General features: G+C 39.7%; 1 protein-coding gene across 1 annotated transcript; it reads right to left on the bottom strand.

The window, feature by feature from the left end:
- Positions 1-42,946: 42,946 nt before the first annotated feature.
- PRL (prolactin) lies at positions 42,947-48,718 on the bottom strand. The gene is made up of 5 exons (XM_088533371.1): positions 48,691-48,718; positions 47,053-47,234; positions 46,574-46,681; positions 44,974-45,153; positions 42,947-43,138 (listed from the first exon to the last, which is right to left on the bottom strand). Exons 1-5 carry the CDS (start codon positions 48,716-48,718, stop codon positions 42,947-42,949), a joined length of 690 nt encoding a protein of 229 aa, XP_088389497.1.
- Positions 48,719-72,089: the final 23,371 nt, after the last annotated feature.

Below are 72,089 nucleotides of genomic sequence, written 5' to 3' on the forward strand. Positions count from 1 at the left end.
GAACGCCAGCTTCACACTAAGGGTGAATGCGACGCCTGAATTTTACGTGGAATTTAGGCAACTCCTAGGTGCAGCCCATTGAAAAACCCCTTTTTGGTAGGAGCCAATGAGAACAAGCTTGAACTGCCTTGTGCAAATTTTTGCAATCTGCTACCGCATGAGCAGTTGGGAAGGTTGAAACCGACACAACAGAGCACTCTGCTTTTGCTCCTCTGGCGCTTTCCCGCGTGAATGCTAGGCGTAGCTTTTTTCCGGGGAATTCTGTGCTCGATATCCATCACGTACACGCCGAAGCTCGCGACGGGATCCTGCGGAAGGCAGCTGTGCGGATTCGCAGCAGATATCTCTGCACGTTTTCTCGGCGCTGTGCACAGTTTCAGTGTAAAGAGGCAGGGAGCGCAGCGTTGCGAGGTGGTGCCCGGCTTTTGCAAACAAAGGGGATGGAGGACTCTGTGCCACCTGCTCTGTCACTTGAACAAATGTTAGGAGTAAAGCAAGCTGCTAACGGTGTTCGCTGGATGATAACTTTACGCAGCAGCATTTCCATCGATCGGCAAGGTCTGCGTTTTTTCTGTTTCTCGAGCTACCCAGTCCCTCGGTTCCATGCTCTTGCAGGCAAGGTGGTAAAGCAGGCAAGGACGTTAACTGCTCGGTGTCCTGATCGTGAAGAGCATCGTGGAGCAGCGCGCTCTTACCTGGGGGCTGCCGGAGGTGTCCAGATGTTAGCACGCTAAGCAGCGCGGCACGACACCTCTGCAGGAATTGGCAGGAAAGAGTGTTTGCTTCTTGACTTGGATCGAAAGCTTCCTGAGGCGGCAGCGTCAGGAAAAACGTTGCCACCGTGCGCAAACACCATGTGCCTGGTTGCAAACCGGACAGAGCCCGGTCATATCCAGCAAATGGGGAAAAACCTTTTGCTCACTGTTTTCCCCCGATTATTTTGTGGGACCGTGTGTTTAGCAAAACTGCTGTTTATGAACACGATGAACGCCCCTCTGCTTCTGTGCAGTGCTTCCTCCCTTTAGCCGATACTGCGTGTGGGGCTAAGCGGGAAAAAGAGCGGTCTTGGCAAACAGCTTATTAGTCTCAAATAAATTATTCAGAACACAGGTTTGGATACAGACTGCAGGGAACGATAATGGAATTGGTTTTCTGAGCTTGTTCATGTGATGAAGACATGGAGTATGCTTTTCAGGAATTCACTTAAGTGGAATCAGCTTTGAATAACGTAGCCTGGAAGTAATATTGCTGCCATCCAGCTAGTGTCTGTGGAACAGCATTCTCCTTTCTCCTGAAGTATGGGTGTTGAAGACAGACAGAAAGCGAGATATTTATTTTTGGGCCTTTTTCTTTTTTCTCTCTTTTTTTTTTTTAATGAATGTTTTCCTAATCGCTAGAGAGGGGCAATGTTTTGGTCGAGATGCTTTTTCCCCCCCGAGTGAAATAGTGGACCGCATCAGCATCCGATTTGGGTGCGTCATGTGGTTTCTCATGTGATGCTGGTCTCGTTGCGCTTTGGTTTGCCAGCCTTTGTGATTCCGCACTCTTGGACAGTAACATTCAGCATCACAGGAGACTTTGCGGAGGGGACCCCCCCCACCCCGAAAACCCCACGAGCCCAGAAAAAATAAAGTTACATTCATTTATTAGAGTTACGATTTCTTCTCGGCTGCTTCGGCTTTTGTTTTTAATTCTGGGTCTTCCCTTTTCTCCGTTCCTGCAGGCATAAAGCTGCACTGTTCGGAAGACGCGAGCCTCTCTTTCCTCCCAGCTGCGACGCTGCGCCGCTCTCGACGTGGGCTGCTTTTCCCCCCTTTTACCTGGGCGGCTGCTGCTGCTTCTGCTGCTGCTGCGGCTGCTGCAGTCTCGCCGCCTGCGCATCACCCTGGCTTGTCTGCCTCGAGACTCCCTCGTCTGCACATTGCTAAAGAAGAAGAGCGATGGGGCCACGTTGTTTTTTTTTTTTTTTTTTTTTTCCCTGTTGCTTCTGGAAGCAAAGGGTTTTGAAATGTGGTGGTTCGGAGGGTTTTTTATATTATTATTATTATTATTATTATTTTTGGGAGGGGAGTGAAGGAGAGGGAGGTTAATCTAAGATAGGATGGGTGAAAGCTTAAAGAAATTTTACGTAAAATAATCCAGTGCTCAACAAGGGTATCAGCAGCAAGAATCCAGCCTCTGCTGCTCCAGAGGATTAACATGGGGAAAGCCACAGTGCTGCAGTCGAGTCTCACCTCAGCGTTGTGCTGGAGACGGATAAATAAGGTATCGGTTGTGTCTGCCCGTGAAGGCAAAGGCATGGGAGGAAGAGCGGGAGAGCGAGCGAGCGCGAGCGAGGAGGAGGAGGAGGAGGAAGAAGCACCGCTGTGTGCTCTGTGTCTGGTGCTGTGCGTTCTCGTGGGGCAGAGGGTGGCATAATTTACAGAACAATATATGGACGGAGGGACTGTGCCTTGCAGCTTGAGCACTCCCGATGCTGCCAGGGAGGGAACTGATGAGCTAGGTGACTGCACCGGTATCCCCAGGGAGCGCAGCAGCCGTGCAGCGCGTGTATGTGTGTGTGTGCGTGCCTGTGTACGCGTGAGCATGTATAGACACGGAGCAAATGTGTGTGTGTGTGTGTGTGCCTGTGTATGCGTGAGCATGTATAGACACGGAGCAAATGTATGTGTGTGTGTGCCTGTGTACGCGTGAGCATGTATAGACACGGAGCAAAGGCGTTTCTGACCAATTTACAGAGTGCGTTTGTCACTTTGCTGAATCTGCCTTGATTGCAGCTTGTATTTTCAGCTATGGCTCTACACCCATTTCCTGGCTGAGGCGGCACTCTGTGAAAACAGATGTAGGCAGAATTCTTTTAAGAAACATGAAAGCAGATCCTTTCCGATTAACACCTCGAAGCACCGAATCTTCTGCGCTGTGCTGAGAGAAACTGTAGGGGTTTCGTTTTCTCCATCTTAAAATCTTTATAAACACAGCTGTATTCGGTACGGTGAAAAATTCTATATTGTAAATAGAAATGCGATCAATCTAATCAAAATAAATGTATCCCAGATGACTTTTAGACCAGCTGGCTACCACAGTCGTCAGATGGCTAAATGCTCAACTGAGCATTTATATTCAGCATTATATTTATCATTATATTCCTAATTTTTTTTCTACAAATTCAAAAGGAGCTTGCAATTAAAAAGGCTTCTTTGTCTATTGAAAAGAAGTAACACTTGCATTTAGCATGGATTTCTCTGAAATGTGTATGGGCATTTTTTAAAAAAATTTCTGGACAGGTGTTGAGGAGACTGTATTTTTTTTTTTTAGAACAGGTAGACTTGTCAAAATGCAGGCATATTTGGCAGGGTTGGTAGCTTAGGATGCCCATATCTGAACAACGTGCAGAATAAAGATGGGGGAACAAGTGCCGCAGTCAGCCAGTGAAGCCTGGCGTGGCTTTCAGCAGCTGCCTTATTGAGAGGGAGGTCTCTCTTCTCCTTCCCCCCTTCCGTACAAATCCGTAGCCCATAATGTCATCCTAAAATATGCACGAGGGGATTTCCCGATAGTCATGGTGAGCTGCCCTGCGAGACGCCTGCCTGGCCCTTCCGCTGTTTGTTACCCCTCCTACAAAGGCAGCCCTGTGTGCGGGATTATATTTAGCCAGCTGTTGGGTAACATTCTTGTGCTGGGGCGAAGGAGTCCTCTTACTCAAAACTGCAGCTTGCTGTTTGCTTAAAGGAAAATAACCGTGGCAATGCACCGGGCACTGCGAAGGAGCTTGCACCGCTCCCTGTACCTTTCTGCAACCGCTGTGCTTCTACCTCGGGCACGTTCGAGCAAACGGGGAGCTCTGAGCTCATAGCTTCAAAGCTGCAGAGACAAGCAAAATGTCAGCAGCTTGTAATTAGGAGCCCGCGGTTACGTCAGTGCCTGCATCTCTCCAAGAATAGCTGTGTGCTGTGTGCCACGGAGCACGGGGGAAAGCCGTGGCCCGGCCACGAGGCGCGGAGAGGGGTTATGCGCCCGCTGCGCTCGCGGCGCAGGTGGGCATGGGCGGCACGCGGGCAGCAGCGGCAGACACCGAGTCACGGGCACGTGTGCCCCGAGCAAAATGCGAATCCTTCCGAGAGAAAACAAACAGAAAACGCAGGCGCTCTCTCTGTCCTCGAGCACGGCTTTCCTGGCTCTGTGGAGGAGCAGCGGCTGCGTGGCGCCGGGGCACGCTCTGGAGGACAGCGGTGTCCGAGGGGAAAAGGGTGTCATTGAGCACAGGGGAAGCAGCCTGCAATTCCGCAGGGGCATTGCAGACTCGAAATGCCACCCCCGAGGAGGCTTTCTGTGGCTTGTATTAAGGCGTCTCTGTGTGAGGGGGTGTGTGCAGTGGGGGAAGGCTCAGTGCAACATCCTGCAGCCGAACAGAAGTGCCCGTGTTGCTTTGGGAATACTGCAGTGGGAGGCTATGTGCTCTTAAAGGGCCATGCCGGGAGTGCCCTGAAGGCCCTTTCCTGACAGGCCTTTCTCTGTGTTGTGGCTGGAAAATGTTTGCCTGGCTCCTATCAAATCCCCCCTGCAATATTCGGTTTCCATCGCCGTCCATGTGCATGCTGCCTGGCGCCTTTCCCTGCTCCCAGCACAAGCCAGTGGCTCTGTTTATGCAGCTCTTTAATTCACTCGGCTAGGTAGATTGCATTATGCAAACAGCGGCAGTGTGGATTTTTTTTTTCTTTTTTTTTTTTTTTTTGACTGTGGACGCAAATTTGCCGGAGGCGATGACTCTGCACATTAACCCAGCAGCTCTCTGAATCGCGCATGGCACACTGTGAATATCCTCGCTTTAATTAACAGAAGGCTACAAGAGCCGGCATTGTGCGGGGCTGTTTAATTTACGCCGGCGCCTCGCTCCGCGAGCGTAACCTGCCCGATCGCAGCAGCGTTTTCCGGGTGCTCGGAAGACGCCGGTTTGGCCGGCGTTCCCCCAGCCAGCTGGTCGTTACGGCGGGCCGCTCTGCCGCCTCGTTACCGCGGGCCGCGCGCGGCCCCGCGGCCTGCCGGGGCACTGTGTCACCGTGTCACGGCGCCAGCGGGGTGAGCGCGGGGCCGCGCGCGCAGACGGGACAGCGGGGTTACTAGACCGTGGCGTTTTTAGCAACGCGGGCCTGACCTACTTTGCGAGTTATTCTTGCCGGCTGGCAGCTGCCTGGCGCGCCGGCCGCCCTGATAGGCTGCGGCTGTTGCTAGGGGGAATTAGCATGAATTTTTCCACATGCGGGCCCTGGTGATTGAATGATAAAAGCTGACTGGAATTAAAGAGATTCGGTGCAGTATTATGCAGATTGATCTCCCTCGGTTTTCCTCCCCGAAACGCATGAAAAGGAGCAGAAGACAGTTTGATTCCATTTATTTTTTTTGACCTATTTTTTTTTCTTTCTTTTTCCAGGGGAGGGTGGAAGAACTGTGAATTTTTGATGACCATTTGCTGTTTAAAGCATTGAAATAACATGAGAATGGGGATGTTCAGGCGTGCATCTTCAGTGCAGTGGAGATTCTAACTCCATTCTCTCTACAAGAGGATGAAAGGAACATATTTTATGTTTTGGTCATACCACTGTTTTTTTTGTTTGTTTTGCTTTGTTTCGTTTTTTTTTTTCACTCAAAGCTGGGTGGGCTTCCCTATTCTGGAAAGGGAAAGCGCGTACCGGGTTTTGTTGAATAACATTACTCCTGGCTATTTTTAGCTATCCGCGCTTCACAAAATCAGGCCTATGTTAGTGGATGGATTTAATCCCTGCACTTGGTCTCCTGTACTCAGAGACAGACAGCCGGGATATACGACAGTTTGCTGGGTGTCATGTTTCCCTGAAGAGATGTTTACACGCTGCAGATGTATCTGCTCTGCATATCTAGCAGAGAGCTGATGACTGGCCTATAATCAGTTTGATTAGATAAGCTCCTCTGCCTTCCCGAGTGTTTTTCAGGATTCAGCTGGAAGTCGGGTTCTCTCGATAGCTGTTTTCTTAATTTATTTATCTCCATATGCTTAAAATAGTATTGTCGTTTTAGAGAACTCTCTGCCCTCACAGGAAGCAAATAAAACCAATCCTCAGTGAAGAATCCTTTGATGTAATTATGAATATTTCCTTTGTTATTATCACTAATTGTAGAAGATCCTTGTTCAAGCTACAATTCCCCTCTGTGCAATCCTTTGCCATGCAAAAAGTCACAATTTAGCACTTGTTATTTAAAACCGATTTTCATGGTGACCCGTTAGTGATGTCACACGCAAAGAACTGCGACTCTTCCATGGAGAAGAAGGAGCTGGAACAGGAGAGAAGGCCTCAAGTGACTCTCTATTTGCAAAATAAAAATGTGACTCCTTGTGAAAAGCGGTGAGCTCATTTGTGTCTGAAACGATTTCGCGGAGCATATTGGGATGACTGAGAAACCTTTTAGAGTGCTGCAAACGTCTGTCTAGACGGCGAGAAGCCTTCCTGGATGCAGAACTTCCCGGGCCTCTACCTTGGCCCCTGGAGCTTCCTAGAAAAGGATGAAGATGAAGCAGTTGAAAGCCGAGACATACACATTTGAATGCATTTTGTGGCTGAGTTGAAGGACTCAATTCATACAGAGGGGAATTTCCTGTATCTCTTTCCTGTCCTTGATTCATTGCTGAAACACACAACTTCTCCTTGTCTGTTTCTTCCCTTTAGTCCCCTGGATTGACTCTGGATTTTTATTTAGTTAGTTAGTTTAAGAAAACTAAAAGTGAGGAGTGGCATTACTTGATACTGAGTAATTATTTTCTCTTTCAACACGTTTCCCCTGACTGTCTCCAGGTAAAACTCCAGAAAGCGAAATTGCATTTTTGGCCCCACGTCTCTCAACTGTGTTCTCTTGATCAAAGCCTGACCTCTTGATATGCTTTTCTGTGGGACTGTGTCAGTGGCTGGGGCTTCCCACCTGGCCCATGGTTTTCCTTTTCTGTGTGTCTTGCAAATTTATCTCTATGTGCTGAGTTTCTCCCCAGTGACTTCTGCTGTGATGAACAGGATCAGACAGCAGTTAGCTAAACCTTCCAGGGCCCTTGCGCTGGTTTACACTCAGATGGGCAGCGTCTTTGCTAGGAAAAGTGAAGTATTGGCCACTTGTTTTAGCTCGGTTATTTGTACTTCATTCCTGAAGGAGGTGAAGCCAAATTTGCTCCAATCTATCTCTGCTGGGTTTTGTGCGTAATTCACTCTGCGGGGGTTCTTCTTGCTGGCCATAACCAACTGTGGTTTCATCCAGCTTACCTGGAAAATTAGGTAACAGTCTTTAGCAAAAAATTACTGTACCATAACCTATTCACTTTCACAGCAGAAACCTCTTTTCCAGAAAAATGATCAATTGTTATCTTATTCTGGCACATTGCTACTAAGAAAGAGAGATTCCAAAGAAAGGCAACGAACAACATAAAAGCAAATACTGCTTGGAAAAGAGTTATATCCTTGATGGATATTTGAGATGGATGAATGGATGTGGGAGTTCGATGCAGTTAGCATTTATCACCAACGTTAAGTCAGGTGGTTTAGCAAACTATTAAATGATATTAAATACTAAAAGCACAGTGTGCCGTAATTGTGTTCAAAATTAGGTTTCTTTCAGAAAGTCTCTTTAGTGGTAATTATTCTAAATAAATCAATATGTGAATAGTCTGGTCTGTTCCCTTTTCTAATGCTTTGGGTAATTATTTTGTAACAGAAATGCAGAGTTAATGAAAACAAAATACGAGCACTTTCTATACGTGTATCTGTGTGCGTGTGTATAAAGCATAAGAAACAGGATTTTGAAATACATGTCTGTCTTGAAACTATAAATTGAGCACATGCCTTTGAAAAACATGTTAATCGTTCCTTGATGATCTCCTCTGAGTTTTCCATTGTTGCAACAACTTGCACCTCCCGAGTGGAAGAAGTTGCTTACCTACAAGGGAACTGTGTTGAATTGTTTAACATTCTTGTACCATGACCTCTCTGGTAAGCTATGAAAGATCTGTTGTGCTAACTTTCATGCTTTCTAGGATGGCTAAGTGACTGCTGATTTACTCGTAGTGTATGCAGACAGCAATTTCTTTCTAGTAAAAGATGCAGAATCCTGTCTCCCATTTGCAGCTGTGGAACGGCTGGGATGTTTGGCATATTCCTGACCTTGGAGTCTTGGAGAGTTGTGGATTTGTTGTACATTTTGTGGTGCCATTGTAACTTTTTGATTTTCTGCAAACGGTCAGAGGATAGACGATATAGAATGGCAAATCCAGATCTCCGTGAAGGGATTACAGCCGCAAAGAGCGAGCTGACTCCCAGCCTTCGCCTCCTGCCAGGGCCATAAAGATCAGTTCTCCTGCAGGAAATGTGTTTTGGTTCTGATTTCAAACCAAAAGTGCAAGGAATTGTATTATGTTTCTTTAAGAGTGGCAGTTGGCACATTCCTTTTATTGCAATACAGTAGGGAATACAAATGTTTTACAAATTGAAATAATCCTTACAAGATTTTTTTTTCTGTAATCCATTAACATGGAAACAAATTCTGTAATGTATTACCTCAGTCAGGAGCAGCGTTATTTTGTTCCTCATGTTCATGCTTTCCCTATGTCCATGGTGGAGGTGTGTGCCTATTAACACACAAATGTTGTATAATATACACACATGCACAAGTATGTATATAAAAGACATAAGCACAATTTGCACAAATAGCGGCACTGGAAGCATATAATCTAGTCGATAATCATAATTACATCAGAAAATACCAAGATTATACCTCTAGATGAACGATTCTTGTTTGTTTATGGTGAAAATGGGTTGTCGTAAGAGTCATGTAATCTGGATGCAGAACAAAGTCAGCACAACACGACTGTCCCATTCACCAGCAATAAAAAGTACATGACAGCATGTAGTATGAAGCTAAAGAAAGACTAGTGTGGTGAAAAGCAGAGTAGGGAAAACTAGATAGATGGTTTTCATGACCACTCATGTGGCGTCTTTCTGTAGTCCATAGCAATACAAATGAAATGTATGATGGTCTGTTTAAGATGGAGAGACATCTTCTAAATTATCAGTAATCCTTCCCTCCTGCTCTTAGGCCACACCTACATCAAAAGTGAATCCAGACTTAGATCTTGACAGAGATCATGACCCTGCTGAAACCAATGGATGTTTTATCCTGGAATTCAGTGGGGCCAGGCTTTCATCTCTGGTATTTTCACCCTTGAACGTATCTTTTTCTGTGCTCTCACCGTGTGGTTTTTCTATTTCCACATAAATTTTCTTCTTTATTCTTCTGAAAACTCTTTGAAAGACTGAAGTTCATGAGTAATATCCATGAGTTTACTCTTGAATATGAGAAAAGGTGGGGAAATATCGCTTCACTATTAAGCAGGTAAGTCTCTGTAGTTGGCTTTTTATATACATTTATGCTTGCGTCATAAAATGGCCTTTTTTGGGGCTGGAAAAAGGGAAAAAACAAAGACTGCACGGAGAATTCATTTTTAAACAGGCTGCAGAAATTCGGGTAGTCAGATGACTTCTGTCTCAAGCCACAAAGCTGGATCTCCCAGAAAAAAAGGAAATGCATTCCAGGTCTCTAGTAGACTGTGCTATGTTATGCTCATGGAAGTTAGTGGTGGATTTCTAGATTTCTTTTTTGTTGTTGTTTTGAACACTGGTGTTGCATAGCAGCACTCACACCCATATTCAATAAAGTAACTTGGGTGGAAAAGGGTATACCATAGCTGTGCCCAGGTTTTCCATGTTTTTATTTGTGTAGGCCTTACAGAACATGTAATTATGCCTTTCTGAGGTCAAAGTGACTTGGGTACCCCAAAGCGGAGTCATTTGAAATAATGGTAGTTACCAGAGGAAAGCTGATGGTAGGTTTTGTGCTGTGTTCGTGTCATTCTAAAGGCATGCACAAGCTAGAAGAGAGCTTTGCTCTGCTTGTGCTGGGTGCTTGGTTTGGTTACAGTTTAAACAAATGGCTGTTGAATCTCAGTTTAAATCTCCAGTTCATGACCTCTAGTGATGTGTTATGGCCCTCACCTCTGATTTCAGCATCTACGCACAGGCACACATATCACCGTTTGAGCTAAAGTTGCTAGTGAAATGATCTCTGACCTTGCTATGCTCTCCCTGTTATGCTTTTGAAACTCAAACCTATGATCCTTTACAACTTACAGATGAGATGATGATCCTCTGAGTTTTAAGGCTTCATCCTTTCTGTAAAGGGGTAGAAATTTCATGGTACCTCCATGTCGTATATGCTCTATCACGCTCAGCTGATCTTGTTTCCCATAAGTGTTACCTGTTAACAGAACAGCAAGTACAGATATCTTGGCATTTTACTCATTCTTTCCAATATTTTTGTGGCACCAAGGAGACATCTGCAAACACAAAATAGATACTTTTCTGCCTGTTCTCGTAGTGTCAACTCACATTTGATAATAGGTTAGCCAAACATCCTCACATCTTTAGATGTGTGTTTAGAAAGAAGACATGCAGAAAAACAGAGACAAGAAGGTGAACCTTCCAAAATATTTCCCTCTATGTTATGAGTAATCACATTTCTTTGAGAAGCAGCAAGCGAATGGCAGGCGAAAGAGCCCGAGTAGACTAATGACGTTTGATTTCCTTAACCGCATATTCATGTTATGATACATTCCTAAGAAGCAGCACAAGGAAATAATGCCATGCAGTTCAGCTTGGTGTGTGTCGTCACATCATGTGAAGTGAGAACTTTAGTAAACTATAGTACATGTACTACAGTATGGAGAACTATAGTATGCAGGTGAAGCCTCGTGCTGGTGGAGCCCTTCTGGACTGCTGTGCAGGCTGGGGCATGGCACATGCTTGTCCAGCTCTGCAAGGGGCCTCTCCAGAGCTGCCAGGGCCTTCTTTGCTCAGCCAGACTGATGCTGGTTTTAGTTAGGTGTTGTCCATAAGGAGAGGTAATACCCTTTATTTAAACCATGTCTCTCCCATAAACTTTGTCTTTTTGATAGCCTTAGGCAGTGCTGGCTGCCTCATGGTAGTGCTCACTTTAATAGGAGTTTGTAGCATGCAAAAAAAAAAAAAAAAAAACACAGAATAAGGCCAGGAGTTTGGAATAACAATCATTTAAGATTCTTAGATGTGTTGGACATTTATGTTACCAAGAAAGCTAGAAAAAGTCCAAGGCAGTGAAATTTTGGCAGTACTGCACTGCTGCATAGTGATAGAAACCAACAAATTCAGTTATACTCTAGGAATACCACAATGTAAGATTGAAAAACACATCAAATGGAAAGCAAAATAGAAATAAAGAGCACTGTTTTTTTTTTCAAATAGAATAATCTCTTTTATAAATGCAATTGAATGGAGTTTGTTACAGCCTGGACGGGTCAGCTGGAGCTCAAAGCTCCCATGTATGCATGTATGCGTATGTATGCATGTTTATGTATGTAATTCGTGTTGCATGTTCATATATACAGTAACGACTCAGCATGTATTTACTGGATTTTATTTTAATATTTTCAATTGAATGTGTTTATGATATACCCTGAGATCTTGCAGACTGAAAAGTGGATCTGAGTAATCAGAAGACTGACCATATGAAGTCTTTTGAAAAATATCTGTATTTTAAGAAATTAGGGCAAAGTTATATGGTCAGAATTCAGAACTGGGCAAGGTAATTCCTGTATGAATCAGAAACTGATAGTAGGCCGGAAATGTTTTTCGGGAGTAGTTTTGAGGCAATGTGGTTTATTTACAGAGCAGTTTTGCTTTTCTGAGCATAGGCGAAAATCATCACAGAGTGTTTTTGGTCAGAAATACGCCAAATAAACATAGTCACAAATGTTGTTTAAAGGAAGACCCATTTTTCTTCCCATTTACTTTCCTACCTCTTCCTCCTCTTTGCTGTCACACACGTTTGCTTCTTTTTTCTGAAATTATCTTCTTGGTCCGAAACCAGGGAAAAGATCCTTCCGTTCATCCATTAGATTTTGTTCTGCACAGGCCCCAAGCCGTTTACATCTTGCGTTGTTGCTCTTACTGTGTGCAAATGTTTTAAGCATTTGATTACCCTTGCACTGAGCCTTAACGACTTGACATGTGTTGGCTTTTATGAGGCCTGTGGTTGTTTCTAGATGCTAGACAGTACCAACTCCTGCCTCATAGTCATTAGAATACACATCATGTTTGAGCGCAAAAAGTACACGCGTTTTGTGAAGGCTAAAATGACTCTTTGTCACTCCTTACTGTTTTGTCGAAGGGTAGAAGACGAAGCATTTTGCTGTGTGAGCTGGATGCACATCAGAGACTCTTTTCCTCTTTCTTTGGGTCCCACAACCCTGCTTTGAAATATCTTTTTAAATAGATGAAAAGGGTGTAGACATAGCTCTAAATGCATGAACTTTGCACATTATTGAAATAAATGGTTCTCCTTTTGTTCGGGGGTCCAGGTTGAGATACTATGCAGAGGTGAAAAAATATGGATTTAAACTTCTGTTTTATGCATTGTTCCCTGCTTTTCTTTTTCTTTCTTTTTTTCTTTAATTTATTTCTGGGGGCTGGAAAGAGAAGCCAAGAAGGCCGAGTGTATTGGTGTGTGAAATTGAAGGAGTTGATCATTCTTATGATCCTGACACTGTGCCCTTTGACAGGGTTAACATAAAAAGAAACACACTGCAAAACACACACCTAAGTATGAAAAATTCCTTAAATTCAGGGTGTGTTCATACAAAGTGAAATTTCTACAGTGTGGAAAGCATTAAACCTGATCCAGAAAAAATGCGAGGTGCCCCAGCCATTTAGATGTGAATCTCTTTAATCCACACAAGCATTAGAAAAATCTAAAACATGTGAAAGTTCAAAAGCTGCAAAGCCATTACATGACTTCTCATTCATTTCTCAAATATTAGAACTTTCTAATGAACTGTGAAAAGGCCTTTTCTTGTTTTTTTCTTTCTTTTCATAAACATATTTCACTCACTCACCAATATGTTATTGCACATTGTGAAGCCATAAGTGAATTTCACTTGTTCATATTTACTCGGATATAAATCCTTCATTTATGTAGCATGTCAGTAGTTGGTAACTTGCATATTTTTCAGCAGTTGCTGCTAGAGAAGGTAAAAATGGCAAGACAGTGCCTTTACTTTATGGTGCAAATCCTTTGGGTTTTTTTTTGTTATTATTTTTGAGGAAAAGGGCTCTATTTTTTACTCTGCAGTATAAGGTTATTTTGACACCTTTGCTCCTTTTTGAGGTCAGGTGTAGCAATTTTCAGATTTTCAGATAGTTTTCTCTCACTGGCGAATGACTCATGATTTTGACTATTTGCTTAAATGATGTATTTCATAAGTTAAAGTTGCTGTGATGGGTTCTCCTGTGTCTAATGTATTTGTTATGGGAGATACTAGGAAAGATATGTTACACTACAGTGTCTTGGAAAAAAAAAGAGATTTTAATGCAAGGTAGCAAACTTTCTTAAGAGCAGGAAAAATGGCAAGTTTTCATATTCATGAAGTTTTCACTAGCCACAAAATGTTGTCAGTGAAAGTCTTAAAAAAGCAACAGAAAACGGTGAGAGGTGTTGGGTTTTTGTTGTTGTTTGTTTTGTTTTTAATGACAGATAACTGCAAAATGTTATAAAGAGACTATTCCAGTCCCCTCCCCTCAAAAATATCATCTTTACTTAAGAAGAGAGGTGGAGGTTTGTTCTCCAGGAGAAAATAGTTGGCAGTCTGTATTTCCTTGACTTGCCACAAGATAGGTCTGAGAAGAGCTGAGGTAATCTACGTATTTCTGAGGTGACAAAGTAAAAAATGCAAGTACCGTCTGAGCTACAGATACACATGAGGGTAAATACAGGCGTAAAAGGTAAGGTCAACTGAGAACTATGGGATCTTTCAGGGAGACCAGATTCTCAAGCACTGCACATCACTTAGAGTTGTAAAAAGATAAAACAAAATAACCCAAACCTGTGCCAGCAACTGAAGAGGTTAAAGGTAAACATTAGATAAGGATTAGTTATAGTCATTTTACCCTTCTCCGCCAAGGCCAACCGGCACAACAAAGGGCTATATTGATCAAAAAGGTCATTTAGGAGAGGGCAGGGTTTGAAAAAACTGAATTAAAAAAAAAAAAAGAGAGAGAGAGAGATACAGAAATAGTAACTCAAAAATGAATGGGGTTCTGTACATCAGGCACTTTGCACATACATTCTTTTGTTTGTCTGCACAGATACAGTGGTTATCTTAACTTGGTTCATAGAGCGACGTCCCCCATTGGTCTGCAGAGCTTGAAATGCCAAGGAACCACACATATCCCTCTGAATAGAATGGAAAATATGGCATCAGGAAGCAGTGCAGGGCTTTCGTTTTCTGGTTGGTGCTGTTCTGCTGCACTCATGTCATGGGGACCATTGCTGTAACTCGCACATGTGATGGTACCTGGCGGCTGGTCTGTTCCTCCAGTATTTAGGCCTTTGCTGAGAAGCAGCAGCTGCTAAGGGATATGATGCAAACACTTGCCATTATATTGATTGTCTTGGCTGAACAGGGTTTTTTCCCCTCCTGGTTTTTAGGTTTCCAGAAAAGAATTGCATCAATCCATGGTTATGTGGGAAAGGAGGATAATTCTTTGTAGCTGGGATCCTCAAGTTGTCATCGTCTGGTATCCTGAAAACTAAAAACAAAGGGCAACTTACTCTTGCAGGAGGCCACTGTAAGAAAGATCCTAAAATACAGAGGTCCCAGTGTCATCCACCAGTGACAATCTGCTAAGTGTGTTTGTGTTTTGGGGCAAAGCGGAAAAAGAGCATTCCCTGTGAATGACAAGTGCCAATCTCATAATGTCATATTGCCATTACGTATGAATAAAGAAAAAGGCCCATTATGTGGTATCTCACTAGAAAGAAACTTAACAAAGAAGTACACTGTGTGGATACTGAGAGGAAGGATAGACTTGTGGTTAGGGCACAGGAGATGTGGGCTCAAATTTCTGGCTCTGCAAGAGACTTCCTCTGTGACCTAGGGCGAATCACATACCGCCACACTTCAAAACGGCAGTAGCACCCAGATGGGGAGTGAGATTTCCTAGAGAGATAACTTCCCATGATGGCATTAAAATGGATGCCTAGATGGTCAGATCTTCAAGATGGGCAAAGAGGTCTTTTGAGCATCTGGTATAAAGGTCTCAGTAGGAACTAGAGAGCTGGGAGCCTTTTCTCTTTTCCTTTTCCCCTGACAGGCTGGCGCTGGTGATGGCTATTGAGCATTTGAGAATCTGATCCTTGACCTCCCTTGGGATTCTGACTCTTAGTCATACTAAGGCCTGGTTTCCCAGCTCGAAATGGACATAACAATGTGTCCTTTATCTTATTCTCTGCCAGTTTGTCTACTTAGATGTAGGGACTTTGTGGAGAAGGACTGTCCCCTACAACATACAGGTATCTGTCCCTAATCCTTGAGAGAAACAAGGAGGAATCCGGATTTTAGTCATCAATGTGATGAAAAGAACACATAACTGGTGGTAAAAGTAATGGTTTTGAATTAGTCATGAACTCAGCTCAGTAGTGTTAAATCTGTTTTTGCTCATTATAGAAAGAGAAAACAATTTGCTATATTTGGGCCAGAGTCAGAGTTTCTTCAGGACTTGGGAATGCTGAGATCTCAAGTTGTGGGTTAAACACATCTCTACCCAGAGTTAGATTACAGTATGTTTTGAAGTATGTTTTCAATTATATTCTGTTAGAAAAGTAATGCTGAAATTTATCTTAAGTTGTCAGAGAGCTTCAAAGCATGGGCTTTTCCTCTCTGAGTCCTTCAACAAGCGCAGGATGTGTTGAGGCAAAACTGTTTCCAATTAAGTTGATGCATACTCTTCTTTAATGTTTCAGGATTTCAAGTTTAAGATAAAGAAAAGTCCTGTAGACAGAGTTCAGAAGGATGGTTCAGATAAAATTGCCTGGAAAGGAGTCATTTGCCTGAATTTCTGTGGCTGCACCGTGTCAGGTCCTCACCTGGCACGTGCTGACGTGTAGCCATGAACTTCACTGGCACCGGTGACTAACGCGGGCTGAGGATCCTGCTCTTCTCGGTGTTACATCATTGATCTTTTTTGTTCCGTGTTGGAAAGCCAACTGACATACTAGCTCCCTTGTTTGGTAAGGGAGACCTAAAGCGTGTACTGAGCTAACAGAAAGAAAAGTGATTCCAGCAAATTTCTCTGCTGCTTGTAGCCATTGCCCATTTTTACTCCAGTGAGTATGTCTTGTTCAGCAGAACAAGTTTTTGGGTGGCGGTGTTCTTTTTATGGAGTGCAGTCCTGAAAACTTCTGTGATCCTGAAGATTAAAAGGGAATTAAGAGTAACATGGTCTCTTTTTTTTGGAGGGGGAGGTGGAAAGGGGGAGGAGGGTAAATTTATGTACACATATAACACTGTAATTGTTCAGGTTCAGTTCTCCTGTTTAAGACGAACACCTGCACATTTACATTTGACATTCTTAGTTGTCATTTCTTGAAGCAATTGCTGCTGGGTTACCTGAACCATCTGCCGTAGCAGTTTTCCGTATACTCTTTTGTATATGTGCTGCCTCCAGCCCTGCTCCCCCTGCGCTCACACTTCCCTAGCGAGACTTACCCAGCAAGATTATGGCAGAGCTGAATTCACCTCATTGGTGCTGACTGCTTTGCAGGGCCGGCTCGATTTTCTTCTCCCTCAAGGCCAAAGTTAAGATCATTCAGGACACATACTCAAGCTGGCTTTCGCAAAGGTAAAATATATGTGGAAATAATGATAAAAACAAATCCATGTACTTTCAGGATACTAAAAGAATATTTCTTTTTTTTTTTTTTTAAAAAAAGTGTGATCTAGGAACAAATGGCCAGGTTATCGCTTTGGCCAAAATCCTGTGGCAAGAGCATGTGCACCGGCATGTGCTCAGTGGTTACGCTTAAAAAAAAAAAAAAAAAAAGGTAAGTTTTTTTATTATTATTTTTGAAGAATGAGGTGTACTGTGGGTAAAGACATTACTGAAACAAGCCTGCTAGCATTCAGCACTTAGAAGTGGCTTGTTGCAGGTGTTTAGTATTGCATTAAAGATCTGCAGCAAGCCTTCAGGAAAAATCTTCATAAATTACTGAGTATCTTTGCTGAAGATCAGAATGTTGCTTTAACTTCTGTTGACAAAGGAGTTGGCTTTAAAGGAATCTTCTCCATGGGTCCTTGGATTGTCTTTTCATTATTAATGCAATTTGTCAGGCATTGCATGGGGGACTGGGCAGCGACATGAGCTGTGGAAAAAAAGAAAAGCTTGGATTTCAGTTTGCCACTGCTGGATTTGGATGATTTAATACCTGTGTTAACAAATTAGGTCATTTAGATGCGGAAATATCTGGCTAGTTTATGGATCCAGTTATCTGGCTAGCTAAAACTGCGAACATATGTACGCTTGGAGCTCTTAAATCTATGTGCATCTTTCTTTGGTACTTGTAAAGGATCAGTTTGAAATCTGGTCCTTGAAAATGGAAGAAAGCACCCAATAAAGCATTAAAATATACCGCAATTTATAGCAGTGTCCTTATTTAGGATTTTTTCTTAAAAATTCAGGTCATACCTCTCTCTACTGCTTTTAATTTCTTAATCACAAGCTGTTTTACATAAGCCTCCTGGACACAGAATATATTGGAATTTTGATGTATGCACAGTGGGATAATTGTTCTATTTCAGTATGATATTTCATTGTATTATCCCTGACAAGTATGATGTTTCCTTTGTCTCTGTGTGGTATTTCAGAAGTATTTTCTTTTTACAGAAAGAGGGTATGCTCTTTTCCTATTAGTGAAATAGGTCTCTTAGGGTTGGGGATAACATTGGAGATGTCCTCTTAATGGAAAACAAACAAGCAAGCAAAAAGCAGGATCTTTATTTTGCTTTGGGAAAAAATCTAGAAATCTGTATTGTGACCTGTGCTTAGCAGGGTGCAAATTTTATCATCTGTGTAGAACTGAATCCTAGTCCCTGCTTCAAATTAATTATGGAGAAAAGTGGAGTCCTCTTGGCTTTGTAAGTCATAGCATTAGCAAAATCATTTGCTATAAATGGACAAGTGCCGAATTTAGTAAACCTCCTTGCAGTTCAATGAGTTTAAGATAGCTCTTGCTTAAAGTCAAACACGTGCATAATTATTTGCGCTGAAAATCTGTTCTGAAAGTATTGGGTCATTTGCTCCTATGAATGTTGTACTTGTTTCTTCTTGACAAAGAACTAAATGACTTCCGTAGCAAACGGTATGTCTTGCTATTATGGATGCATTATGGAAGGCTGCAACAAGCTTGTATCATCCTTTTCCCCTCACAGCCCCTAAAACTCGCTTAAGAGGAGAAATCACAGCTGCTTTTGTCCAGAGATTGTCCTTGTTTGTAGGACTGCCAGGGTGACTCAGCATTACAGCAGTGACCTGGATCTTGCAGTAATGGACATTATCTTAGGAGTCAGAGTCGAGACATTCAAATGCATAAGTGAGGCTCCACACAGACAGATTATATGACAGCAAGCAGATTCCTAGCAGTCGGAACCGCTGAGCTTTATTGACATATGGTTTGAGAGGGAGTTCAAATACCGGTAGCTTGCCAAGCTCTGAGTAAACAGGGCATATCAGTCAGGCAAAAGGATGAGCAAAACAGAAAAGCTACAGATTTTACAGTGGCTTTACTTAAACGAGACTACTTCCAGGGACAGGTAATATGACAGGACAAAACCCAGTTAGGATACTGCAGAGACACTGTCTAGTTTGTCTTTTGACGAAAGGACAGTATTCTGAACCATCCCTAGTTAACTGACGTCGCACATTTTGACCCACATAGCGATTGTTGCTGGAGGACACTCATTAGGGCTTACGCTTATTTTGACAGAAAAGGTGTCTATTGCAATGGCAGCATCTATGCACAAGGTATTTGTGGCCAACACATTAATGGTACATTACATTAGTAGCGGAGCCCAAAACTGAGGACTGCCTGAGGATTCAGGCTTTAGCCACCAATATCTTCCATGCACGTGTTACTTCAGTGAGCTATTCAGGTTCCTAAAGTTACACTGGAGAAGCTTTGGTAGGTCAGGGATTAAATTACTTTCCTTCCTCTCTTTCCTCCTTCCTCTCTTTTTCTTCCCTTCCCCCTCCATTATGTTTCCAAGAAAAATGCATTGACTTAGGCCCTAGACTTTCACTAAGACAGTGATGGATGGAGTATGACATTGTGGCATTTCTAATCTTTATCCTATAGTTGTGCATAGATGTTGATGCTTATCAAAGTATTCTCGTTTTATTTTAGATGGATGTGTGCTTTATATACTTTTATATACTTTTAACAGATAACACCGCTGCTGTCAGTTTTCGATCATTTATGTTAAAGACATTCAGAAGGTAATGCCTCAGCATTTGGAGGCTGCATTAATACTTTCCTTAATTTAACACCATATAAATTATATTGCATTGAAAAATGTTCACCTTTTGGCTGAGATAGGGCCACATATAAAGCACTGAATCGAGTGGACTTTAAGTCAGTTTTTAGATGAATTCATGGATGAGTTTATTTTGTAAACACTGGTTGGCATTGGAAAACAGAAGCTAGACAAAATTAACAGCAAATCCTCTCAGCAAAGCAGATCTGTTGACTGTCAGCTGCCCTAGATTCTCAAGTGGAAAACAGCTCAGACAGTAGCTGAGCATCAGTGGCTCAAAGAGTTGGGTAAATTAGCCTCTGGTTGTAAGGATAATTGGTTTCCGTTTGGGGAAATTTCAAAATTTTAGTATGTCAAATATTTGAGTGAGAAGTGGTTTGTTTTCATTACTTTATTTGGAGGCCTTGGGATGTTTTTTTCTTTCCCCGGTTTAAATGTTTAACTCTCAACAGAGGGCCCTAACCTACATGCTTGTTTGTAAGGGCCATCTCTGTTGCCCTTTATCAGGCACCTGCTTGTACCCCCCACTGCTGAGTGGGCTGCTGGAAAACCCAGCACCGAGAGAGCGAGGGCTCCGCTTGGGGAAGGGGGCATCACCCGCAGGTGCTCCCAAAGCACAAATCCTGCCCCAGCAGGATCCCTTTCCTCACAGGTGAGGTTTCAGTGACGTCTGAGAGTATCACAAGAATAAAATAATAATAATAATAATAATAAAGGATTGTTACAAAAATAACCCATCTGTCATAAAAGCCTCCCACTGCTTCCTCTTGAGGATCTCTAATGTTTCCTGCATGTTTGCAAGAGCGGCTGTGTTTGTAGCAATGACTCTATTTATTTTTGTTTCAGTTATAGTGCTAAACACAGGGATTCCTTTTCCCTTTTATCCTTCTAAATGGAGTTTATGGGAGGTCCCTCTGTTTTCTCAACCTCAAACTGATATAGATAACAATTCATAGCCTCCTTGATTGCTATTTTCCAGTTCTCCGTGGATAGCTGTTAATCTTAATGATCCTTCAATCCTATTTTTGAGATGGCCCACTACCCTTTCCCCATACACTCTGGAGGCTGAATGTCAGGGCATATTAATTAGGCAGACTTGTGTAAGCAGTTTGCTCCAAAGCCACCAGGGCCAGTTAATCATCTAGACATTACATGAAAGTTCACAGGTTGAAGAGAATGTTCTCAATCACTTGCACTCAGTAAAAGAGGTTTGGAAAGCACAGATGGAAATTATATTTCATAAACCCCAGAACTGATTCATTCCCCGTAAGAATTTTTCACTTAAATTAATAGATTAACTGAAAAGGCTGTATATGTGTGGGTGTGTGTATGCATCTCTGTCTTCCTCTGCATTTGCTAGATGTTGGTGTAGGGGTTTAAACCTGAACAAAGAGGTTCCCCTGAGTTTAGTGAGGCGCTGCGTAGCCACGGATGTTAAGCAGCGCATCCAAAGCAGCATCTACGTGTCGGGATTCGCAAAAGAATTCAGCTTCCATGTGGGACATGGAGGTAGACGAGCTACATGCATTCGGGTATCAAGGCTATAAAATGCAGAACATACTGCATTGCAAGTGACAGCAGATGAAAAACCCCTAGCAGAGGTAACATCCACAGGGACCAAGTGAGAGACCCGGAGGGGAATATGAAAGATTATGGGAAACGCATACGGCCTCTAAAAAAGAATTCAGCAGAACATTCAGAAGAATGCAGGTTTCTACTTATCCAATATAAACAGCAGAGGGAATTTTGAAAAGCTGGATCTGAGGTATGAGGAAAACTTGATCAGTTACTCCTGGTTACCTTAATATAATTCATGATACATGACTGATGTTGTGATAGAGATAAAGTTTGTATCAGAAAGAGATTATTTAATAACTCAAATTTGATTAAAAGCTACTGTGCTGGAGTTATCAGAATAATTACTAAAACATCAGTTAAGAAAAAAGAATTAAGTATAAAAGGGCTGAGGATTTCGGGGTTCGTTATTTAACCTTAGAGTTTTAATTCCAAGTACAGTCAATCATTTAGCTGCCCTTCTCGTGGAGAATTTAAGGCAGAAAAAGAAGAAAAAAACAAGGTGAGAAAAATAAATGGTACTCCCAGCAAACCTACAGAAATGTGTGATTTTTTTCGTAGAGGTTCAGGGGCTGATCTTTTGCACCTGAGCTTAATTTGCTTTAATTTAGAAAAGACATTGAAGTTGCTTTTCTAAATTTATCCCTGTACTTGCTGTATAAAATTTTACATTGCATATCCTCTTCCAACCTGAGTAATTTCATTTCCCTTTACCCATCTCCAGTCACAGAACAAGCAGCACTGATTAGACTGGCAGAACGTCATCACCGGAGCATCTCTATTTCTTCAGCAGCAACGCTCACTCCTGACATCCGAGACTCCACATACAAAGCCCTTCCTTTCCAGGGTGGGAAGCCATTGCACTGTATCCCCTTTGCTTTGGAGTCCTTCTCCCTTTCTCACAGTCGGGCCACTTCCTAAAAGCAAGTGGGTTCTGTCAAGGGTTTCAAGCAAAGTTGCTGCAGTTCAGCACTTGGGGCTCTTTTAGTGAACTTAGAGGATGATTCTTCAGTCAAAGCTCTGTTTTCTTTGAGAGAAAATGTGAAGCTTCTACTCAGAGGAAAACATGATTAGAGGCAGATTTACTTCATGGCAAAACAGCTGTCACAGAAAATGTGCCTGTTAGCAGAAATACACATTAGCAGATTATTTCAAAACTCTATGGCCAGAGTTTTTGCAGATAAGACTCAGCTTTTCTCATATTTCTAGAGTTAAAATAGAAACGAGGTGAGCTGTTTTTTGTCAAATAAATGCACTCACTTTTTGAAGCTTCCTGTCAGCAATACGTGATGATGAAATATGATCTTAAACACACAGTGAAGGAAAGTTGTGTGGTTTTGTGGCAACAATACTACTGGTATTACTAAAATCCTATAGGAGAGTTTATACGATTTGTAATACTCTGAGACAAATTCCTTTCTGACACTCCTCCTGCATCATTTTTTCTGCTTTTGCATCTCGTTCCTCATACCTGATGGCTATCATGCCTCCCTTGTTACTTCTTCAACTTTCACCTTCTTACGGACACAACTTAGATCCCTGCTTAACAAAAAAGATTTGACCCTTCCAGCCAAAACAAAAAGAAGTCGGCACAACACAAATGGTGGAACTCTCTGCAACTGGAGGGTCTGGAAAACAAGAGCTTAAGTTCTCTTAAAGTAATGTTACTCATGTTTGTGCAGAACCAGTCCACAGTGACAATTAAATGAGATGGGAACATTTGAGCTCCTCTCCAGAAAGTCCATCAGCTCTTGCCAGTAGATGACCTCGGGAAAAGAAAGTTGCTCATCTTTAACTGTCTTTTCTTGAACTTCTCCTAGAAACAAGGCAATGAACCAGGTGGTTGTTGTTTAGTGTGAACTAAACAGCGTGAATACTGTAGTTGCTGTGTAAAGCCTTTTTTGTCCCTTCAAGATCAGGCTTTTGTTTGGCTTCACATGTAGCTGAGCTGCATTACAGGTGTTCAGGTCCGACTGAAAATTCTATGGGGCAGAGGTAACATCTTTCTCTTAATGACTGCCCTGTGTATGTAAAGCAGAGGGCATAAATAGTCACAACACTAAATACAAGGAAGAGATTAGTTCTCTCCTTGCTTGAGAAGCAGGACGTATTCTCAGATCTCTGCTTCTTTCTTTATGATTAATATCTATGATTGTCTATGATAAATTTTTCATAGGGACTTCTGACTCCTCTCACTGCAGACTAAAATGGAAGGATGTTTGGTATGGTCTGAGATTCCTTTCTTGTACAGTTGACTTCTCCCAGTCTAATTCTCCTTGATGGGAGAATTAATTCTTTGACAGGAAGTGGTTTCTGCAGATTTGATAACATCAAGTAGAAGATAGAGCCTCAATTCTGAAAATCTGCTTTGAAGGAGTTGTTGCCCTTGACGTGTTTAGATTGATACCTGCAGGGCAGTGTCTCAAGAACTGGGAGCAAAGGACCATCTCTCATAACTGCAGCACAGAAAATTCTTTCTTTTTTAATGCGTTATATTGACAAGGGAATGTTTTACCACTAGAGTATAAAATAAACGGAATGATGAACCTCTGTTTAGATGGAATAGTTTTAATAAGCAAATCTAGTGGTCTTTTATCTGAACATTAATTAGTAAATGTTTGCAGAATTCTTCGCATATGTATGTGTTTCAGTATGACCACTCGTGGATGCTATCTGAGGAAAAGATGCTGAAATTAGCCTTCCAACAGGCTAATACCGTCAGGAGAAGTTTTGGAGATGGATGTCACTAGTGCTTATATCCTGCAGCACACAGGGGCGACGTGCTTCCCAATCCTAAGAGCTGCGGAGAAGCCAGACGTGTGCCTGAGCAGCCCCCTTGCAGCGTCACGCAGTGGAACACGGGGCCAGGAATTGCTGGCCAGGGGCCAGCGTGGCTTTGAAAGGAAGCGCATTTGTGTGCGCAACGTGTCGCACAGCGACTCGTAAGGCGCCAAACTGCTCGTCCTTGGCAGCTGGGCAGCAACAGCAGATGTGGGGAGCCCATTCTGCTCCTCGAGATCCTTGGAGTAACCGCTACAAATTCTGGTCTCGTGAAACGTGGGTGTGCAAAGGGGACTGATGCTCTTTAGGATCAAATGTATCTGTGCAGTGGCACCCACCTGAGACTATTTTTTATTTTTTTATTTGTTTTGCTTAAAAGTTACTTGCAGAATTTGGATGTGGATTACGTGAAATAATAGAGCTCTTACTAATATGGTATTTTTTAGAGCCAGTGCAAGTAACACTCTTTCGCAGGAGCCTGATGCTAACATTATTTTTTCTTTTTAAGAAAAGGAGGCAGACTAGTGAGAGGAGCCACACTTAAATCTAGGATGCTGAATCCTAGGGAGACAAGTGACTAGCTTCCATTAGGAATAATCCTGCTTCCATTAATTTATTTCCTATCTTACTGCCCCGATGTTTATGGTGTTCTATAGGGCATCCTATTAGTGGCTTGGATCAATGACAGGCTTTTCAAGATGTTTGTTTGTTCCTCATCCAGTTTTACACTGAGAACAGTTGTGAGGGTGTGGACACTAAAAAGAACCAAAGAGCAATGCTAATTTCATTATTTCTTCATTTCTAAACCTAACAGTGTTTTGCATGAATTCCCATTCTTTATATTCAAGCTTTCTTTGGAGACACAATGACATACTATTTAAATAGTGATTGTGATTTGGCTGGAAGTATTGTCCTAATGAGTTCTGGAGATAAAAAGGAGAGCTAAGTGATGGTGCCTTGTTTTGAAAAGTCTGTTGAATTTAGTTCTGGCTTTGTAAATGAAGCAGTGTCTGATGAAGTCTTCACAAGCTTTAGAAAAGCTGTTTATGGTTCTGTGCATAGCCAGAAGGATTACTGATAGGGTTTTGGACAAGACGGGGGGTGGGGGAGTTGTAACGCCGCTGTTTCAAAGTTCACATTTAGTTTTTGCTGCTCACACTAATTTTGAAAGGGGATACTGATAGGAATAGTAGCTGTACAAGAGTCGTGAGGTAAGACAGTCTCATCACTTCTGAATGCCATAGAAAATCAATTCCTCTCTTTTCCTTCCCTAAACATGTCTTAGTTCCCTGGTAACTCTCATGCTTATCCTTTTAATCAGTTCACAACATGCAGAGCTGAATATGGGCAGGGGTCTCGGAAATTTCCCCTTCCCCACAGGCATCTCCCTGGTGCAGCTGTTGACGATGGGAACATGTTCACGTTTCCTCCGCAGCTGGCACCCTGCAAATGTCTGGCGTGACGGGAGATGCTAAACATGGGCTCAGTGCAAAAGCAGCTTTCTTCTTATAGGGACTGCATGTCCATTTTGTAAGAGCCTGGGGAATTAGAGGTGAAAAAATAAAGCTTTCTTCAATTGCATTAAGAGAATTCAGACAGTCAATGAATAACAAGAAAGTCTGTCATGCTGGGCTATGAATCTAGGAATCCAGACATCAGAAAAACAAATATTTTGTGTGTGTATTTTTTTTACTAAGAAGATGGATTTTAGATTTTTATCTTGTCTCACCTCACAGTTTTATAAGATATTTTCCTTAGCTGCCTCTTTAAGAGTCTCTTTTGTTGTGATGTTTATGAAAATTTTGACAGCTGTCAGACTGGGGTGCTCTGAGAACATGGCCTGTCACACTGACCATTTGTGTCACTGCTCCCTTGTACTTCTCCATCTGTCTGTCTTTTTCTATTTGTCATTTTTTGTCCCATTTTTATACTATAAGCCCCTTTGAGATGGGTAACACTGCTTTTGAAAAGTGCTTTGTACAGCACCTAGCATAATTATTCCTGATTCATGTCATACACTTGTGTTTTATTCAGTTTCACTATTCAGTTTATTCAGTACCCTTTGCTAGCTGATAAACTCCAATCAGGTGAAAAAAAAAGATCAACTCTCCATTATACCAAATACAGCAAATCTCACGTAAGTGCAATTATAATTTTGACATGAGTCTAAAATGTTTGAAGAAGACTCTCCAAGGCATTAACTTCTGTCAATGCTTGCTTCTTCAGTAAAGCACAGTTCGTGCCTTTATGCAAGGACCGAATAATCCAGTCAACTAATTAACTATACCTTCTGTCATTTTTTTTCCCCAGCCCTTTCATTTGAAAGTGCATGAATGTTTCTCTGTATAACCTAGTGAACCTCATATAAGACAGTGAATTTGAGCTAATCTAAGCACATTTTTTTCCTCTATTTAAGGAAATAATAAGGCTACTAGGACACCTCTATTGCATATGAAATTATTCAGGGCTTTTGTGTTCAGTGAAGCTCATTTAAACAAAAATCTGATAAAGGAATAAATAAGTAATCATGAGTAAAATAATGCACACTGGGTGTAGATGACATATCTAACATTAACAGGCTTAGTACCAGAAGATAGGCATTCATGCTCCTGTTGTCTACATTGCATTAATCACCTGATTAAGTATGTTAGGCTTACGGGCCAGCAAAGTGCACAGCCATGTTTAAGGTTAATTCTTGGAGCGTAAGTCCGTTCCCACAACCTCCTTTTATTCTGGTAGTGGATAACTGCCCCTGAACTACTGACCTTCCTCAGTTTTTCCAGCAGCAGGTGATGCCGCCTGCTGCAGAGGCGATGCCCGCTGTTCGCCTGCCGCCCTGCTGAAGTCCCTCCGTCTTGGTCCTCCTCACTCTGAGCCTCTTCAGCCCCTCCAGGCAATGGGGCGAAGTGCCAGCTTCGGGATGCCACCAGCTACCTCCTTGGATGCTGCAGATTTGTCGTCCTTGGTGCTACCTGCCTGTGGATGATTCAGAACCTTTTCCAAATGACTATGTGATGGGTGAGGCCAGCCCTGTTACGTGGGAGCAGTATTTTATAGAGTCATGTAAGGCGGGGAGATACATAGGCAGATTCCCTCTCCAGTGAATATCTTGTTCCTGGAGCTATTGTCTTTGAAACTCTCCTTGCTCTTTCAAATATTTCCCTATTTCCTAGATGTATTCTATTTGTCAGATGGAATCTAGCTATGGATTAGCCAGTTTTCAAGCACTCAGTTATCCTGTAGCCTACTCAAGCTGTATGAAATGTTTTTTTCACCATTTGTGAAAATCTGTATTTTGTTTAAATGATAAAAAACAGCATTCCCAGCTCCTACTGAACTACCTTACAGCATTAGAATCAAAGCAAAGTTTTTCTCTTCCACCATGAGAGATTTTTCATTCCTTTCTAGAAGGTTGCATTTTTAGAGGCAGGAGAAAAGAAGTGGGAGAGAGATATCAGTCTCTGAATGAGAAGACCTCTTTTTTCTTATGTGAAAGTTCTTCAGAAACAAGAGAGAGTAATTTTATACTAAAAACTTTGACAAATCATATAGTGGGATATCAAAACTCATTGTAATTGTTTCATTCTTGTTTCCATATTTTGAATAACCATAAATTAGGGGGGGGGAAATGGAATAAACTATTCTTGTAAATCCTAACATGTTAGGACTGATCTGTTGGTTCCTTGGCACTACTGTAATGATTATTGCCCACATAGCTTGATATTTCCCTGTGAAGTGAAGCTGCAGTGACATACAGCAAGGCGTTACGGCTTCGCGCTGCATTCTGCCTCCGAGCAGTCATCGAATAACGCTATGGTCCAGGAGCACAGCACTTCCTTTCTGTACATCACCAGGGCATGATCTACTCAGCTTCAAAAGCAATTCTTTTGTGGTTATTTTTGCCCAGTTCTCCCTCTGATTGGTGAGGATAAAACATTATGTGCAGAACCATCAGGTGAATGACTTTGCCCTTTCTCCACCTCTTTTTTTCTTTTTTTTTCATCAGGGATTTATATTTGTTCCCAGTAACTTCCACGCTTCCAGGCTTAATGTTGTTGTGAGATAAACTGCATTTTGCATCACTGTCTTCACCTTTGCATCTGGAGTGGTTGTCTTCACCTCCTTTCTGTTGCTTGCCCAGAGGTACACGTTATCTCATATACACATGGGTTCTGTCATGGCTTGTTCCCTGAATGAATAAAAGCTATGTTCAGAAAAAGAGAAAACAAGGGCTGCATTGAATTGTGTACGTGGAGGAGACACTCTGCTTGCTGATTTCCGCTTTCCTACATCCAGGTGGTAGTCATGGGAAGCAGCTGCCTTGATGTTTCCATCTTTCTTTCGTAGAAACCATATGGGCCTTTGTGCAAGCATGTGTTTACACATCACATCTTGTTTGGAACATCACGTTCAGCTCCAACAAATAGTTATGTACATATGTACATTTAGGCCATTGGATCGCTTATGCATAAATTAAGCACATATTTAAGTGTTTTCCCTGACTGAGACTCTAGTGAAGAAGAGGAGGGTAGACAAGATTATCTCTAGGACATTTTAAGGTTGTGTTGTATGCACAACTCTATGCACTGTGTTTGTGTGTGTTGGATCTCTTTTGATGAATAGGGTATAAAGCAATGGTTAAACTGAGCTCTTCTCTAACGATGAGTCCAACTGTAAGGGAAGGACAGCAGGTTCTACCTATCATAGCTGGCATAGCAAGGATCCAGCAACAAGACACCATAAAACAGTTTGGACTGACTGCAGTTAAGTGTTATAAAAACTGAGCAGGTCTGAAAAACGCTAAGAGGTAGGTCTACAGTTCCATAACTTCTGCTGTCTTCCCACTAAGTGCGATGGTGAGGACTCTGCTCTCTGGAAGAATTTGGAGGAATCTCGGTGTGTGTCTTCTCTGTATATGCTCATAAAAGGTCATGAAACCTTCAAATGAAATGAACATATAAATGTAAATCAGCATGGTCACCATAACCTACCATAACCAATCCTACTACTGATACATTTATCATTTGACTTGTTAGTTAGAAAGCTTCTCAAATACCTATCAATGATGTGCAGAAAGAGTTGAATTCTTTCACTTTGAACTTTAAGTGTATATTGATTAAAACTTATTTCACCCCTGCAGGGACCTACTCTCAAGGAATATGATTCTCAGGACTTTATCTGCATATCACCTGAACCTGTTCTTACTTGCTTATATATTAGAGGATACAGTTCTGTACCTCCTGGCAATTTTATAAATTACTCTTCATTGCCTAGTAGCCAGAAGAAGTTGCACAAGATGGAAGAGTGTAATCCTGGGTTACCATTTAGTTTGAGAATGAAGATGGAGGACAACCTCAGTGCAGGACCTATTAGAGGTAATTCAGCCAGCCCTAGGGAAACACATACATCAGATTTCTCTGTGGACTCACTGTGAACCTTCAGCAGAGCCAGGCAATCCTTCGATTATCTGTAGAGTGCACTGCAAAATGGAATATTAATCTGAGAGAAGAATTCTGTTCTCTACTCATGCTCTGCTGACAAAGTATATATATGGCTTTCCTCTGATGAAGCAGCTACTGCCTAGTATGCCAATTTCAGTTTAAGAGGTGATGGTCTGCTTTATGCTGAAACCTGCTGAAGTGTTTCATGTAGCTGATGCAAGGCAATGAAGGATACTGAGAACAATCCTTCCTCATTTCTATTTGCAAATAAGTCAGGTCAGTATTATAGTTAATAATATTCTCATCTGCATTTCTTTGTACACATTATTATCATGTATCTATGACATATATCTATCTTGGGGGATCCAGTAGTTTAGTAAAATCGAATGTTTTTACCATACTACATTGCTACATTACATTGCATACTGCATTACATTACTGCATTACCAATTCTCAAGAATATCCACACAAGGAAGGAATGTAGGGCTGAGCCTTTGATTTCTGTAGCATTCCTCTTTAACCAAACCAAAATATTACTCTGTGTTTGGATTATGTTCAATTGCAGTTGAGAGATGATTGTTAGTCTTTCAGATTCCATTCACATGACTATCTTTTCATAACTGATATATAGTCATTTATACTACATGCTCTTAGGACTATGTCATGTGAATATTTAGATAGCCAAATAGCTGACACAAAAAGCATACGACTATCACACACACACACTTAAAAGTCCAAGAAATCACATCTCCCAAGTTGCTCATATCTTTCCCTTTCATTATTTGTGTTGGTTTCCTTTCAGTAAATACAACTGCAGATCTTCGGCCTGTGCCACATGTCAAATAAGGATAAGAACTCTGTACATGGAAGTCAGTTTTCAAATAGAAATAGAGAAGATATTTAAACTTCAACACTTTCCCTATAAAATACATATTTAAAAACTGCCAGATTACACATTTTATGTGTGAGGGGTAACATGCACATCCAAAAACCTGTTTAGGGTGATTTACAATTTATGTATGGAAATCAGAACATGTATGGACTTTCCTGGAGTAGCTGAGGGGGAATTAGTACTGAATACCTGATCTTAGGAAATAAAAATGCCAAACTGTTTAAAGTAACTTAAAAAAAAAAAACAGCAAAAGATTTTTGTACTTCTTTTTCTATACATCTTTTTTCTCAATTCTGATTATCTTATTTTGTATGTTGTCTTAATCCTTATGTGATAACAGAAAATCTTCAATTCTCATTTTTTATTACTCTACAATTGTTGGGAAAGCTGCTAAGTAGCTGGGGTTTAAATTTCAAAGCATCCAACTACTCCACTTCCATCTGAATTAATGTGTGACACTATATTTAATTCTGTTGTTAACACAGGAAATATTTTTGGCTTGAAGGATATACTTCTGGGAGTATAGTAATTGTCCTATGCTATAATATGAAAGAAGTATGTCCTTAAATACTAGCATTCACTAGGACTGTTCTTAATCTTTGTTATACTAATAAATACTGAATGTCAGACCTTTTCAAAAATCCAGATTGGAAATATTTCTTTTATCTCACTAAAACGAGTGTAAGCTCTACACATGTACTTCATGCAAGTATGGAATTGTGACCCCAAGTGAGCTTAGCAGGGATAATTGGAAAGGATTAATTTACTTCATGTGGCTTTGAGGGAGATGAATAGTCTGCTATGCTTCCAGGAAATAGGGATTTTGGAATTCTTTAGCTATGTGGCTGTAGAATTATGTGTGAAGTTTGCATCCTCAAGTAGTTTTAAGAGTGGGTGTCCTTAAAGAAGGAAACAAAAGCTCAGATTTTCCCTGTGTGAAGTCTATTTGTATTGCTACAGACTTCTTATGTGAAATTTTGAATATTGAAAGTATGCCATCACTTTGCCTTTAACATTCATGGACTGGAATTTCTTGTGTTAAAAGAGAATCATTTATATATGTATAGGCCTCTCTCTATATGTATATATGCACATACATACATCAAGATTTAGGGCATGGCGAAATCCTGAATGTACAGAATTAGCTTAGGCTGAGGTTTTTTTTAGATGTGAGCTAGCAGGTGCAAATTGAGACTTGATCTGAGACAAACAGGCCCAGTTGAGTTTGTTTGCTTGCTCCAGTCCTGGGGAAGAAACTGCTTACTCAAGTTCTTAAATTTCTCATCTGATCCTGTAGTTTTACCCAACTTGCATTTTCCTTGCAGAATTCCTCCATTCTGCAAGATGAGGTCCTGACTCAGCTTCAACCTTGTCTTTTTCTTTTCTTCCCAATTCGACAGCAGTGCAATAAGGACGCTGTGCAATAAGTCCTCTTCCTAGCATGTTGTCAGCTGGAGAGGAGCTAACCCAAGCCTTCTAGGAAAGCTGTGATGCTCTGTAATTCCCAAATTCACCTGCAGTCAGCGATTTTATGGCAGTATCGCTGAAAAACAAAGAAAGAGGCTTGAGTGGATGTGCTGTGAAACAACTAAAATATCCACTTCAGTGCTCTTCTATGAGCCAAAGGATGCTCTGCAGAAATCCAGCTAAGGATGTGTGTGCGGCTAGCTGGACCTTGCCTGATAAGACTGCAGGGTGGCTGTGCTCTCGGCTGTAGTCTTCTCTGGGCTGGTCTCTCAGTGGTCTCCAAAGAGTCCCCAGGAACTGAATTTATTTCCAAATGCAGCTTGGCAGGGAAGGAATCCCAGAGCTGCACTAGGAAACAGCTCTGCTCGAAGCTTGCAAGAGTGCTTAATGGTGTGGGAACACGTACCCAGCTGGCACGTCCTGACATCCCCAGGTCTCACCTGCTACGGAGCAGGACCAGTGTTCATCTGCGTGGGTCAGAAATTTGCACTTTCCCCTTCTTCAAAGCTGTGTTGGAGCCTGATTGAGCTCAGAAAGTGTGTTGCTTATCAGCTGGTGTGCTAAATCCTGGAGTCGGCCTCAGCTGCAGAGCTTAGAAACCATGAATTAAATGTTTTATAAGGTATATTAAATTTGTGAGGCAGCATAAAAATGCAGTGACAGCTACTCAAAAGTGACCATGGGGCTGTAGAGTTTTTCCACATGTGAAACATGATAAATCAGCAGATGATGTATAGCAATCTTTGGTGCAAAAAGATACTTAGTGTAAGGGTTACATGTGTTTCTGCACTCTCATCACAGCTTCCAATCTTCTCCTCTGAATGCTACTTTCCAGTCATGGATTTCTTACGTTTCCATGTTTGTCGACAGTGCGTATGATTAAAATGGCATTTTCATATTTCTGTGGAGTTGAGCCCCTTAAAGCAGAGGGCTGCAAGTGTGAAAAAGAGATATGTTGTTCCCTAATGGCTTATTACCATCACATTTGCAATTCAGATAAGCTCTAAATTGACTGAAATTTTTAAACACATAGCAAGGCAGTTTAAACTAATGATTGTCTGGAGGTTCACATCTGACATGAACTAAGCTTCTGCTCAAAACAAATTGCAAATAATCCCTCCCTCGGAGTCAAAAATGTCACTTTTTAAACCACGCATTGTTTGCCAGATTTTGTCAGTTTTTTTTTTTTTTTTAAAGGCTATCTGATGGATGCTTTGTACGGGAAACCAGAGCGACACTGGGGTGTGGGGTTTTCCCCCACCTCCTTATTTACAGAAACGTTGCAGTGCGTTAACGTTCCTGCCTCCCCCGACCCCTCCAAACCGCGAGGCTGGCGGGCAGGCCGCGCTAGGCCGCGTTGCCTAGCAACGCCCAGCAGGTAGCGGGGGGCGCGGCCGCAGCGGCCCTGGCCCTCGCCGAGGGGCCGCCTCCCTGCTGCCGTTTTAAGCGTTTTTTTCTTCATTTTTCTTTATTATTTTTTCTTTTCTCTATTTTTTTTTGTCTTATTCCTCTCTCTCTTCATCCCCTTGTTGTTTGGCTGCCTGCTCACGCGCGGTCCCCAAAGTAGAAGCACTGCGGGTGACCCCTGCGTGTCTGAGGAGCCATAAGCACCGCCAGGATTAGGCTCAAGTGTCCTGACTGACCGTATTTTACATGCAAAGATTGTACCCCTCAGGGAGCAAGAGCCCGTCCTGACATGCAGCTTGAAAGCTGCTCTGGAAATGTGCTAAACCTGGCCTAATTCCTAATGGTTTCGGGTGCAGCATCCTGCTTTCCTGCCGTGGCTGCTTAAGGGAGCAATTCACAATTCGGGTTCGGTTTCATAGGGATTTCAAAATCCATTGCTTTGGTTATATTAAAGGGGAAAATCCCTTAAAATATTCAGAGGGGCCACAAAGGATTGGCTTAATATGGGATTGAATTTGGATTTGCCTTGAAAGAAATAACCCCTTGGGGGTGAGCAAGGGAGGAGGGGACTGGAAAAATCTTGACAATTTACAACCACTGACTAGTAATCGCAAATAAGGAGGTAGTTAGTAATTTCAAGCAGGAATAAGGTCACAAAGAGAAAATAAGAATAAAATAAAAATAAAATAAAATAAAATAAAATAAAATAAAATAAAATAAAATAAAATAAAATAAAATAAAATAAAATAAAATAAAATAAAATAAACAGGCCAGGTGCTTTTGGCATTGTCATTATGCATCTTGTTTCTCTAAGTGTTGGCACAGGGGACCTGGGTTGGGATAGCCTGGCTTTTTTGCCCACAGTGTTACTGTATCAGGTATCTGTGTAAAATGTTACTTAAAGTCTGTGTTACTTGGTGCTATCTCTGGACACTAAGAGACTGGAGTGTTTTTTTTGTTGTTGTTTTTCTTTTTCTTTTTGAAAACAAAAAGCATGAAGAGATTTTTTCTGTTTTTTTTTTTTTCCTTTTTTTTTTTTTTTTTTGTTAAGAGGTTATTTATATTTTTGCCTTCAACTATAGACCACAAAATCTCTTGCATAGCACACTGTGATACTGGCCCCCATATGGACTGTTTCTGTATGAGGCATTCAGGTTGGCTTTTGGTCCCCCTTTTTGCTTTGCTGAAAAAGGTTTCCTGAACAATTATTAAAAATGCAAGTTTATGTAGATCCCTGCACAAGGTAAATTCTCTCATGAGAGAAAGCTTGGTGAAAAAAACCTCACAGTTTCTTAAACAGTAAACTGACAATTACATTAAAATCTTTGATTTTCTTTCTGAAAATTATTTAATCAGAGTTGATTTCAATCAATATTTGGGGAAAAAAAAAGACCCTGTGATAAAGTTTTTATTTGATTGACTTAGAATGTCGCTACGTTTTGGAAGAAGAAAACAGTTATTTATTTATTTATTTATTTATTTTGTTAAGGGACAACTTTCTTACTACTTGTTCATTGCATATAAAAGATGCAAAAAGGTACTTTAAAATGGGAGAAGGAGTTATCTGTAAAATATGTTGTGTTTTAAAGTGAGATCCTGCAGTTTTGGTTTTTTTTTTAATTGAAAAGAGATAGAAAATATCAAAAGACATTACCATGTTTAAGGTGTTTATAAGATGTTTATAACTCAAAAGTTGTTTTCAGAATACCTATCAGATTCAGAGTAATTCAAGGAAAGATTTATATATCTATTACATTTCAGCATATACAGGAAAAATGTGATATTATTTTTATATTAAAAATATTTTCAGCTTACTGATTACATTAATATAGTTTAAGTATAAAATGAGCTGCTGCTTTTAAAACAGTCTTTTGAAAGTCATCTCTTTCCGTAATATAAATCTATAATAAGGCTAAATTTATATGATGTTTGCCCTGGATACAGCTAGTTTTTTTTTTTTTTTTTTTTTTTTGTCTTGTAGCTTTGATAGCAATGCATGTGGTTTTAAATTGGTTCCATGTTGTGCTATAGGCTTAGGTTTTGTGGCGTTGTGGCAGCTGTAGTGCTGTGGTTTAAATGTGTTGGACTTCCAAGTAATTAAAAATTTTGTTTTCTATTATTGCTGTAAACTATAACCCAATGCCAGCCGTGCTTAAGAAAGCAAGAATGATGGTCTTTTTTTCTTTATTTTTTTCCTACAAGTTAAAAATGACACATACGTAGATGGTGTTGTGGAAAGGAAGCCATAGCAACTTCGAAGCAGATGATAGGATTCTTAGCATGAGGCTATGAACCTAATCCCACAGATTTTCAACTGAGCCAATCTTGTAAAGCACCAGTTGAAAAAAAGAATCTTGATGCTTTGTTTCAGAGTTGGAACTCCATCAAAAACACCTTTCACTGCATGCTTTGAGGGAAAGCACCTGGGCCATTTCTTGACCATCTCTCTAAAATGTGTCTCTAAAATTTATGATGTCCAGTGTTGTCCTTTCTCAGCTCTACTATTCATTTTCTGTCTCCAGTCAGATTTAAGCTATGACAATAGATACAGCATTACCCTTAATCTAGGCGAAGACAGAATTCATAATGTCTTTGATAAAGAGGCCATAGTGATATGTAATACTTGATGCCAAGGTGTTATGCATGATATAAATAATTACATCAATAAGTTTTCCCTCTCAGAGCAGTCGTGAAACTTTTTTTTTTTTTTTTTAAGTGATGATGAGCACAAGCAGAACTGTCTAGGGGATAAAAAACATATTTTCCAGAATAATGGCACTATCTACTGCTGTATAAAAAGCTTCAGAACTTGTTTTTGTATGGAAGTCTCTTTATATCTTATATTCAGCTAAATCCTACTTTCACTTAGATGGAATCTCTAGTGAAAATAAAAATAAATGGATATCCTAACTGTCTTGCAAAGCATTTCTGATGCCTTTGCTGTACACTTTTCATGGCCCCATCCATCAAAAGCTAATCTCTCAATAAACTGAGACTGTGTGTTGCACTTTCTTCCTTCACATGGCCCTTGAGAGAATATGAGAGAATTTTCTAATGCGATAAAGCATTTTCTACTACAAGATGATAAAGAACAGATTCTTTCTTTTTTTACTTTCCCACTTTGATGCAAGAGGGACATGCAAGAACAGATTCCTTGCTAATAACACAGAACCACTTTAAAGAACTGCTGAGTTGCCTATTGCAATAGCTTTGGCATTAGCAACCATGGTCTCTAGTGCCTGCTCTTATGAAGATACCATACAAATCAAATTAAAGTATACTTTGTCATATTAAGTTATAGTACATTAATATATGTCCAGGATGCTGGAACATCCCAAAGGTTCTTAGGTTTTAGTTAGGTTTGGAAAATCATCAAAAGTCTCCGGGACATATTTGAGTTATATGAACTATTTTTGTCTGTGAAATCAGTCTGGAAATCTCCCAAGAGTGGCTCCTGGGGAAGATTATCATTATTTCAATCTTTTGGCTAAAGTAGGAGCCTATTGTCATGTCTGATTATTGGCCTAATCCTGCAAACAATACACAGTGCTTACAAACATGAAGTCAGTGATGGCAAGCACCGTCATATCTAAATATAAATTTCAGGGGTTATTTCTACCTCAGTAACAGAGTGAAAAGAATGACAGAGGGACAAGTTATGGTAGGCAGTGAACCTACCTAAGCGAACCTCTTATTCCTACTATTTGAATTGCAATTAAACAGAGCAGGGGCCTCCCTGGGTAGGCTGTGCGTGTGCTGTGTTAGTGTAGAATATGCTAGTGACCTGGCAGGTGAGTATGGGGCTAAGCATGTGTGCAGGGGGATTGAACTCGTGTGCAAGGGGGTTGGACTAGATGACCTCTAGAGGACCCTTCCAACCTTAAGCATTCTATGATTCTGATAATACTGTAATAATTTTTAGTATTCTGTGTTAACCTTGTATCCATTTGACACAGAAATATGCAGGGAGTTAGGCAGAAGTTGATAGTGAAAAGCTGTATCAATATATTGGAATATTTTTGGAATCAGTGAGTCATTTAGCACACATACTAATTACTATTCCCTGAGTGTACATGCATGCTCTATATTTTGCATTCTGTGAACTTCCTTGTTGTGGCACGTGGTGTTTGGTGCACTGATAGCTGCTTTGATCCGCCAGAGTGAGTGATCTGAACATTTCTGATGACTCACACTGTCATTCATGTGATTTAATAAGTGATCTGAACTCTTTGGTGTAATGAACCCTATCATTTATTAAAAAAAGGAAAAGTGTTCCCATAATTAGTGTGGCAATGTGTGACAGGTAAAGTGAGCTTTTGAGGTACGACTACTATTAAATAGTGTCAGCAAATACAATTCATTCTTATGCTTGGTAAAGCACTTTCTGATAGCAGACTGGATGAAATGTAAAGAAATGCCTGTTGTAAAAAGTGCTATTCTTTAACAAATTCTGACTAGTGTCTAGGTCATCATTGTTCAGATGGTTGTGAAATATAGGAATTTCCAGAAAAGAAAAGGTTCTATCCTAAGGATAGGAAAAATGGGAATTTTTAGTGAGAGTGTCAGTGGTAACGACAAAATGAACATCCATCTACATCAGTTCTTGAGCCATGGACCAGTGGGACATTAAAGAAATTTCAGTAGCCACCTTTTGCATGTTTTATTGCCATTTGCATGGGATACTAAAGAATGCTGATGGCCAGTTCTCTTTCAGAAGACATAAGTTAGAAGACAGGCAGCACAATTTATCCTCCCCCCTAAAAAAGGAACAGGGTATGAGCACGAAATTCTAGTGCTTTTTGGATGACTAGAAGAGGATAAGCATGGTAGTGCAAGAGAGACCTGGTGATGTAGCAAGCAACAGTTACCCCTCAGCTCCAGAATTTAGTCAGGGACATAAGGAAAACATATCACAAAACTATAGGTTCATAGGTGAAATATGTATTACTTCTTGAAATGTCAGCATATTTTCTATGTCCTTTATAGTATTTGTCTTCGGGAACTTTAGAGGGGGAGAAAATAAAAAAGAACATGGGAAATGAGAGAAGTCTATGAGCCCTTTCATCTAAAATGAGGACATTTTGTACTGCTTGTACCCATGAGAAAAAAGTAGTAGTAGTTGAGTGTACATTGAGCACCATTACTCATCTGTTTTTATTTCCTCTTCTTAGTTGAATAAATGAAAATGAATGAAAAATTGCTATGAGAAAATATACTTTATAAAAATACATATGTATATACACACATATATATATTCATTTGTGGAGGAATGTCTGAAAACACAGCCTTAAAATCCCAGAGACCCAGAGATGGTAGAAATGTTATCTGATGGGATTATAACTTGCAAATAAGAATGGCTTTAAAATTGAGTAGGAACAAGTATTTTCTTCATATGCACTTATGTGTGTCTCAGTGCTGCTTGTGATTTGGTTACAGCACTTTTATTGAATTCTTCAGAAAAGAAAATTGAGAAACGATGGATCAAGTTCTTATGGATTTTAAGAGCTGATGTTAATTTTAACTTAGCCTCATTCTTGAAGGTGGATATCAGCATAAGAAATTTTAAAAAGTTATTGTTATGATTTAAAGCTGCCTGAAAAAAATAATGCTGATGGAGTTTAATTTAATGCTAGTAGAAGCTTTTGGAGAGCCAGTCTTAAATTGAAACTCTGTTTCAACTAAACTGAACATTGAGGGTCAACCTCAGTAATTTGTGGCCACAGGTGGTTATGAGTTTGATCATAGAAATTCATATGTGTGAACAGCTTTACAGACTAGTAAGTCAAATAATTTCTGTGGGACTACGCATGTCAGTAAAATCTTTCCCTTGCACGATTGGTATTTGATTTCGATACTGTACAGATACATAGAATCATAGAATCATAGAATGCTTAGGGTTGGAAGGGACCTCTAGAGATCATCTAGTCCAACCCCCCTGCACACGCAGGGACACCTAGAGCACGTGGCGCAGGACTGCGTCCAAGCGGGTTTTGAAGATCTCCAGAGAAGGAGACTCCACAACCTCTCTGGGCAGCCTGTTCCAGTGCTCTGTCACCCTCACTGTTAAGAAATTTTTCCTTAAGTTCCTATGGAATTTTTGATGTTTCAGTTTCCGGCCATTTCCTCTAGTCCTATAGATAAGCTTGTTACCATGGTTACATCTATGCCATACATTTGTTGCTTGTGACAATGTTTTTTTTTTATTTATAATCAAATGTTTTGCATTTAAATACATCTCTCCCTTTGGGACATCCCATTGTTCAGAAATTAAGCTTCGACGTTATGTGTGGTTTCCACACAGTGTGCCTTGTTATTAGAGTCATGGATCACCTTTGAAACAACATTGTGGAGGTAGTGTATTGTACCAACGAGGTGTTGGGGGCCGAGCAAGAGTGGTTTTTTTATCTCTTTCTGCCAGAAAGAGTGCAACAGTTTTTGGACACCTTTTGTTTGTTAAAAAAAAAAAAAAAAAAAAAAAAAGAAAAAGGATGTCAAAGAGATTATCATATTACTAGCTAATCAGTTGATTGCAAATGACATGTACTGTCAGAAACAGCTTCCCTTCTTGGTTTTGAAATACCTTCAAAATTCTTTCTACTTCCACTTAAACTTGGATGGACTCCTAGATTTAAATGCAAGTCTAGAAAAAAATAGAAAGATGGATTTTTCTTTTGCATATGCCTATTGCTTTGTTGTGTTCAGTGATAGTCCCAGTGATGAGTTGGTTTGACCTTGGTACCATTTAGATTTTGTGTCACAAGGTCTTATCCTAAGTGTGGTGCCACCTCAAGAAGTCTGAATATCGTTCTTAATTTCATCAATATGGTTTTTTCCGTTTCTCCTTTTACTGATCCATCCGAAACAGACAGAAACAGATAAAGTAGAAGACATTTAAGTACAGCTAATTTGGTTATTGTGTGTACAATCAGAGAAAGAACAATTTTGAGTACAGAAAATCTGCAGCTGAAAGTTGTTGAATCTTTTTAACTGATACTTGCTGCTTTCGTTTTGAAAGAACAAGATTATTCTTAATTCACCTTTGTTAAAATATAAGAGTTTGTCTGTGTAACTGTTTTTCTTGGATAAAAGACAATAGTTGTTTAGGTCTTACGACCGTGTAGTAATTATCAAAATACTAGTGACATAAGAATGTATTGTTCTTATTTTTAGCAATAGGAAAAAATAATAATAAAAAAGCATTGCCAATGTTTGTATTGCAGCCTGAGCATTCAGGCTAGCAACTGCACCTCGAATGTGCTGCCCATAGCAGGACGCTTGCCAGGACGGTTAGAGGTTTGAATTTGCTCGGGGTGTTCTTCATCTTTCTGTCCCTGCGACAGCTGAGAAGTCTCAGGATATTAACAAGTTTAAAATGCCCCCTTAGCTCAATACCTGCAAACCAGATAGCTTTTCAGTTGTCTAGGATCTTCTTCTGCCACTCTCTTCTCTCCTTCCTTCTGAAGGTAAAAACAAATAGATGTACCGAACCAAGCTACAGTGAAGGCAGTGTGTGCTCTTAAGCAACTGTTTAAGCATTGCCTTTTTTAAGCAGTTAGTTAGTAGAAGCTGTTGCTTTAGATCTAGTCTTGTCATTGTAAGGTTACAAATGCCTGCCCTATTGATCAAGGAGCTTCAGAATTCCCCATCTTTGTGGGTCTGTAGAGATACAGCTTTAGATTTTGATACAATTGATTAATATGGGGTGTGCTCCCCATGTTGGAGGAAAGATTTTGAGGCAGGCGTTTACTCAGGTATGATGTTTTTGCCAGCTCACTACAAAATAACCCTGTTCATATTTTCTTTTGAACAAGATCTCATATTGAAATTCTAAACACTTATGATAATTATGGAGATTTCTTGCCTTTTTTTTTCTCCCATTAAAATACCTTTTTTTTTTTTTTTCCTGTTGACATATATAAAAAAGATATTATGATCAGATTAAATTCTAGTCTGGGCACTTGCATATTGCTTGGTAAATTTTACCCATTTGCTTCCTTCACAATGCTGCTATATGGCTGTGGCTGTTAAACTGCTTTTGCATGTGTATTTAGGAGTTTGTGAAAGACTATCTAGCAAGGAATTTATTTGCTGTACAGGTTATTTTGTATACATTTTATATACGTACACTCAGTTTATACTTATCCAAATGAAACCTGGATATCTGAGGCAGTGAATAGCTGAGGATACAAACAGGCTCACAGATCACAGTATACACAATGAGAAATGCAAATAATGTATCCCACATAGAAATGGTTAAAATGAGACCTTTCTAGCAGTTGCAGTGTCTAATCACTTAAATAAATGCATGGCCCCTTTTCAGTGATGGCCACTGATAGAACTGCAGGAAACGGTCAGAAACTGAAGCATCAAAAGTTCCGCAGGAACTTAAGGAAAAATTTCTTAACAGTGAGGGTGACAGAGCGCTGGAACAGGCTGCCCAGAGAGGTTGTGGAGTCTCCTTCTCTGGAGATCTTCAAAACCCGCTTGGACGCAGTCCTGTGCCACGTGCTCTGGGTGACCCTGCGTGTGCAGGGGGTTGGACTAGATGACCTCTAGAGGTCCCTTCCAACCTTAACCATTCTATGATTATGGGTGTGCTTATTCTGTCTGAGTAATCTGAAGCTTAAGACTCTCATGGTCTTTTAGTCTTCCTCCCAGTTGGCTCAACTCTGGAGCAACTCAGCTGCCTTAGTGAGAAGCCGGGAGGAGCTGATCTGCATTTAAGCTCCTCTTTGCTGAACTGTGCAGTGAACCCGAGATCTTGTTTGTGTGTAACTTACAAAGATAGTATATGGATGTGTCTGTTGGCTCCAGACTTCATTTGCCTGCTTATTTGTTGTATGACTGTAAGCCTTTCTTTTCAAAAGTAGTCAATCATTTTCTTGTCTTCCATTTCTCAATTGAATGCCCAATAGATTTTGAGCATGACTAAACACGAAATGAAAGAGGTGTTTTGGGTTTAGGACAGCAGAAGGCTTAGCTCAGCTGCAGAGCTTTTTTATAACCCCAAATTTTCCTGAGCAACTGCAACCCTGACATGACTTGTGAGGAATGTCAAGGGTAGAAGGATTTGATCCTGAGTGGATACTGGGCACCTCTTATTGTGTCCTACTGAAAACTGTTGGTTTCTTTACTCTGGGGTTGTTGCCTCAAGTGTAATGACCTGCTAGAATTCTCCAACTTTCTCTACTGACTTCTCCAGTTAACAGAGAAATGGAAGTAGCACAACAAGATATTGTGGATGTGTCCTTAAAGCTCCAGGTGTGTCTTTTCATAGACTTCAGGGGTAATTAAAAACTGTGTTAGCTAGACTTACCTTTCCTTTACTTATTCAAGCGATTTTCTTATCTGAGTAAGGCCTCTAAGCACAATAGGTGGATTTCAAACCATACTTTTAGTTTAGGATAATTTGGTACAACAGGTGACTAATCTGCTTTTTGGTATTCTTCCTTTTTTAGTGTGTTTTTTTTTTTTTTTTTGGATAGAGAGGAATGAAAGCATGAACTTTCACAATATATAACTAACTGGAGACTGACATTCAAAAGGAGAAACTGCTGCTAAAGATGCAAGTCTTATTAGCTATTTTTTATTCACTGATGCCACTCAGGTTTATGCATTTTGAATTTAGAAATATTTTTATTTGTATCTGCACGATCTGGTTATCATTGAAATACTACTAGGTGGGGTGATGAGACAGAAAAGTGTATCCTTGTCATACCAGTAATTTATGATAACATTTTAAAACACCAAGGTAAATGGTGCTATTAGTTACAGCCAGAATCCACACAAACTACTTGAAAGTTACTGCCAATCCTGGTACAGTACAGCATGACTTTTGTAAAGTTTCCCATGAAAAATGGCAAAGCAAGTAGAGTGCTGGGTTAAATGATTTTGGCAGGTGGTTTGGCCCCCGAGTACTTAACAATTGCTGTCGTGGATTAGGCGGCACTTCAGAAGCTTGAGATAGTTGTCAATTTTGTGGGAATCTCTGCGGAGGCAATGCAGCAGGTTGTAAAAGGCAAAGAGCCGTGAGTCCTCGTCCGCAAGCTGCAGGGATGGAAGGCCTGTCCACGGAGAGTAGATTTCATTTCCTATGTCACCAGGATGAACCTAAAGACACAAAATGATGTTGTACTAATGAAACTGGCTGGAGGTAGAACAAACTATTAAGAAATATCATCCCTGAGGAACACTAATTTGCAGCGTACACCTTGTAAGGTATTTTCTGTTGTGGCTCCCTGATTAATGTTCTATATCCTCATGGTGATTTTGCGAGGACCTCTGAGATTTTTCAGTTTACTTCCCTATAATATGCAAGTTGCTTAACAGCACCAATAGTATTTTGCCAATATGGAGCGGGATCTGACTTTCCAAAGAAATGGAATGTATGGGCTCATCAGGCATCTCTTTTTGGTTTCCTCCAACTTAAAATCTTTGTAAACATTTGTTCTCAGAAATCTGTGACTATCTGCCATTTTGTCTCTTAGACAATGTCTCTGCTATGGGCAGCTTCAAGAACATGTTATCAAACACATCTTCAAACAGTACATCTTCACGTCTTATTTCATTAGAAAAAAAATCTGACACAGTCACCTGTCACCATGTTAGAAAGCTATATGTAGGAACTCATGTAGGATCAGCTAGAATCTGACATGAATATTGGTTTAGGTCTCCTCATTTGAAAGAGATAATCATTCATTTTCTCAAATTGTAGAAATCTACCTTTTATAGCATGTAGAAAATTGTGCCTGTTGCTACTTTTGAATTTCCCACCAGTCACACTTTTCCCACCAGTTCCTATTTCCCACCAGTTATACTTTGTGAAAGCACATGGAAGACTATCTATGGAGTCTCTCTCACTCACACTTGGAGAAACAAGCAATAGACCTGCTATCACTCAAAACCATGGTTTGACATTTATGAATTTCCCAGTCTAGTCTCCAAACCCCATTTGTAAATAATGTGAATGAGGAGGTGGCAACAAGTTATGTACCAGCACCTGACTTCCACTGTTATTTTGGATCCCCTTCTGCAAGATTTTACACTTGGATATGGGACAGAAACGTGTTTGATTACACTGATAAATGCATTTGTGGCTTGGATGGGATAAAGTTTCTGAGTAAATAGACTGACGCCAGAATGACCATGTGTGAGCCAGTGGAATGAAGGTGGAAGATATAGTGATGGTGGCACTCTTAAGGCTGTTCACTGTTCACAGGCAAAGCTACAGCCAGTAAAGTCAGAAACTCTTATTAACATCTAGCTTACTGACAGAATGATATATAGGGTCTGCCAGAGGGCCCTTGAAAAATAAACAAGCTAGAGCTGCTTTTATTCAGGAAAGCTTTCAATCAATTACTGATAACAAAGGGTATTTGAACATGGGTTTTGTCAGGCTAACCCTGTGGTCTAACCTTACAAAAGTAAGGAGAGCGAAGTCAGGGCCAGAGTTCTGAGGAACCAGTATTGGGGGAAAAGAAAGGAAAGTTGCCTTGATGAGTTAGTTATAGTCCACATCTTTGCGATAGGCAGAACAATTTTAAGCAATTTCTCAATTTCTTAAAACTATACATAATACCTTTATGTATACAGACACATACACATTTAAACAACAAACATTTAAATATGTACATACAAAAAGAGCACAGGCACATCCTAAAAACATTTAGGACTGCACATTCAAAACACTGAAAGAATGCAGATCGCCAATGCTGGTGATTACACCTGCTATTAAACTAGTACTGGATTGTTCTATGCCAGGCACTTCACATGGTCTTTTTACAAATCAGAAGATACCCCAAAAAGTTGCAGCTGACGTGTCCTCGGATTCATCTATCTGTAATTGGCTCCCTTTTTTCCCTTGACATCTACCATTTCCTTTCTTTTTTGGATAGCCTCCCATCGTAGGTGCTTTCTTACAGCAATGGGCTGGGCCTCATACTTACCCGCCCAACTATTTTCTCCATTCCTTCCAGAAGTCGCTTGTTTTGTTCCTCAATCTCTACAGCCTTCCAGAGGATGGTGTCGGGAGCTTCTTTGATTCTTTGGACTTCGGATGCCAGGTGACCCAGGGGATCGTTCCAGGAGCGCAGCACACCCACCACCAGGTTCAGCAGGTCCCCATGCTGCTCATCCACATTAAGAAGAGGTAGTTAAAACAGAAAGGCCAGTGTGAGTCACGTATTGCAGTCTCTGTAGTGTCAGGGGAATTATTCTGAGACCTTCCACTGACTGTAGCCTCTTTCAAGTGACTTTTCTGTCTTCAACACCTCTACACAATTGCATTTTTTTTTTACAATTTATAATTCTTACCAACGTTCTTTACTATAATGGCACAAATGGTTATAATATTATAATAGAAATTATCACTAAAACTTTTGCATGCTACAGGCTAGTTGAAACACAACTGTGTTTCATCTCTAAGAAAAAAAATCACCTGATTTTTAATAAACCTTTTAAATCCTATGACTTTTTTTCTTTTAATGGAAGATGCTTATTGTGGTAAACCACTTAATAGTTTTTATTACCTCTGTATAAGTCATCTCCAGTTACACTTTTCTGTTTTTAAAATGTTTCTTTCTTGTGGGCAAATAAAAGTTCAAAAAGCTCATGGCTCTGGTGCTTTTCAACCATTTCCTCTTTCCTAGATGCACTGCATCTTAACACCATCAGGTATCTGTTCTGTTCTCAGGACTGTGAATTCCAGTGCTCCCATAAGGACTTCTGAGCACTCTCTACAAGCTGAGAAGATGATGCAGCAAGGGTTGCAAGACTATTTTTGTCTTGAAACTGATAAAAAAATGTATCTCTGGCACTTTCCCATTCATTCTTCTATTTTTCCCATTCACTTTGTGCTTTTTTTTTTTTTTTTTTATCCAGGGTATTTCAGTTCTAAAATTGTATCTGTGAGCCTAGGCTGAGCAAGACTATACTCATCCATTTTATCTTATTAAATTGACATATGTAGCATGTTTCTCTTTATAAGTACTTTGCCATATTTTGCATTAAAGTCTCTGGGTGACGATAACGATGACCTGGGTGACCTCAGTGATGATGTGATCACTTTTACCAACTGGTAATTGCAATAATATCTGTTCAGTATCTGTTTGGTAATGACAGTGCCTTCAGTTCCTGGGAAGGCATTTGCTCACACACAGTATTCACTATAAAGCCAATCTATTTTTCTGTTTATTAATAATTGCTTGTTAGATGTTATAATATAATGTTTGAAGACTGTAGTGTGTTGAGTCTATAGGAACTGATTTTTCTCCATGAGGCTGAGTGGAAATAAGATTCAATGGCTGAATGCAACATACAGGAACCATTTAACTTATATACTCTTTATAGTTTGCAAGTTTATATGAGCGAATGTTAAATCAACTTTTCTTGTTTTTTTTTTTGTGGGGAGGAGGGCAGGCTTTTCTCTTCCTGGCTTTTATCTTCCCAACTTTTCTATTCTGAAAGAACTATTTCCCTCTCTCTGTGTTCGCTGTCCTTTCCCCACCTCCTCCATCTCACACGGAACGCATTAGAAATTGGACTTACATGAATCTGCTGAGCTTGCTCCTTGTCTTCGGGAGTGGTGAGGGAGGAAGTGTGGCAGCCATTGACAGCTTTTGTAATAAACCCCCGGCCCTGGGCATAGCGTTCGTCCTGCAGGTCAGCAAGAACGGGCATCGTTGAAGGAAATAAGTAAGAAGAGCTGTGATTCATACAGTATACTAGCTAAGTGTTGCTCCATTGCTTTTATCACTATTTCTGTGCTGTGAAGGTCAAAAGTTTCAAGTGAGTATTTAGACTGAAGCTGGCACACAGCCAAGGAAAATTTGTCCCATAGATAAAGAATGATGGGAAAATGGTGTATTCTAATAGAGATGTTGCGGAACTAAGTAATGGTCAAAATTGTAGGTAGATGTTGTCACTGCTGTGACTATCACCTTCTGTAAAGCAGTCATATTTGTTGACTTACTGAAGGATTTAATATGTTAACATATGGTTGTGCTTAAAAAAGGCAGAGTACTTACAAATTCATTGAATATTTCTGAAGAGAGGAAGTGGATGTAGTGTGAAAGTTTAACTGCCCGATCAAAAAGTTCCCCAAGGGAGACTTGGCAGTTGACGGATCCACTGGGACAGATTGGCAAGGACGTCACTCCTTCCTTTGTCAGAAACATGTGGGACACCAGAAGAGCCACCAGCAACAAACCTATTCAGGTTTAAAATACACCAAAACAGAACTGCATTTAGAAGTAATTCTAAGTAACAGATCACAATGCGGAAAGATGTTTCCTGTGCTCAGTTACCTGGCTCAGAGTACCCCTTGCACTAGCTGCTGAAAATGGATGGAGGAAAGTGCTATAGCTCCATTATCCCTTTCTCCCTTCCACCATCCTAGTTGTGTAGCCAAGAGCATTACAGGTTGAGGGGACAAAACAACTTGTGTTATAGTCCACTGTATTCAGAACAGTCTTATCATTGTGCCTTACTTTATTACATAGTGATAAATGGACAAAAAAACCCTTCTTCGCTGTGTAAATATCAATACATAATTATATTTGCACAAATATATAAGTTTGGAAAGTACATTGTTCTTTTTTTTTCCCTCTTCCATCTCCCACAGATCTTTTTCTTTGCAAACATTTGGAGTTTAAATTACTTTTGTGGGAGGGTGGTTAGGTCACTCTCTTAAGGTTTTGATTGTCCTGGGAGTTCTTTCAGAAGACTTCCAGCAGCTGTGCTATTTTGCTTTTTAGCATTTAACCCTAAATTGCCTATTGCTAAGAAAACAGAGAGAACATAGAGGACTTTCTTTCCTGAGCTTCTGAAACTTAGGGAACTTCTAAAAGACAAAAATCACCTGTTTAGACCTCTAATATTAACTTAACAGGGTCGAGTTTTCCACCCACCAAAACAAAATATGCACAAAGCCCAACTTTTAAAGGCAATATTGGGTACATGAGATACTCATTCAAAGAATTCTGTTCTGAGAATACTGTTTCAGTGCTGGAATTTGGTCTGCTATGCGCTTTGATTCAACAGACATAAGTTGAATCAGTCTAAATTCAAATGTAGTCCATAAATCATGTCCTGTTATCAAGTAACAGATTTCTTTATAGCTGTCGTTTTAAGAAAAGTGTCCCCACTTATACCATGTTGAAGTGAGACCTCCTCCCTTCCCATGAACAAGATATATTGTAGGTTGAAGCGCATTCTGGGGAATAATGCTTTGAATAAGAAAACCTGAGAACTGTTGACTTAGGAAGTTAAATATTATTTTAAAACTTTTCCATGCTAAATTGCTAGGCTACTTCTGGACCTCGTGGATAATGACTCTGTCATTGTCTTCTGGCAGTAGCAAAGAGGTCTGGATCCTGCCCTTGGTGTCCAGGTGCCACATCTGTCAAGTCAGTTATCTGTGACACTCATTGGCACAAGAATAGTCTTAGGATCAAATGAAAAAGTGATCAAGATGCCTTCTAATTTGAAGTTTTGAACACCAAAAGTTTGAAGTGAGGCAACTTTCACCAGTACTGGAATTTTCTTCCAGTTACTGGTGGCTGAAAGACCTCAGTTTCCACAGCTTTAACCTCAGTTACTTCCTAAATCAATTTAAATTTAAAGAAGCATAGAAATTAACAGCAAATGAATGGCAAAAGTCTTACCTTTCAGCGAAGCCCCCTTGTTGCCCATGGTGGGGACCCTAAATGGTGACTTGCTTTGCCAAAAGAAAGTCTGAAACACTTGCTCTTATGTGAACATGCCAGATTTATATACACCATCCAGGGTCCATTTTGCATACATTCAACAGGTCGTGGAGTTTACTTCGATAATTACAAACATCAAATTGCCTTTCTTTCACATTCATATTCATTATTTTTTGGCTTTTTATTTTTAACTGCAAAAGGGAATTTCATTAACAAGTTTGGTTGTGGGATCCTAAATATTGTTGGATGAAGAAAGACCCATTTTTCCTCCTGAATTCAGGGCAAATGCCATTGATCCTAGAACGCTCTACTTATCCATTCTGAGATAGATATGCTCTAAGGTTATAGCCTGCTGGTTCCTCTCCTCAAAGCAATCTTCTCATTCTTCTTCATCTCCTCAGTCATCTAAGCTGATTTATGTTAAAATTTTGGCCATTTTGAGGGGTAGAAAACATACTTTACAATGTCCACAGAGAGAAACACATAAATAACACAAAAATTTATCAGAGAAATAGAAATGAAGGTTCCTGAAAAGATAGTTCACTATCTGTAAAGCCATGGCATTCTGGGTGCATAATAGTAGCTCTAACCTCAGCTCTAACCATTAAATAACTGGTCCACAATGTGAAAGATGTTTAGAGAAAAGGTGATAGTTTTTGTATCAAAAAATAAATGTCTTGCGACATTTGGAGATGAAGTTAAATATTTTCTGTTTAATCATAAATGTTTATTAATTAAAATCGTAATGTAAAAAAGCCTACAAAAAAAAAAGAAAGTTAATTTCTACATTTAAAAACTTTGTGCATAAAAGATTTGCGTGCTCACCATACTCAGAATACCTGTTGCGTAGTTAGTGGGATTTGTTTCCAGATCTGATGTGTTTGTGGTAATCTACAAACTAATCTCGGCAGGTTGGCCCTGTTTTTTTGTTATTTGAGGCTCATTTGTATGAATATGGTAGCAAATGTATAATCTCTCATCTGTTTCCCAGATCCCTTTACCCATAGAAAGACCTTCCAAACTAGATGATTATAATGAATAAGGTATTCAGCGTTAATGAATTTTCTTGCCTTTACACAACTAGTTCTATATTTGTATAGTAGATACGTATATTACCCTGTATCCTTCATCATTGCATAACTATGGATATGATACTTGAAGGAGTTATAAACCAGAGACAAGAAGAGTAGGGTATTTTATCCTTTAGAGGGTAAATCATGGAAGGTGTCCATCCATTGGGAGGTAGCAAAAGGAGATGTGTGAACCATAGCCTAGAACAGGTAGAAACTAGTGTTTCTGCTAAAGACTAGGATTATTGCCAGGGCAGTGTGTTGCATGTGCATAAACTTAGGGTACAAAACCAAGCCTGGCTCTGGTTTGAGGCCTTACAAGGTAGATGAAGCAGTTGCCTGCAGCAGAGAGGAGTAGCAATCTGACAAAGGCAATAAAATTAGAATGATCAAAACTCTGCAGTGGATGTTAGAAAAACATTTAAACCACAGCCACATGTTTTATGCTCTTTATGTAGCTAAATTCTCTTTAGCTGTATTTGAAAAACTTACCCAGTATTACAAGTACACTTGAAATATCCTGGTATCTAAGTGCGTTAGAAGAGACCTCTGAATGAAGGGAAAGAAAATTTCACAGCCCATCCTCATAATCCCAAAAGCAGAAAGTTTATGGCTCCAGACCAGCTGATCACTTTCATTTACCAGTCTGCTTTACTTGGCATTTTAAGAAGACGGTATTGATACCAAAATAAGGTATATAATTAACATCAGGGAACAAAGGAATTTATTCACAAAGGTAGTAGCTAATGTGCCTAGGCTCCCTCCACCATTACTGGAGAAAGAGAGACTCATCTCAGGCCTGATAGGAGCACCTGAAATCAGGATCCTCATATAAATTGCTGTCTAGAAAAGCTACTCTCTGGCTTTCTGAGGGGAGGCAAGTTCCTTAAATGTGAACCACTGAAGAGTGGTTTATACGAAACCATTGCATGATGATTTAATTAAAGCATTCTAGCACATAATAATATACTTTGCTTTTCTTTTGCCTTTCATCCTGAAATCCCCAAATATTTTACAAACATGAATGGATTAAAATTCTTCACAATTAAGAACTGTAGGCAGAGGGAGAGAGGAAACTCTGTAAAGTACATAAACATAAAGGTACACTTTCTTATCTGATCTAAAAACTGATGTAGAGTTTAAGATGTTTATTCGTGGTTTCACAGGAAGTCTTTGAGGAAAGAAACAAGATCTCCCAAATCCTCGACCAGTGCTTTAAGTAAAGACTGTACTTGATAGAGTCAAAAAGGAAAAGAAGGTGAGAAAAGAGGAAGGAGAAGAGGAAGGAGAGGGAAAAGTATACAAGAAATATACAATATACAATTTCTTGCATACAGGTATACAAGTAATGTATAGGTCTAAATACGAATTTTCTTTTAGAAGTTAGATAGGAACTGACAATAAAATTCAGAATAGGTGAAAATGCTTACTGAAATAATAATAAAAAGGTTGTGCTAAACAGAGTTTAGAGCACAACACTATTTATAATGCATGTATCTTTTGCCCAGGATCTCCCTTCCGCCTTTTAAAAAGGGCCTGAATTTATATTCCTCAAAAGAGAAGTCTGGCACTTGGCATCCCATCTCCTCTGACTATTCCTTGAAGCTTAGTAAAGGAGCCTAATCACCTAACTTCAAGACATATTCAAGACTTCAAGAACTTCAATTTGTATTGTTTAAATGTAATTCAATTTATATTGTCTACTTTATTATATTTTTTTTTATCTTCAAGGCATTTTCTGACAATAGCAAAATTATTAGGCAGTTATACGCAATGTTAAAATATGCCAAAATTAGGCCTTACTGTGTGAAGATTTTATATATCTTTTAGGTAATGATAAATGCTTCATAACCCAATGCTTCATAAGCATTATAAATATTACAGGTTAGAGATTTCATATTTAGTGCTCATTTCATAATGATGTTATCTTTCCAGCTCATATTAGATTGCAGTTCATGAGTTTTTTGGTCAAATTTTGATTAGGAAGCACTGATCAGTGGTGAAAGATTAAATATTGCTCTCTTCATTTTTATCTCATTTGAAGTTTTCCATATGCGCAATGTGTTGTGTTTGATTGATGGCTACCACAAAGGAATAAAAATCTGTTCCAATGGAATATTTTTATTTGCAGAATGCATATATTTAAATTGGCGAGCCTATGATTGGTTAATATCATTTGATCTTGCCATTCTTTGAGCTATAAGCATCTTTATTTAAGAACATAATGCAGAAATTTGAAACTACACCAATTTTTGGCTTTCTTTTTAAAAGGAGATCTCCAAATTATGTACACAGACAATTAAGCATACAAAACTGAATGGACAAATACATTTCTTACCTGTGATCTGAATGTGTGACTTTTCTAAAACACAACAAAACAAAAGGTTTCTGTATCCCTGGGGTCAAAATACTGGAAATACAGTTGTTCTCATCTTCCTTTTATGGAATAAAGTTATCCAGTCAACTTAATTTACTGGTTGGCTTTGGAAAGATACAAAACTATTTGATCTGGATCAAAAAATATCCTCACAGCACTTCAGCATTTCTCCTATGTGGAAAATACATTTAGCGGAAGAATAAACAATAGTTTTTGAATCAAGATACTTTTGGAAGACAAATGTTTTGTCTTTTCTGATTATTGTCTATAATCTTCAAGATTTGAATCCTTTATGCAAAATCTAAGTGATTTTCCTAGTATTCTGTAAAACAAACGCTCTTCTTCCCCTTCTTTTTCATGTAAGGAACGGAAGAATTTAAGATATATTCTCTCCAAATGTTTGCCTCAGTAGGAACAGCTAAACGGGGATTGAATACTTTCTTAGTGTGGTCTCTGCATGAAGTCTGGTAAGAAATCAATAAGAACATACAGGAAAATGGTTCCATATGGAGGAAAAAAAAAAAAGGTGGAAATCTTTGGGAGATTTTCAGTTGACTTTTAATTTAAGTGTCAGTGTGGTTTCACACAGTTTTAGAAGCAGACATAAAAATAATATGGCAGAATGTGTTTCAAAAATCAGTTGTCAACATTCCCACTCTGATGACACATACCCAAGTGCACCATGAAATATTGAGTAGGAATCCCAAGCAGGAGTCCAGCTAACTATAGCTATGAAAACATTGGAATTCACAAAGAGCAAAGCAAAAGCTGGTGCATATTGGTCCTGATAGGTTCATTTGTTTGAAGCTTGAGGCTCTGTGTTCACTAGTGCCTTATCTGCATACTATCCAATAACATGGCAGTATAAATGTGATCTGTATCACACGTAACTGCATTAGCACACTTCTATTGAATTAGCTAGAGACCACATTATGGAGCTTATGCCAGCTTGATACTTGATACTGTATTTATTTGATTGGTGGAGAATGGGTGATAAGGGACAGGATGTATCTTTGCCCTAGTACTTTTTAATCAAAACAAAACTTTTGCTTAAAAGTGAAATGGTAGGGAGAGTCTTTGCGGGTTCAGCATTTCGTGTCAGGTGGCTGCAATATTTTTCATCCTGTGCTTGGTACCTTAAATCCTATTTTCCTTTTTCAGGCCTAGAAAAACAATGATCTTAAAACCAAAAACAAGCAGAATCTCTATCCTGCCCCAAACTTTTGAACTGATTCTTGTGAGTACTGCTGTACTATTGAGGGTCTAAGCAGTTGTAACTACTTCCTTCTGAAGCTCTGATACAGTCTGGTCCAAATGCAGTAGTAACACAGGCATGTAAGTATTTGCACACTTTGACCCTTACTGAGGATACAGTTACTGCCGTAAAAACATCACTGAAATTTTTTAGCTATGGGGAAAAATACATTCGATTCTAAGGCATGTTAAACATGACTCCAGGAGCTGGAGACCTAATGATTTAAACAGTTTATAGGATTTGCTTATTTTCCCATACATTTTCTTTTATCTCTTAATTCATTTTCCACGGCCACGTTCTGCTACAATCAGTAAGTTGTTCCCCATAAAATCCTGATTTCAGCTGATCATTTTTCACTATAAAGTAGAAATTTCAAGAACGTACCTAGGCTAGGCATACCAAATGGAACTTACTGGTAGGCTGGGTAATTACTCCCATTATGTTTATTGTATTTGTGGATATCTCTATAAATAAGAGGTAATAAATAGCAAAATTCCCATGAGAAGCCTTCAGTTTTATTGCCAGCAAGTGGAAAATAACAGAAATCAGAACTCCATTTAAATATTTGCATATTTTTAATCCTACGGATAAATGCATCACTGAAAAAAACATTACCTTAAGTGCTTTGTGGATCAGGGTGTGTAAAATAAGAAGATTTTTCTTATTTAATTACAAATGCACTGGAAAGAGTACTGAAGTATGTACAGAGATTCTGAGCAGGTTTCAATAGCTGGGTATTTCCAGGGGCAGTGGCAAATACAGTGTTGTTTTAGCATGGTTTTGCTAATGGGTGGTATCCAGAAATGACAAATGGATATTTTGTCCTGTGTTTAAGAAAAGAATGTATCTTTCTGAAGATGCACTGTTTTTCGTATGTGGAGTACTCTTTGGACAGATAATTCCTGGTATGTACAGAAGGATTTAATAGAGAGGAGAAGGTGAATAGAAATATATCTGGGTGAGTGATATTAGCTGAAAGTAAAGCAGCAGGCAGAGATTAGTGCTGACTTTTTTGCTTCTTTGGGAGGAACCTACTCTAGTTGTGCATGTTTCAGAGGGAGGAATGCATGTTGCTGCTTGAAATTACCCATCTCATATTGGGATAGAAGTGATACCGTAACAAGGTATACTTAATACTCTTACTGATTCCAAAACTTGACATATTTTTCCTGTCTGTTTTCTTGTCACTGACCCTAAACCTAAGTAAAAATAATCAAGTAAACCATAAGTAAAAATAATCAAGTAAAAACAATTAGAATCGATGAGGTATGTAGATATCAGGCATGTTCTGATCTGTAGGAAACTTGGCATTTCAAATCTTGTTAAATATATCATTATAACTATTTCCAGTGTATATTTCTGTAGATATTTTAATTGTTATATTTACTGCACTTAGGCTAATGTTTGTAAATATTTGCAAATTAACACTTGTTAATAAGAACATATTTTTTTGAAAAACACAGAAATCGCTTTAGTTGAAGGTATTCCCCTCCTTCCTCATAAACTGGCCAAGTGCCTTGGAGCAGCGTTGAATTGGCCCTTTAGACCTGCTCACATATATAACAGCAGTGGTTTCACATGAGATAAGTTAACTGAACAAAATTACACCTACATTTCAAATGTTTGCTTGATCAGGTATTAGCCATATCTATTCCAGTGTTTTTCTTTTCTTTATTTATTTTTTATTTTTTATTTTTGGTAGGGTCTAGGATCTAGACTCTGGATAAACAATATGATTCATTTACATGACTTTATAGAACTCATTCATACCCTATCCATAAGACCTTTATCCTGAACATATAGTTCAAAAGAATAACAATTTTTCCAGCTAAACACTGACCAATGTGTGGAAATGAAGGAAAAGGGAAGGAAGGTCTATTTCTAGTCATTCTCATATACCTTACATTCTCAAAATAATAGCTATAATGGATGGTTGATAATACAAGAAAGGAAGAAGTAAATTATTATTAATAATAATTAACACAAGTTCAGATTTCAAAGCAAACATTTCTAAAAGAGAGGAAGAAGACATGATGTTCAAGAAAACTTCTCAGTAGTGAGCAGATAAACACATTGTCAACCACTCCTTAAAAGGTCAAATGCATTAAATTGCACACCTGTAGTGCATTTATGTGTTTAAAAATTCATTAAAAAAAGGGAAGGTGTCTTTCTGTTCAGTCTCTTCTCTAATGAATATATTTGCATCTGATTTCAGCTTTTCTCCTTACTCATTTCCCAAGTCCTCAACCTGCAACTTGAACATGTAGGAGACGTCAGGGCATTGCCATTATCAAAAGTGCCTCGTCATTGCAAAGGGCTGACATCGTATATAGTTTCAAGGCTGAGCAAGAGCAAGCACACCACATATGTCACTTGTTGCTATGATGTGACTTGTTACATTAGTAGTAGATTTTGTGGAAGGAAATAGATTTTGTAGACAGGAGGAGCTAAAGCAAAGGTAGCCTGTTTTGTTCCTGTCCTTTCATTAGTGCCTTCCAGTGTGGTCTGTTCATTAAATGCAAAGATATGAAGGAAGCAGCGGTGCTGGGCAGCTTAAATATTACCACCCGTCATGTCTGTGTGTTTGTTCATTTTGTTCTAGATGTTTGACCCTAATTTTTTAAGTACTAGTATAAAATAATTAGCTCAGTTACTTTAAATGCAATTCTTCCCAAGGAAAGGTGTCAACATTGTTACAATGTCCACAGGGGTGGGAGGGAGAAATAGGAGCGAATCAAGTGAAATCCAATCTTCATCTCACTTTCTCCTTGGTGCATTTATTCTCTGGCTCCATTTCCAAGCTTTGAGGATAATTCCTTGTGGAGCACATTTCAAGCATATTTGGCCTGCAGCTTGTGAAACCTACCAATACCACCCTACTCTGTAGAAGCCAGCCAGAAGAAAGATAAATTGCCCACTTGAATAAAATCAACTAATTTGTAAACTTCAAAAAAAAAAAAAAGTTTCCAAAACAAGCCTTTTGAAATTTTTTGGCATTAAAATAAGTTAGAAATAGTTCTTATTAATGGATTAGAATTTTATTCAGATCATGACATCCTTAAAAAAAAAACCTGCCACCAGCATGCTAACTTTCTAACTAAATCTGGTTTTCTGAGCAGGTGTTCTGTTGATATTCTTAAATCTATGAGTCAACTGAATCTTGAAAAATACAGGTGCACATATGTTCATGGGAGAAGAAGTGGATTGAAGCTGATTGTAGAATGGAAGTTCCCAGTTGTTAAATGCTTAAATGATAGCACCAGAACAAAAAGATATGGCTTAGTGCCGTGCAAATTTTTCAGTGGCATCAGATTGCAATGCTTTTTGCCATCATGGCTCATGAGTACATGTGTAGAATCTGATTTTGATGCTAGTTTCTTTATTTAGAGATAACTGTGAGGTGAAGATTCTCCATAACTGAAATAGGATGACTGTTTAGTGATTTTTATTCACTTTACACAAGATGCTTTCTGTTACAAAATCCAAGGTGAATCAGAAAAAGTAATCTCCAAAAATCTGCCAGTAGTACTGAGTTTATCCTCCACATTGTAGGTTCAATACATGCCAGAAATACAAAAAAAGAAAAAAAGAAAAAGTAGTGTAATTTTCAACAATGGCAGAAGGAATAAATCCGTTTCCTTAGTAGAGATATTGATGTTCACAGGAGAATGTAAAGGCAAAGTGGCAGCCATTTTTGATGTGCTTCTATTTTAATTTCTACCATGTATGGAAAAGTGCAGAGTTTTCATAGCTGCATGGGTAGTAATGGAAACTGCAGGTATTTGGTTTAATAAAGACTTCATTAATCCCGTAAAACCTTAGTGTGAGGTAGAGCTCTGGTAACCATTCTTACTAAGTTAGATGTAAAGAACCTTCAAAGCCCATAAACATGCCAGCAATAACTGACTATTTTTGTGCATTCCTTCTAGCCACTTTTCACTCCACAAAGGTTTTTAATTTACATGTCTTTTAAATGTGTGTATGTGTGTGTTTTTTCTTTTTTAAATTCTCTCTCTCATTTTCAGTTCTCTATTTCCTCAATTCAGAACATGAATCTTAGTAGAAAACAGACAACCAAAACCTCTGACGTCTGGAGAGAATTTCAAGTTGCTCTTCACCTTCTGAAGTGAAGTCTGCAAGTTTTTAAAAAGAAGAATTAAAGAATCAATCAGGAAGAGATACAAATAACTTACTGACAGATCCATGGTAGTGTTCAGTGCTCCCTACTAAAGATATCTTGGAGGCATTTGATTAGTCTTTTTTTTTTTTTTTCCCTAAGAATCTTAGGTCAGAAAGGCCCGCTAACCACTGAATAAGAGCAGATACAATTACCCTCATGTTGTCCAATACCTCATGACATATTCAAACTGCGAAAAAAGTCCATAATTATAGAAATCCCTTCTGAAATACATACTGCCAGTGTTTTTAACTGTTGTATTTGTGTAGGGAAATAGTCTCAACATTTATGTTTTGTGATAAACCTAAGGGATTGTGGAACTAGTTTTAGAGGTTTGTAGTAAAATCAATAGTGCATATATTGCTATTTCGGCAAGAAGAGTTTTAGCATTGTATCCTTTAATACCTTTGTAAATTGGAATATTTCTGCAGCTTTAATAGAAGTCAGATTCGTAAACTCTGCACATAAAATGTGCCCTTACTTCTACATCTGTCTTATAATTCCTACTGAATCATCTGCAGATCATACAGTGCTTCCCTTTCTCAAATCCAGACACCTTCTGATCTACACCTACCATGATACCATATGAGAAACATACTATTTTGTACGGTAAGACAGACATCACTACCTGCCCCAAAGCCATTACACTGCCACCTGCATTCACGTATCTAGATGCAATAACTGCACATACTTCTGTGTGGGTTACAGAGCTCCCTCATTTGCTTCTGCATACATGGTCTAGACCAGTTCATAGATTTATTGCACAGATACGTATATGTTATATACGTATATATGTATAAATATAAGGAGAGAGTCATCCCATGCAAGCATGTCTGTATGCAAACCGAGTTCAGAAATGGTTCAATTTCAGTTAATGGTGCAGGAAAAAGTACTATACTGATTAGTAGATCAACCATGTTGATTCATAGTGCTTTTGGCAGAGTAAGGTCCTTCTGTATAAACACAATTAAATGAGTAGTTCATCTGCTGTTTATCCCTGTTGTTGCATTCTTGTTTTTTTCATTGTATATGAACAACAAATGGAAGAGCAGCTGATCATAGGGCTTTGCTAGCACACTGCTAAGTGAGTGTACAGCACTTCGTTCAGTATGTAATGAAAAGAGTTAGGATGCATGATCCTAAAGTCAGTGTTCAAACAAGGCAGAGGTCTCTTCTAGAATTTAGGTGAGCTACTATGTTGTTGGACTCTGTAAGATACAACTTGGGTGCAGTTACTGTTCTGATCTCAATGAATGATGCCTCCATGAATATGGCAATAGTAGAGAACTATCCACTTATCACTTTAATTCACTCTTCAAGAACCTAAAGCAAATATATGAGCTTCCCTGACAAATACTTCCTGGCTCATTTCAATTTGGGAGTTTAGTTCAATTTTTATATTACATTGCCCAATTCTGTTTTAGTCTTGGCAAAATTAACATAGATACTTTCACTCTTGCTACTTCCTTTTCTGACTAAGAACTCAAAATACAGTCAGTTAGACAAATGCAGTTAGCAGTAGTGTGTTGGTAGTAGTGTGTGGTAGTAGTTTGTAGTAGTTTGTTAATAGTACTGTGTGTGCTTTATTGAAGGGATAAGAATTAACTAACTCCCTTGAAACAGCTTGCTACCAGCTACTCTAACATTTTTGGAACAGGCTTCATCAAAAAGGAGAGGTGTACATCAGTCCCTCAGGGTGTCAGTGCTCTAGCTAAGCTGGACGACTCAAAACGATGAGTCCCATAGCGAAACTCAGTCTCACCAGAATCCAGCCGGTATTCTGTTAGGCCTGAGTTCCTGCTCCACAGTTTTATTATAGCATGTGCTGAATGAGAAGCAACTCTTCATACAGATAGGATCAGATGAGTCTGTCTAAGGCTGAAAAGATAAGGACTAGAATTTTTTTTCTGCTTAAAAGAAATAGTCAGTACAGAATATCCACGTGATGTTCTGTCCAGCAGGCTTTTGGCTTAGCAAGTGGCATGCTGCATTTGGATCCCAAACGTATTTTTCTGAAACCCTTAGGGACATATTGTGATGGTGGAATTTAAGTTAGCAGCACGTCTGTAAGTCCCCACTGCCAAATCCAGATCGAGCAGTCAGTGTCCATCTTGGTCAGTCAAAAAAAAAAAAAAAAAAGAGAAGGAAAAAGAGGATACCAGACAATTACTTTTAACTGTGAGTAACAGTGAGCCCAGTGCAATGTGGTGGTCACGCACCATTTTGAGAGCTGGAGCACAGATTCTATTACAGAAGAGTCTATGGTTTCAGCGGGTTGAACACTGGCATGACAAGCGTTTCCTTCTGCCTATTAGCTCCAGATCCACCTCTCGAGTTTAACCTGAGACAGCTACTTCTCAATCAGGTCCATAATTCTCAGAGACACAAGGTCAAGAGGGCAATACTGTGACACCCCTGAGTTAAAAGTAGAGTGGATCTCAGTTTTGTAGAAGCTATGGTAGAAAAGAATAGCCTCTTTGTCATGCTGACCACTAACATGGAAGATTTCAGATGCTGCATTTGCTGTTGTTGACTGGAACTGGACCTGTTGTCTGTGAATTGTCTGCTTTCCTGTTTCTTTTCTTGCGATTCAACAGAGAATCAAAGTTAGCCCTAGAGAATAAGTGAGGAGAGAGAGAATCTCTTTATTACTTGGATAGCTGTGGATAACAAATCGTTGCTGTGTTTCAATTCTAAACCCATCAGCTGTCATCTAGTTTAGTGGATACTCACTGATCTCAAGCAGAGAATTTTGAAATTATAATCAATATGAAAGTGCCACAAAGCAATAGCAATAAATCTGTTAGGATCTGAAAGTATATTTAGTGAATCAAGAGATTCAGTAAATATTGCCACATGCATGCAGTGGGAGCTGCCTATATAATTGTGGTTACAGCTTCAAGTAACTCCTAAATAGCCTATCAAAGAAAAGAGATTTACTCATTGTTACTGGAGGGGTTGCCCATGGCAGTATGTCAAATGGAGTTACAGCATTAAAAAAAAAAAAAAAAAAGAGAGAGAGAGAGAGAGGGAGTAAAGCTCTTCTTCTTTTTTTTTTTTTTTCTATTTTCTTCTTTTAAAAGTGATCGTTTTATGTGATCTTTAGGTAAAGTGTATATATGTTTGTATATGCATGGTGGATAAAGAAAGAGGTGGGTTGTTGCAGGATAAAAGAAAGATTCCGAAAATAATAAGAAACATTTATTCTGGAAGAAAGACTATTGCCCAGATGAAGGATTGGCAGCACAGGCTCAGGTGACTGGTATCTACACTACCACTTCATCCAGTTTCATGTATCTGAGCCAGTGCCATATCTCATCAGCTGGTGGGACTCAATCAGCCAAACAAACAGGACAGTTGAAGAAGATAGGAGATGAGAGCACTTAACCCAAGTTCTAACACTGACTTAGGCTTCCTACATAGCTTCGGTCACATTCCACAGCATCCCTGTCTCACTTCAGTGAAAGTTGGTGCTACTTACCTGTGGGCTTCATAGGAATATTATGACTAATTAGTTAAGTAATGTTTAAAGAGACGCAATGCAATTTCTGTTCTCAGTCTGACTGGACAACACTCTTGGCCATCAAGTGGCTGACATTTAAACCTACCCTCATGCAGAGCTGCATTATATTTAAACCATTCTCTGGGATTAGTTGCTAGTGCTCCATTTATGGGGGGCCTGTTCTGGGCTCTGTTTCTAAAGCAGAAAGGTGGCAATGGTCTGAAAATTCCCATCTGTCTTGTTTATGTAAAGCAAGTTAGTTAATGGTCCCACAGCTATTTGAGTGACCCTCTCTCCGTGCTAAATCTTTTACAGAAGAACATGCGGAGCAGAGGGAGCAGGGGGTTTCACTTGGGGCCTTCTGAGGCCTCTTCTAGCCTGAATGGTTCTATGATCTGAGGCATGTGTGAAAACAAGCACTTTTTATAGGCCTAATTAGGAAACAGAAATAAGCCAGAAGTCTATGACCATTTCTTCCATGCTTGCTGCTTTATTTTCTGGCAGTTTCAGAAGATCAGAGGACTGTGTGTACGAATGTGTCTTGACTGCAGAGAAACATCTAAATGAGCAGCATGCAGACTCTGGCTGACTTGTTTTAGCATTAGAGAAGAATTGCATGCAATAGTACTTTTTACATCAAAGCAAGCGTGGAAGGTTGGGTGTCTCCCAGAATGTATTGTGCATTTGGAGTGCCATATATATATATATATATATATATGTATACATAAATCTGCAGTATATGATCCTGCAAACAAAATGGTTGCTAGGAGGTTCTTGCTGCAAGAAGAGCTCACAATCCTCTTGACAAGTGCTTTTCTTAAACTAATTCCACTGAATATTCATTCTACCCCAAACCTGCTATCTGTTCCTGACAGGCTCCCACGATGTCCCACAGGACAGATGAATTGCCCTTGTGGACTATAGTTGATCAATGGGTATGACTGAGGAGACCTCATCAAAAGAAGCATTACTCTGCCTTTATTTTTATTTTTTCCAAAGGGCCCAAGCAGTGGGTAGAACAGAGGCCCTGAAAAGCTGGAACTCTTCCTACTCTTTTGAGGTACACAGCAGGCAGCGTTTCAAAACAGGGACTGAGGTTCTTCCCCGCAGCCCCTTCCGCAGCGGTACCTGCTGGAGAAGGAAGCCGTGCCCGGGGCCTGGCCGCCTCTGGGCAGCCTCTCTGCAGCGCGGGGAGCAGGCGCTGCTGTTGCAAGCTTGAAAGGCTACGAGGGGCTCGTGGGTCACACACCCAAAGACACAAAAAGAAAGGGAGGGGAGAGAGAAAAATCAAAAAATAACCGCAAAGTCAGCAATCTCTTTTTTGAAATTGGAAACTTTAAAGTAAGATTTATGAACCTTTAGGTTTATGAAACCACCTGGTGCTTTGGAGTTTGCTGCTGGTTAATTTTGGCAGTTCAAAGTTTGGTGGTTATTTCCCTCCATTAAAAAAAAGGACATTTAGAATAGTTTAATTCCACATGTGCACTGTGTGCACTGATCTTTTAAAACTCACGCCCTCTTAACTTTGAGCTCAACTTGTAAAAATCAGAAAGATTTAGGAGGAAAATGCCTGTTACTCTTTAACAGCAGTTTTACCATTTGCTGCATGCATTAAGAAGCGCAATTCATGAACTCTGCTTTTACTGTCTGCTTAGTTTCCTCACAGGAGCACTGTGTAACTCTTGTTGTGTTTTGACAGTTGGTGACCTTTGACCCCCCGCTCCATAAAATGTTTAGGCTGAGGAAGCCTGAAAAGCGCTCTGAGACGTGATGGTTCGGGGCCCTTTCGAGGTGGGCCAGGCATCTTTTCCACCAGCCAAGTCCATATATAGCAGTTGCTTTTAGCTTATACGTTTTTTTCTTGTTGAGTGCGCCAGATCAAAGACTTTCCTAACGCGTTTTAAAAAGGCACATCCGCATTTGTGGAGACGGAATAGGCTATGGAAATCAATAATATCGCATTCAGGCAGCCCCTGCAGCTCTCACTTCAAAGCGTCTCCTCGGCATGCTCTCGCTTTCCAAAGAGAAGGGGGGACGAGGAGAGGAGGGCAACCAGCTCCTCTTGGGCTCCTTCTGCCAGCGCTCCGTCCCAGTGCCTCTGTGCCTGCGGCCTGATTTTCCAAGAGGCCTCTGGCCTCTTGGCCAACAGCACGGCCCGCGACTAGCTCCTGTTTGGGATCACAGACCAGACCTTGCACCCTGCCCATTGCTTCTGCCTCAGGAACGCAGGCGGGTCGCACTTTTGTGGGAGAAGGCAGAAAGAATAAATGCCTTGAGCTGCTTCAGAAGATAGCTTCACTATGTGGGTCTAGTTGGTGATGCATGCCAGCAAAGCACAGCTTAAACTCGGTGCCTGTCAGACCTGACATGGCCTCTCCAACTAGGGAGGGATTCCAGAGAGTTTTAAAATCTGTTTTTCTGTTCTCAAACTGCAGTAACAGTACTTTGCTTTTCTGCAGCACGTTTCTTCTAGTGGTTTATGTCAGTTGATTGTGCCTTATGAAAATATTTGTAGAGATGGATAGTTAATAGGCCTGGATGAATCATTTGGAATAAACAATTTATTCAACACATTGCTTATTTTTCTCTTCATAAGTTTGCAATTGAAGCTTGCGCTGCTTTTCAATGCATTCATTATTTTAAAATTAGTTGTCAGTTCCTTGGGAGAATGCTCTCATTCTGAGTTATTTTGCAGTCAGTTCCTTGAAGATATTCATCATTTCCACTGCCCTGACTGGCTGTGAGAGTCACATGAGACAGTGCCTGGTCCCTGCTTGGTGATGTAGCTATTTAATCACCAACAACGCTGATTTTAAACTCTGTGTTTGACTGTAACAATCAAACTTGAATTCAAGTAGTGATTGAATACTCGTAAATGTGCTCTACAAGTACTTGCATGCAACCAAGTATTTGAACTTATTTTCTTTCACTCAGGTGTTAATAGAACTGAAGGATAGTGGCCTCTAAAGAAAGCTGAGGTGAACACTGATCTGAAAATGTGGATAATTGGGTGAAAGTGTGAGTTCTATAGCTGGAAAAACAGAGCATCTATTTCTTTTGAACCCAATGCCTACTTTAAACAGCAATGTATTGTTCCTGCAGAAAGGTAGGACTCTAGCATAAACATGGTGGCAACAAAATGCTTTAGGAGATCAGGTGCGACACAGGAGACAGGTCATGTCAACACAGCATGCTTTCCTGCTCAAGCTACATGTAAAACTGGAGGATTTCCTTGTCTCCAGACAAAGAAGAAGAAGAAAGTAGGTAGGGATTGCTCCTGTAGCCCAAGCTCGAAGGCTTAAAGAGCCAGTCTGTTTCCAGGTTTGCCCCATGACTCCTGCCCTTCCTGTCAAAGGTCACATTTTGCAATGTTAACTTGTCCTTTGGCTTATTAACTGCTACTGTCACCTCATATACCTTACTCTTCACAGTAGGAATTTCACTGTTTGGAAACTTATTAACTCAGTTTCTAATTGCCAAGATCCATATGTAAGAAACAAAAAGGTGCCTGTGAAAGAAAGCTTTAAATGCTGCAGAACTCATTTTTAGCACGGTGATGGTATTAATTCACATGCTAATTCTGCATTTTTGCTCTTCACTTGGCAGCTTACGGCTCTTGAAAGAAAGTATTATGTGTTCTGTCCTTTCTCAGAATAAATGGGAGTTCTGCTGCTTGTTCTCTCTTATGCCAAAAGTCTGCGATAGAGATAAAAGTTATTTCTCTATAGTAACATGCTCCATTTTGAAAAAAAAAAAAAACTAAATACGCTTTCAGGAGATCTGAGTTCAATTCCTAACTGCTCCACAAACTCCTGCATTTCCTAGGCAGATTACTGACCAAGTTTTTGCTACAGTTCTCTGCCTGCAGAGAAACTGAGATTATTGTTCCTCCATGCGATCCTTTGTTTTGCTAATAAAAACTACAGAATACTGAGGATCACACTTACTGTATGTTGGTATAGTGCCTAGTTCACTGATAAGATCTTGTTCAGGGTCACACAATGAAGTGGGCAAGGTTATGCCTATTTTTTCACGGAGAAGATGAAGAAAAGGAATAACCGGTCATTGGGAGTTAGATGGCAAGACATTAGTGAAGGTAGAAATAAATCTGGGTATGTCTTCTCCTAGTTCTTTGCTTTACTTGGGTCTCTAATATGCTATTTTTAAGAGCAGGCAAATTGGGCAACGTCTTCAAAACTGCACTATGGGCAGGTAGTCCTACGATCCTCCCTTCCTGTATTAAAAATGTCTAGTACCTTATCATAAGCACAACAAAAGTTAATTTCATCTAGGCTGCTATTCATTTGATGCAATTAAGTTCACATTTTGCTTAGTAACAAAGTTACCTTTCTCAGAATCCTGAAAACCTATACACATACTCCCGGTGAAAGACAAATAAGGCGATGTACCTTTTCACATTCTATTCTAGGATAGAAATGCCTATTCCGATGCCTTGAAATATTGGAAGCATTTAGTTGATCCTTTTGGAGTATTTTTTTTTATATAATTCTTGGTAGTGAGAAAGGAAATGCTTCTGCCTTTTCCAATTCTTTTGAATTTACCAGAAAAAAAAAAAAAAAAAAAAAAAAAACACGACAAATGTGAGAGGGGAAATTGGTCAGTATTGGAGGAAGTGCTCCCATTTTCTATGGTGTCTTGTAGGCTGACATTAAAGTTTCTATCTATTCTGCAGTCAAAAGTGAGTTTATCATTGAGTTCCATAAGCTCTAGATTTTATCTTCTGTTTGTTTAGTTTCAGTCTCCTGTAGAAGACTACCAGGAGCCAACTATGGAAAGTAATCTCTCAGATGCTGGAGCTATCAAGTAATTAAGATATTTGTCAAGAGTGTAACGCTCTTTTGACTTTCAAGCTGAGGTCCACAAGACTAGTGGAAAAGGATACTTGCTCCCCTCTGCATAATTAACAAAGAAATAAAGACCTGTAATAATTTATTTTTATTGTAAGAAAGAGGATGGATCACAAAAAAACAAACAAAACAAACAAACAAACAAACAAAAAAACAAAAAAAGGAAACAACAACAAAAAGCCTTAAGAGATGAACCAGATAATTTCTTGGTTGAGGAACATGGTCACATTGTGGTATACAGTACAAATTCCAAACATGTTGCTGGAGGGTCAGGTCAGATCAGCAAGCATATGTGAAATATGGTGGGAGGAAAGGTCTGGAGTGAAAAAAATGTGTGCTCGCTGTCTCTATCAACACTAAGTTGTATATTTCTGATATTCTCTTCAGTGACTGCTATTGTATGGAGACAACCATCTATGCTCAATCCCTGACAGGGTGCTCTTTGAATCAAGATATGGTTTGGATATGCTCTGCAGGCAGAAGAAAAAAATGTATCACATTTCTGTAATATGTGAAAGGAGTAATGCAAATGGAAAAATAGGGGGAAATATTTCTATATTATTTATACAATTATTTTGCTTTGTAGAAGCAAATATTCCTTCTATGCTTACAAACTAGGAAACAGTATACAGTGCGATTCAAGTTAAATGCACTATGTGCATGTACACACTAGACATAACACAGGCTATAGAACTGTGTATGGCTTTAATTGTGCATACATAAAAATACATAAAAACATATCAAAGACCTTGCTCAGTAAAATCCTGGAACATGAACTTAGTAAACTTCACTTAGTAAACTTGCAAAATTGTAAATGATGCAGATTTCCTTGTCTCTTGGTATAATAGAGAAGGAAAATGGTACGAAATTCTATGATGAACAGTGGACTGTGGACTAACCAAATTATGATGGGTATCTAGAAGAATTTCCCAAGTGAATCTTATCACTTTCCTACAGCTATGCTGATTACCATCAGTTTGACAGAATTATTCGCCTTTTAAAATGATTTTCATTGAAGCTCAGCTAGTCCTTTCCCATCTCGTCCCCCTCACCTAGCCCCTTATATGACCTAGCAGGAACTGTTTAGTGGTATCTATGAACTTGAGCTGACTGGTCATGACCTTGAGAAATGTAGCTTCTCTTTTATTTCTACCACAGAAATTTCCCAGAAGATTGCTCTGACAGGTTTTTAGTACAGTGAACAGTGTGTGGGTTTTGCTTCTGTTGTTCTTCGTGCATCATAGTATCTATGGGTACTAGTGGCTGATGCAATTCCATATATCTTTATATATAATAGCTGAGGGGTTTCTTTCAATATACACTTCTGAATAAAAAGTAATATTTATGAACAAATACATACATGTGAGACAATCACATGCAAATCAGAGCAACCTCTCCTTTTCTGTTTTGAGAGTAAATTGTTATGTAGATAGAAGAATCTTTGTATATATTTTAGAGATACAAGATACAAGTATTTAAGAGATTCTTTTCCATTGCTGCATGAGGCTTTATGCCTGCTCCTCTTGTCTCAACAAGGAAGTGATCATATATGTCGTTATGGTCTTAAATAAATGGGCACAGGGTACATGTAACACATGGGAACTGCTCTCAGGGAAAAACATCCTTTTGCATGATAATTGGTTTCTTTTGATCAACTCAGAAATCTTTTTACCCCACAGATATATACTAATAAAAAAGGCAGTTAAACTTAATAGTGACTGGTGAAAGCAAATAGTTATGTCCTATAAATCTTAATGTGCTCATGGTAAACATATAACTTGTCATCTGCTTTGGTTTAAATCAGGTAAGCAGAGCTAGGGTTTTCAAACTGCAGTTTGTGGAAGAAAGTTAAAGGTTCAATCATATCTCCCTGGTCTTGTTCTGCTTCTCACTGAGAGAACCTGAAGCTATGGAAATAGTAGATGAAGTACACAGTAAAACTAGGTCACCCCAGTCCTTTGAAATAAAAAAAAAAAAAAAAGACACAACATTTACCTTACTAAGGATCAAAAACCTCACACATGCTTCACCATCATCACTCTTCTGTGAAAACGGCTGCTCTCCTGCTATGCGTATGCTGTTATAAAAGAGAGAAGTGTGATTGCAGCAATGAGAGTTTGTCAGAGTGACAGTGATGTCTACACGCCATTTTTTTTCCAGGATAATATATTATGTTAAAAGTTATGAAAGATCCTCAGCTGATCAGTATGGGCAGCATAGAGTCCATATTAGAGTTCCTAAAATGTTTTGTTCTTCTGACTACAAGGTTTTAGGAATGGATGTAGCATCACTGCAGCTATCTAGGCAGCTCTAGTAGTGACTAACTGCTGCTAAATTGGCCATATCCTAGGACTGGACCAGGGTTTAGTGTTTTGTTTGAGACTGTGCTGAAAACAAGGACAGATTTTGTTTTCTTTCACATTGGCCTCATCTGTTATTTTCCCTATAATCTTTTGTGTAAATTAAGCAATTTTCTGTAAATTGGTTACATTTGCTCATGCTTTGCTGGAAAACAAGTACTACTGAATGTGCGTAGTTGGGTTCAGAGAACAACTTCATCTGATTTCAGCAAAGTTGTTCCTGATTTGCATCATTTCAACTGATGATATAGTGAAAATATCAGAGTAATGATGTGCTTTAATTTTTTTTCGTGTTAGTTGCTACCATTTGAAAATTGAATAGCTGGAGTTGATCTAAGAGTTTCTAATTTATTTTCTGTACAAAACGCAACTGTTCATCTGCTGAACATATTTTTTCTCTTCTTCTTTTTCCTTCCTCCTGTATTCTCTTGGAAAGCCTGCTTTGTAAGCAACCATTGCTGTTGATTGATTGTACTGTTTCATCACATTTATAAAGAGATAATAATGAACATTGCCCATTCATTTACCTCTGTAAACCATCTACCAGGAAAGTCTCTTTATTATGATGTTTCTTGCACTTATTTCCAAACTGAATACAAATTATAGACTCACAACTGCTTAAAAGAAACAAAATCCTTCTAATCACTTCCAAAAGTTCAGAAGTCTGCTCTTAAATTAGAGGATTAGCTGGCTAGTATTGACTTTGCATATGGAATGGCAGGAGGAAAAGGGCAGTCTGAGTCATGTAACTGGCCTTGTTTATCTCAGTAAAAGAGAGAGGAAAATTTAATTTAGTGCGTGCAATTTAGCACGCAAAAGGTCAAACTGGTACATGCCTGCAGGTAGTTAATCAGAAGACTGCTATAATTCCCAACCCAAACAGTTCTAAGCAATAGAAATGTAAATATTGGCCCTTGCTCTGTGAAGCTGATTTCAGCCGATATTCATAAACTCCTTTGCTTCTGTCGTGAGTCGTTTACGTGATACAAATGGCTTTAATTAAAGAAGAGGGTGTCTCTCCACCCTTACCCCTTTTATTGTCTCCAGAAGGATTGGAGCGGAGTGTACATCAGAGCAGGAGTGCAGCTAGGGCAGGGTGCCTCATGGGTGGATTCAAGTTTGTTTTAATTGGGTCATGAAAGAAAGAAATAAATTGATTGACACATGGCAAGTACTTTCTGACAGTGGCCATGGTAAAGACCATGGCTGGGTTAGCTGAAAGCAGCCTTTGGTCACCTTGAAGGAAGCGTGTGCGCAGGAACTACCGGGAAGTCTTTTGTTAGGGGACACGAACATTTCCTTTCTCTCTCTGCTTTATTTTTCTCTTCTCTTATATTTCTGTATCCTCTATCACTTTAAAGTTCCACTGAGCAGTTTCAACCCAGTGCAGACCATAACAGCAGCATAATGTAGCGTCTGAGTTCATTATTGTGCCTGCTTTTTGTTTTATAGGCTAGTAACCTGGGAAACATATTGCTTTGTTTCTTTTAGACATTGAACATCTTTGAGTTCTTTTCAATTTCCCAGATGTATGGTGCAATTAGCCAAAAGATACCATTCTTCTCTCCCATTTTTCCTTTTGTAAATATACATTGCATAGCTTTTTTTTTTCACAAAGTCTCATAGGAAAACTACTTTCCTTCCAACTCTCATCTACATACACATTTCTATTCATCTTATACTACTGCTTTCTGATACTCACTTGTATCCTTTTCAAAATAATAAACCCCAATCCCAAAATAAATTGGACTCAAATCAAGTATTGCTCTGTTAAATCTTAAATCTGATTGGGACCCTATATGTGGCAAGCTTGGAATTCGCATTTCTCTCCCAGATGTCAGAAAATGGTGTCTGCTTGCAAAAACTTAAAATCCTAGAGCCTGTTGTGGGAATGCAGCTGCTTTCTTATTTAGTGGACCTAGTCACTGGGAGCGTATTACTCTTATTTTCCAAAGCCTGCCCTGGTTTACAGATTTGCTTCAGGGCATAAAGCACTGATTTTGATCTGTAAACCCACATGTGGTTTAGGTGCTTGTGGTCTATTGACATCATCCTGACATATACTGAATGCCTTGTAGGAGATGCAAAGTTCCTCCAGCCTTCCCTGCATTTAAGGCAAGGTGAGTGGGAAGAGGCAGTATAGACCTTGGGAAAGTCCCTCCTGTCTCTGTGCAATATCTTAATACCCTTGAGCTTTTCTAGGACACAATGTAGTCTCCAAGCATTTGCCAACTTTCTGTACAGCCATGATCTAATGTAAAGCTCATTTATTCTATTCCCAGAAGGGAGCAGATGAGGAAGCTAGAGTGGTTATAATGATTTTGCACTGTGTATGGATGTTGAGGAGGCAATACTGTTGTTCACTGGGACATGTGTTTTCATTTTTAAATGAAGCAGAGGTACCCAGGCAGGGCATGTGCAGGTCCACTTCATGCCTGTAGTTGACATGGGCTTGTAAAGAGCGAGCAGGAGGGCTGTACCTCCTCTCCTTTCACCCAGGGCCAGTTACAGGGGTGAGCAGCTGAAGGCTGATGCTGCTACTGACTGCGGGGCAGAAGCAAAAGGCTCGAGGGAGCTCTGCGGTGACTCAGGCTGACGAGCCGGAGCCGGAGCCCTGGCTGTGAAGTGCAGCTGGCCGCTTCCTGCCTGCCCGCTCCGTTCCGCTTCCTGGTGTATGGAGTGGAGAGAACTGCACACCCACTTCTTCCTCAGCCCTTCCTGTAGCTTCCGACCGGTGAAGTAAGCCATAAAGAAAAAAGAAAAAAAAAAAAAAGATTGTGGGGGAGGGAGGTGGACAAATGTAACTGTCATTTCCTTTCACAAATCTAGAGTGAGCGCATTGGATTTGACCCTGAACCTTTAGCAGGTTTAAGCAATTTTTAGTTAAATAATAATAATAATAATAATTTAATTGAAAATACAACTCAACACCTCTGCTATTACTTGATGGTTTTTCTACTATTGTTGCTTTCCAGGTACCTACCATGCCATAAAAAGGCTCTGGTCCACTATCAGAGGAAATCTGCTCCAGATTCCATAGAGGGTAACAACATAGCCCTGCACTGAGGAAAGTAATAGTTGGCAAGGTAAAGTGGCTGTAGTAGACTAATATGAGTGTTGTATAATACTTTGATTCTGTAAATAGTCAAGTGCTTAAAGCTAAATCAAAAAAAGCAGCTTTGATTTAATGTAGATGAAGGAACTTCAATAAGAAAGTTATGTGTAAAACGATGCATATATACAACTCTTTGCAGAACTAGGGCTTAAGCCACACTCAGTAGTTTGTTATTGTTTGCTAGTTGCTTATTCTGGGTGCCACTTTCTGTAGACCTTGAGACAAACTATATGAACTCTAAATCAGTAAAAAATAACTTTGTCCATGCCTCTCAGTTTTCCCCTTTTATGCTGTAGCTTTCATAAGCAGGAATGCCCTTTTGAAGGTATTAAAAAGTTAGGTTGTCTAAAGGAAATTTCAGTCAACACAGCCAAATTTCCTCATAAGGGTGCTCATTGTGTTCATAAATCCACAGCCTAAGTCATGCTGGCCAACAAAGAAAAGGAGAACTGTGAGTCACTTGCAACCTTGCTATGAAGTCTTCATCTGTGGAGTCACCGCTGTGGAGTGTCACCTTCCCCCCAAGAGAGCTGAGGGTGCTCTGTGCTTAGGTTCTTGGCAGTCAAGCAGAGCTATAACTATTAGAGGACTTTATAACAGGAGTCCCCAGAATGGCCGTCTGTGTAAGGAGTA

Source organism: Tinamus guttatus, unplaced genomic scaffold (assembly GCF_059628265.1).
Source record: "Tinamus guttatus ecotype Peru unplaced genomic scaffold, ASM5962826v1 Tinamus_guttatus_pri_ptg000497l, whole genome shotgun sequence".
Classification (NCBI taxonomy): domain Eukaryota; kingdom Metazoa; phylum Chordata; class Aves; order Tinamiformes; family Tinamidae; genus Tinamus; species Tinamus guttatus.

What these genes read in the sequence shown, in the direction of transcription:
- PRL (XM_088533371.1), bottom strand. Translation starts at nt 48,718, where the DNA reads ATGGGCAACAAGGGGGCTTCGCTGAAAG. An exon ending in CAGAAATATTCAATGAATTT is followed by an intron (nt 46,682 to 47,052) that starts GTAAGTACTCTG and finishes GCTGACCTGCAG; the next exon opens with GACGAACGCTATGCCCAGGG. An exon ending in AGCAAGCTCAGCAGATTCAT is followed by an intron (nt 45,154 to 46,573) that starts GTAAGTCCAATT and finishes GTGGATGAGCAG; the next exon opens with CATGGGGACCTGCTGAACCT.